The sequence below is a fragment of the Plectrocnemia conspersa genome, unplaced genomic scaffold, assembly GCF_051122295.1.
Source record: "Plectrocnemia conspersa isolate PC_06_02 unplaced genomic scaffold, ASM5112229v1 ptg000001l, whole genome shotgun sequence".
NCBI classification, from domain to species: Eukaryota; Metazoa; Arthropoda; class Insecta; order Trichoptera; family Polycentropodidae; genus Plectrocnemia; species Plectrocnemia conspersa.
Window position 1 is genome coordinate 9,258,903 of NW_028277165.1, and position 72,089 is coordinate 9,330,991.

General features: G+C 30.0%; 1 protein-coding gene across 6 annotated transcripts; it reads right to left on the reverse strand.

Moving 5' to 3' along the window:
• Window positions 1–5,912: 5,912 nt before the first annotated feature.
• Window positions 5,913–40,818, reverse strand: LOC148238737 (protein jim lovell-like). Of its 6 annotated transcripts, none has more exons than XM_088190438.1 (5): window positions 40,357–40,818; window positions 31,484–32,292; window positions 18,165–18,248; window positions 10,928–11,092; window positions 5,913–9,912 (listed from the first exon to the last, which is right to left on the reverse strand). In XM_088190438.1, exons 2-5 carry the CDS (start codon window positions 32,193–32,195, stop codon window positions 9,269–9,271), a joined length of 1,605 nt encoding a protein of 534 aa, XP_088046564.1. In that variant the 5' UTR covers window positions 32,196–32,292; window positions 40,357–40,818; the 3' UTR covers window positions 5,913–9,268. The 6 variants fall into 6 exon arrangements, with proteins under 6 accessions (XP_088046564.1, XP_088046573.1, XP_088046584.1 ...); XM_088190447.1 differs by having other exon boundaries at window positions 10,955–11,092; window positions 40,357–40,794; XM_088190458.1 differs by lacking the exon at window positions 18,165–18,248.
• Between the last annotated feature and the right edge of the window lie 31,271 nt (window positions 40,819–72,089).

A 72,089-nucleotide genomic window follows, 5' to 3' on the forward strand; every position in this document is an offset into this window, starting at 1 on the left:
GATGATTGCGTCTCGAAATCCATTCTTTCTTAAATATCGTTAGTTAAACCAGTATTTTCAAGAAGAGGGAAGCGGCTGCTTTCTTGATCTACAAAATCTGCGTTGCTGGTTGGTGTAGCTTAATGTGGTGTTTATGTTGAGGAAGTTTTCTTGATTTTTTACTCTTAATTTCAAAGAATTAGGGGTTATTTTTGATTTGTTTGTTTACGTCGTAATTTATATTAGAATGCTTGCGTATTTGCTAGATTGCAAACAGGTGTTTGTAAGAATGAATTTTTTTGTTCACAAAAGCACTAAACGGCTGTTAAGGAAGCTTTTAACTAAAGACTGATGTATTTATTGCGCTTTTAACACTTTAATGTAAACTTTTATTATTATCTCTGCAATATTTAGCTCCAATTCGTTATTTTTGATTTTTGTAAAATTTTCAAAAGGTAATTATTTATCAATTTGAAAAAATTAAAAAATAAAATACCGCGCAGTGATAAAGTGTGAGAAATAACATTTTGTCCAATACAAAAAGTTGGTAACTGAATTTAAACATGTGAGGAAAAGCATTAAACATGATCATAGAAATGGAAGGATTACAACCGCATATATGGAATAAAACTTCAATTTGATTGACGATATGCTCATGGCAGATCAGTGAATCAATGTTGGATCAATAGTAAAGACTATAGTCTTTGTTTTAATAGTAATAAACCATTATAAGTATTGACTTAATTCATTTTGTTATGGTATTTTGATGGAGTGATTTGTTACTACTGATGACTTATTGATTCACTTTATCAGCCTAAATTAAAGCAACGGACAAAACAGTTCAAGCATAGAGGTTATCAGCCTTTCAAAAAATCAGTGTTGGTTATATTATTGTTACTGGTTTTAAAAGTTAGATCAAGAATAGTATATTAATGATGGATTACCTTCTTAAAGGACAAATGATAATAGTATAATATAATACTACTCTCATTTGTTACATCAATTTAGTGAAGAAATGGAGAGTAAGTGATATGGAATGCTTGCAAAAATGCTGTTTCTTCAGAATATCGGTACAAAACAAAAATTTGAAGGAGTGGCTTTGAATTTTCCTCATTCTTCTTATATATCAAACCTAGTTTTGAACCTTAAAATACACTTAAGGAGTATTTTGTAGATAATTTTTTTTCTAGGACAAAGCATTTTATATTTTAAAGATGGCATTACAGTATCGATACAAAAAATATGAATAAAAAATGATACTTACGTTATATTATAATGATAAAAAAAACAATATTGGCAAATACTTTCTGTATGAAGACCTAGAAGTTTTTATTCAGCTTTAATGTATAAAGAGTTTTCTTAATATCGTCGCCCCAGCAGGTCTTTAAAAATGAAAATGTTAATTTGTTTTATTGAACCTTTATTTTTGTCGCTCTAACACATAGGAGCATACGCACGACCTTAAAAACACATCTTTCTCTTCGGACTCGCATTTTTCAATTCATTCATCTGTATATTTGGGTTTTTGAACAGTGTCATCTGCATATCCTAAATTGGAGACTCTTTGTCTTTGTTAAACAATATCATCCGGTGATTAAATTATGCTTTTTTTCTCCGGACAGTTGCAAGTAAATATATACACGTGTCGTTTCCTGTCCTCGTGAAGTTAATCGATATCCCAGCAACAAACTACAGGGACGTATTGTAAATTCAAATCAGTTTTTTCACCCTACAAACGTGCGATATTTCTCAAATTAATGTTTACCGAGCAGCGAGCGATGCATACATAAATGAATTTATTTTTTCTTCTGATATATCGTGTATTTTGATCGGATCGAATCCGCGCTAATGCAATATTGATGGGTTGCTGATGCAACTGCGAAGGTGTGAAGTGAAAAATAACCTGTTTGGACAACCGATTGGTGGTTTAACATATTAGTGTAAAACTGTCGACTTATTAGGTAAAACAAGAAAAAAACCTTGGATGATCATAAAAGCAATATTTTATTTTATTGTTAACTGCGAATAATACAATAATAGTTAAAAAATATAGTTTATATAATAATAATTTAAAATGTTTATATAGCTTTTAAAGAAAGCTTCTAAATAAGTTGCACCTATTTACTTCTAAACCAGAACAAAAAAAGGAATTGCTTTAATTTTTTTCTATATATAATATGTATATGTATATTTACGATCGTTCGTTATTTATAAAAATATATTTTACTTTGTTGCGAAATTGTTTTTATTAAGTTTTTTAGCAAAAAAAATTTGCACTCTTATCTTTAATCTAACAAAAAAAATTAAAATACATTATTATGAAAATAGCAAAGCTTTATTTTAAATCTAAAAATAAAATGATAAATTTTACTCTGTACAACGAACTATAAAATATTTTGTTGTTAAAAAAAAGAGTCAATCAAATTGCAAATTTGAGCCTCAAAAATTTACGAACATTCAACGGTCAAGTGGCAAATTTCCGCCGAGAGACAAATAGCTGTGAATAATATTTGGATCAGTTTGATGAATAGTCGATTGGATTTTGGGAAAAAAATCCTATTTTTATATTTAGCGCCCGTTTCTTTTTTCATTCAAGAATGATTTGTTACGATAGTCTCAGTTCGACTACTTTGTAACATACAATCCTATGGAAGGAATTAAATTTGAGCGAATATTTCGAGATCAACCCTTTCTTTATTATTTATAGGATGATAACTATTAAGCGGCGTAGAAATATTTTTTTACGAGAGACAGAAAATATTTTGTCGGTGTAATGTAGTACCAAATAAAAATGTATAGTTACGTTATATATTATGAATTATAGAATAAAGTTTAGTATACAATAATAAGAATAATTCATATTATTTTATTATCTTTCATTTTTTGAACAGAGCTACGAAATTAAAATTATTTTGTAATTATCATATTTTTACTTTTTTATCTAATTTTATTTTAACCAAGTAACGATTTTTTTTAACGTTTTAAATAACCACTATTTTAAAACTTCTATAATCGCTTGTCACCACTTAACAATGTACTGTATTCGTCTAAATGCGCGGTTAATATGCAATTACATTATCGGGGTGTATATATATATAGTTGTTTTATTTATTAACTTATTGTAAATCTTTCGTTGCATTATAACATATAGTAGAGCTATGCGTTAAGCCGGGGTAAAAACAATCAACAACTACTAAGATAGTTGTGAAACATCAAACTGAAATCAAAGTCAAAATCAGTGACACTTATTTTAATTAATATAATCTATTATTACAGCTACTAATAAATATATATCACTATGTACGAATTATTTTGAGATTAGGAAAATAAAATTAAAACTAATTTGTGATGATCGATTGGTACTAAACATATAAAATAATCGCTTATTCGGCACCTTTAGAAAGGTATATACAGTACTTCCTTAAATTGATCTCAATTATTCTCACAGGATCTGGGTCATTTGTATACGTCGCCAAAAGTGTTGAAAAATGCCCAAGACGCATGAAACTACATGTTGGACACGAATCCGCAATCGCTAAATTAATCGGTTACATGTTTCACAAATGCTTCGAACAGAATTAACGCTCTCACTGTAAACGAGAATAACGATCCGTTGCTAGGGTTGGCAATAATCGCTATGAATTGTGAAATATGGGGAGAGGGTGCAAAAGTTTCCAAAACAGTAGGGGCACTGATTATAATATATCTGACCCTTAAATTCTGTTGTCAATTTAAAATTATTGCTACAAGATTTCATAGAAAGTTAATAAATATATAACTCAATTTATTTGTGAGGTTTGGAAACAAGCTTTTTGACTGCTCTATTTTTCTGCACCCAACGCGCGCATAGTTTCATCAAAAACTATTTTGGAACTTTTGACATTCTAATGCATATATAAAATAATTTATTATTATTATTTCAAACAAATTTTTCAGTAATAATGGTTGACCTTTCACTATTTTGCCTGTGAATAATCTCATTGACATAAATATACTCAAAATCTCTCAACTTTATTGGTTAGATGATTTGCGTAAATTGTGATCTTCTACAGCAACTTTGAGCGGTGTTTTTTGCTACATACTGTGCGCACTGGCTCAAAGTAGCACAATGGTTGTTTTTTATTGTAAATAGTGTCCCTTTTTATTATCTGTAAGCCACATTTTTATTACAAAATGTTCATATTGGTGTTTATAAATGAAATTTATAAAGTGTGTTAGTTTATGGTTGGTCGTTTTTCCTATCGAATATGACGTTAACTTTTAGTGAATGCCTTTTGCGCTTATTATCTATAAAATGCTTCAATCTTGCGGCAGTGCTGTAAGTATGTTATTAATAATTTTCTATAAATTTAACATTCTTTGAACTACTTATATTAAATGAATTTATTTATTTTATTTTATTATTTTTATTAACATATCAAATACAGTGTTAAATTCGTTACTAGAGTAATTTCCGAAAAAATACAGCATTGGTTCATTATTTTTTTAACATTATTTTTTGGCAAGCTGTTAAAACGCCGTTTTTTGCGCTGTTTATTGGGAAAACATTTTATGACTTGTTAAAAGATTCAGTACAAGTATATCGCAACGCGATATACTTGTACAGAATCCTTCATTAATTCTTTGGTCATTCCAAACTATCAAAAAGTTTTGTGTATTTTAAATATAAAATAGAACGGCAACCCTATTTCAACCGAAACGGACCTCGTCCAGTTACGGGCAGCTCATTAAACACGATTATAATAATCGAAACCGGGCGACAAATTGGAAATTAGGAGTCATAAAAGTTAATGCGCAACACGGCGCGGCACTGCCGCCATTATTTAATGTGCAACCATTATTATACATAACGCGTGTATCGTATCACATATGCAGATAATCCTCCCGTACGCGCACCTAGGGTGTCGTACGTGTGCAGGCCGCTTAACGTTCCAAACCTTTAATTTGACGCTGATATATTGGGGGGCGATTTTATTTTAATCGCGGCCAAATTGTGTGTAATCATTTTGGACCAATTTCGAATTTGCTTCAAGGCGGCTAAAAAAGATAAATATCAGTCGCTTGTGTTGTATTATATGTATTTTATCAGCTTACAAAACCGTGCTTTAAGCTCATGACAAGTTATTTTATATAATTTAAAATAAATACATGTTTAATTAATGCAGTAACGGAAAAGGTAACTTAAATAGAACGTGTATATGAGTTGAATTCTTTCTAATAATCTGCATCTAGGTGATTACTGCCGTGACATCTGCAAATTAGCGAAAAATAAAAAGCACGTCATTAGTTCCAGCACTCGTTTTCAAAACTTTTCTACGACTTGTGTAAAATGTTACTAATTAGTGTTTTTTTTAATAATTGCTTTAATTATTAAATATGTAGTTTTTGTTTTAAGGATCATTGTAGTTCATATATTGATTTATAAAACTATTTTCTAATCAATGCCCAGGTTAAAAGCCATATAAGTGAAAAAACCGCTGCTTTACTAGGTAAAATAAAATAAGTTATGAAAATAATTCTTAATTATTAATAATAAAAATATATTCAGAACTTTAAAATTAAATTTTTCATGCAGGCCGCAGAGTTTTTTTCGTTAGCCGCTAGTTGGATAGCGCTGTTATATATATCATAAATGGAAAAACAAATTATAAAACGGTGGTATTAGATAAAATATTATAATTTATATAGACATCTCTTGATATATCATGCTATTCACATAAATGGTTTAATACTTGCTAATAATTATTTATATTAAAATGGTTTTAAACTTAGCTAAATTCAAATCATTTTTTTATTGAAAAGTTTTATGGTTCATCAATAGATGTAGCTTTTTTATGGGAATAAATTTTATGTAATGTAAAAAATATTTGTGAATGTCGTTCTTAAATATTATTTTGGAGTTTTTTAAGGATAGTGTTAAATGAAACAAAGGCTCAATTTTTTACACCAATTCATTTATTCATCAAATTGACAACTCAATATATCGGCAATTCCAAAAATGATGTGTCTACGTAATTTCCAAATTTATATAATATACTAAACATAAACTTTTTTCAATTTTTATACTATATCATTAATCATATTTTTATGTTTAAATTTACAAAGCCCTTAAACCTAAATTGCATACATATATATTTTCATTTATTAAAAATAAAATAAAAACAACAGCTGTTTGTTGCTTGGGTAATTGAAATACAACACAAAATTACAATATTAAATTAATGCGTATAAATAATTTAAAAAAATAACTAAGAGGAACATATTTGTTACCATGTCTCGACTCGGACATTTAAATTGTAAAAAATAAATAAACTCACAAAAAATGAAATTTATACTATTTGGATTAATTTCATAACGTGCCTCAAAGGCACACGCGCTTACAAATACACATTTTTAACAATAGTTAAAATCAACATTCAGTAAATAATTTAATTAATAAATAATACTGTTCAAATAATGCCTCCTTTCAACGCTTACTAAAAAAGGAATGATTTAACGAAGGAGTATTATTGTTTGATTGAGAAATAATTTGATTTTTAATATCATGTGTCCCATTCATAACGCTTATTTATAACATTTTAAAATCAGTACAAAAATAACGATAAAGTTAAATGAGAATAATTAAGTTATTGCTATATAAAAAATATTCATTATATTTATTACGATAAGATTGAATGTTGATGAAAGAAAGGTGTCGATAAAATATAATATTCAAGTTTATTAATTAATATAATACTGATTTCAAATCCAAATTACAAATAAAATGGTAACGTCAGTTCTACAAATTGTTATTATATTCATTATGCATAAAATGATAATACAAATATTCATACAAATTAAAATCTAGTAAACATATCACCGATAATTACAATAGTAATGATAATAAAACAAACATTGAATCTTATGAGTATAAATTGTATAATACGAACGGAAAGGGTTAAACATATTGATAGTCTTATATTATAGAGGAAAATATTTTTTTTTTATTTTGTTATCATTACCCTGATTGTATTACAAAACATTGTTATAAAGTAAGAAAATGAAACATGAAAATAAAAACATCGAATACGAGCGTTTGTCACAAATTAAAAATATATACGTATTTTGTACATCTTATATCAGATATTCCGTATACGACTATTTCACTTTAAATGTCTACATGTATATCTGAATTTTTACTAACATTTTTATATATAGAATACATATAACAAACATCCAGCGGTCATGTTGTGTATATATATATATATTTTAATATTTATTTATATGCGTATTTTATGTAAATGAAATCAAAACACTTTGATTCGCATTAAAATAAGCTTGAAACAAAATAAGCCGTCATCATCATCACAACCTTCATAATGAAAATTAACGAGAAAATTCAACGTTCAACCGACAAAATTGTGTAATAAATATATTTGTATTTATGTAGTATATAATAAGAAATATAAATCACACTGTAGCGGAGGTTGCATTATGGAAGATACAAAATCTTTAGGAGGAACTGTCATCGTTAGTTAAAGAGCGAAAAATTAGTCTTAGATATAAGCGACTTGTGGTTAATCGAAAAATATTTATATAATAATAATAGAAATAATATAAAATTGAACCGTTATACACTTTAAAAAATTGCTGCTGTATGTGATATAAAAATATATATAGATAAACAACGAATCAGTCTTCTTATTGTTTGAAATCTATGAAAAAGTGTTGTGTCGGCCGACGACCGTTTATATTTACCCTATGAGATATACATACATATATCATATTATTATGTATAATATATATAGTCAACTGTAAGAAAGTTAAAGTTATCGTTCTTGAGGTTACACGGTGATTTTTTAAATTTTATATCGTTATCATTAACATTTATAAACAATAAAAATCAGCTATATTTGCATTTTTAATTATAGTCACCATTTTGTTACAATTTACATATAATATTTCTTCTTTAAATATAGAATATATATTTTATTTAATTACATTTAGAAAAAAAGCTCATTAAAATTTGAACATTCTGTGCAAGATGGTTGTATTGAATCGAACCGTTTCTATACTATATTTTTTTTAATCGTAAATCTAAGATTTTCTTCTCAAAAAAAAGTCAATAGCCATCCAAAACAGATATTTTATCATCTAAGTAACAATTTAAAAAAATATCGTGTGGTTACAAAAAAAAATCATGAATCGAATAATTGATATGTTAAATTTACTCTATAATAAAAATCTCAAAATATCGACGCTTTCACAAAAACGCTTTTTTCAATTGAGATTATTTTTTTTAGACAATTCGACGAAAATAAAAATAATAAAAAACTCAACACAAGTAACAAAGGTAACAAATACAATAAGCTAATCAGACGCTTTATGCATAATATAATATAATTATTGTAAATTCGAACACTTATTGCGTGAGAGAAACTTCATGTGAATTTTTTTGCTGCTCTTTAAAAAGTTTCACAACAGATCGCAAAAAAACGTCACAAATAAATTGTTTGAAAAATTTAAACATGCAACGTCTTTTATTAGCAGATTTGCTAGCAAATTTTAAACAAATCAATGACAAAACAATATTTCTAACTAAGCATACAATAATAATAATAAAATATCAATAACGCAAGGAACCAAACAATAACATTGAAAATTTGCACTTAACAATCACATTTTACATATGCGCACTCACACGTGTACACACATTATTATGTATATATATTTACAAATATATACACATTATATAGACGCCTTTGTGTACATGTGGTGAACCATTTTTTTATTAATTTCAATTTTTTTAACTAAACTTCCACGCTTTCAATTAACAAGTCATGGTACGTGTCGTATTTATATATAATAATATTTTTTTGCATCTTACCAATTTCATACACGTTATATTTATACAGTAATAACTAATATCAATTAATAATTTTACTACACAATTTTCATACTTACAAAAGAAGCTAATTCAACTATCATCTGATCATCGAAAATTTACAAATATTTTTTTTATTTATATATATATGAATATACTTTTTCAATTATATTTTTTCTCAATTATATTATACATATGTATATAATATATACGCTATCATCATTCACAACTTGTATTCTTGACTTGAGATCATCATATACAACATATGCACGTATCATACGTTTCGCATGTCGTATAAAACCATTCGTTAAAGTCTTGCGCGTTTATATATGGTTTAAAATATTATTAATTAGCGACATCGATGAAAAAATTGTTAAACGTCTTTACACTTTGGTTCAGTTCTCGTTTATCACAGTAACCCGGACCCTAGTCCTGACCGTTCTGCTGAAGTATCTCCCTTCTATCGTCTCTGGTCAACGGCGGAGGCCTGAACATATGATCAGTGTCTTCGTTTTCAGAGTTTTCCTTAGATCTATCGCTCTTGCAATCCTCCTCTTTTCCGGTGAGCATATCTAACGCTAGAGGCATAGTCTGCCCGTATATATCTCTAGTCTTATCATTGTGGGGTAGTAAATGGAGCATGTTGAGAGGCATCGGGAATCCGGGCGCAAAGTCCGGATAGAATCCGGGATTGAACGGATTGAACATCGGATTTGACATCAGATCCGGCTCCGAGCTAGCCGGTCTTTGGTTCATGGGGTTCATGCCTTGTTCGTCTTTGACCATGTGCTTTGGGGTTTGATTGTTGTTGTTGTTGCCGGGACCCATTCCGAGAATGTCGAGAGGACCTCCTATACAATCTTTTCTGAGCTGCTCCAGCTTGAGGCTCTTGCCATACTTTCCGCGCACGTACATTAGTAAAGAGTTGTAAGGTATACCGAATATCCTAGACGCTTGACTAGTGGTCATTTTCTTGTTCCATACATGTTGAAGGGCTTCTGTTAATTCTGCGTTTGTCCATGATCTCGGAGGACCTCCTCTGGGCGCACTGTGTTGACCCTTTGGTCGCCCTAAAAATAAAAATTAAACAATGGAGATAATAAATGATAAAAAATGCTTAATACATATAATTAGGAAGAGTTATTCTGCACTATGTAAAATAATTTGCGGTTATATGCAGCGAAAAGTAGCGTAAGATCTCATTAAAAAGTCAAACCACCATTAGCATTATTATTATCTATGGTGTGAGTAAAATAATTCAATTTATTGTTCATTTATATTCAATATAAATTAACTTAGAATTAATACTAACTATTTATAACTAAACATCGTTTTATAAAATAATTTTAATAATAAATGGAGTGTGTTTTTTTAAACATATTTAAGTATCTCTACTGCGCATTTTAATATAATTATTCCAAAAATATATGTACGTACATATGTAGAATATGACGTCGAGCAAATATATGCACGTAATTTGCGCCAATAACGTGTGTGTTTGCACTGTGCATATCTATATTTTTCATGTCATTTTGATTGAAATACACTTGTGCAAATTATCTATCAAATTAACACAATTATTATGCATGGATAAATGCGTGTTTGCCGTAATTTTTCTCCATCTTACAGACTCCATAGTCCTCGTGAGCAAAAATAAAAACGTGTTCAACACACTCCATTTGATACGAAAATTTTCCAAATTTTAAAGCATGCCATTCAGAAAATCGACAATATGAATTCATTCGAAAACGCAGTCGGATTGTCATGAAGCCGCGGTGGCGGCGTGAAAGCCCCCGTCTCTCTCGCTCGGCCATTTTATTTTCATTGCAATCAATCCGGCACACCCGACCACAAGAACTTTCTAGTCACGTCTATTTCCTACAGTTTCATCCTTTTGCTTTGGGAATTTCGAATTATTTAAAACGAAACAAAATTGCATTGCGACACACCGGCGCCACGGCCGAGGCACGAGCGAACATTTTTTGCGTAATCGAATAAATTCATAGTCGGAAAAATAAAACAACAACAAAAAGCTACGTCTTATTTTCTATATTATAACGAATTAATAATGCGTGATTTATTTACCGTTTGTTAAAATAAATTTGTTCTTACATTTTTTCTTGACACTTGAAAACAAATGGGGGTCGTGAGGAGGGGCTCTAGGGTCGGGCATTTCCATCAGGGGATTGTATAGTTTTCCGGGGTCCATACCCGGTGGAAATAAACCCAGACCCGAATCTAAGCCGAATACTGAAAATAGAGAAACATCTTTAAGAACAGATAGGAAAACATACAAACTAACTACTATAAATCTTATAAGTCACAATGTAGCTTGTTTATCCGGAAGATGATACGAAAATTAAAGCAGGGAATTCAATGCACACGATAATTTCCAGATAAACAAACTACACTGCAACATTATTTAAACGTTTCATTTATATCCATTTTTACGATTTTTTGTTGTTATATAACTTCGATATTATTTCACTTATTTTAGTCGATGCTAGTTCACTTAAAAATAAAATTGAAAAGCAAACAGAAAATATTATTCAGTGACTTCCAAACAGCAGAAGTCCTTTAATAAATCCTACCATCGATTAATATCGAATCTTTTCTAAAGTTTATATGTGTGAGCTCAAATAGACGTAATGGTTCTTCGTTAACGGGGTACGGACCATACCTATCGCGAGTAAAAAATAATTCTAAATGCCTGATGAAAGATTTGTGTTCAAGTGTTCCGATACCGCTTCCAATCAATTATTAAGTTATGAAACATATCAAGAAAAGCAGTTTTTTATACTTCTGAAGCTTTCAATCGCGTCTGATATGCAGTAATATAAATCAACTACTTAAATTTGATTACTACTTAAATAAGAATTTGACTACTAATAATAATATTTTGACTACTTAAATAAGCTTGTTTTTGAACTATATACTAGTGTGCATCAAAGTATAATTTTAGGACCATTAGTATTTACAATATCTATACATACAGAAACGATATTGTTTTTTGTATAAAGAAAAAAAAAATCACTGTCACAAAGTAAAAGAAATTTCTAGTTTTGGTAAATATTATTTAAATATGTAGAATATTAAAAATATATATGTTGTATGTTTATATTGTGTATATTTAGATACATAATTTATACAACAGAAAAAAAATCACTTCACTCCTTGGTTTGGACACATGTTGCTGTTACACTGAGATTGGAAAATAGTTGTAAAGCGAAAATGAAACGTCGAGTTTGGCCGATTTTCAAAGTTCTCCTTATTGTTTACCTCAATTACAATAATGAATAAGTACCATCAAGTGGTACGGTACGGCATCATAAGATTCCCTATCGAGCTCGACGGTTTACCATTACATTCTAATTAGAATCCACTACTATTTGCCTCTCAGCCATACACCGTGGAGGTGCTACCCTGCGCTTCTAAAGAAATATTCACCATTTTATTTTTATTATATAATAATGCTCTTTTCTTATAATAAATACAAATATTTTATTGCTTTTTGAAACAGCAATAGTAGGAACACATTTAATAATGACTATTATAATTATATTTATTTAAAAAAAATTCTGCGCAAAATTAAAAAAATCAGATACATAAGTAGCAAAATTATGGAATGAAGTTAGTGGTATTGTAGATTAATCAAATTTATTCATTTAACAATCCAGAACTGACGCCGATCCCCTAGAAATAAAATAGGAGGGGTGTCGCACGCAACGAAGAAAGAGATAAAGCATGCTATTTTGTGTAACGGTACTTCGTCCAGACGACATGGGAATCTTATGAAGCGTACGGCATATAATGAGTACTACCTTGCAATTTTACGATATTTTAATAAAACGAGCAGAACTATGGGAAAATAACCATCGGACTACGGACTTAAATATTGATTTTTTCGGCCAAAAACGACACCATCGTATTAATTAGATTTGGCTTCTTGCCACAATGTCATGTTCCCATAGATCAGAGATCTTTAACCTTCCAAAGCCTATGGAGCTCTTATAGTTTATAATATTTCTTAATAAATCCTAACTTAAGACGTCTTATGTAAACTAATCATATTTTCATATAATAAGGTGAAAATTCTTGCATTCAATGGCATTTGATAACATTTATCATTAAGAACAGCTTTTAGTTATCGACAGTAATGTATATTTGTCTTATCGTTAAAATTGTTGATTGTCTCATAAATGCGGAACCATATAACAACATTCAAAGAACAACCGTTTGCGAGCATACAGCAGATAAAAATCGGTATAGCGTAATCCGAAATATCTAGACTGGTAATCATGAGGCCACGAGTTCAAGCCACGGCGGCAAATTCGAATTTATATTTATAAAAAATGCGCTATTTTAAAAACCAGCTGCAAAGTGAAATTTATTGATTTTAAGTTATAATAATTTATTATATAGATATCACTGAATCTCAGAAAGTCTGGGGGGTTAATATTTACTTGTATGTATTAATTATGTATCATTGACAGATTTACCCCGTTGTAACGCATTAGAAAAAAATAATAAATAAAGACAAAATTACACTGATGTTTTGTGGATTGAAAAAAACTCTGGCATAAGTGTAATAATCAAATTTTTAAAAATATATGTTAAAATTACTAACATTTTGAGATTGTCTTAAATTATTTGAAGCTCACTTTGATTTAAAAATATGATACTGACAGGCATACTCTGTACCAACTGATATGATAAATACTGACAAAAAATGACATCTTTATAATTAATTGTATATTATTTTGTGTAATATAATTTGTAATCAGTAGATATCACTTTGCAGCTGAAGTCAATTAAAAATAATAGAAAATTTAAGTCTGCTGCCGTTGCTTGAACCCGAGGCCTTTGGGTCTTGAGACCTTAAGGACAGCGCTTTTCCGACTTTATGGTATAGAAAAATTCAAACCAATCTAAGAATTATCTTTTATAGAAATATTCTTATTTTTACTAGAACTATTTTAATTCTCAAAGGAAGTAGTAAATATACAAGCTGAACGGACAGGGGAACGGCTGGGTCCCAAAGTTTTATTACGACGGGTGTAATCAGCCTGCTTTTAATAAATGCTGTTTACTGACTGTGATTTCATGAACAAAGTATAGACTTTTGAGTGCTTATTTAATTACATGAATTTAGTAATGTGTTGAGATTTGGCTTTGAATGTGTGAAAAACATGAAGAATTATGTTGTACGCGAATTTATTAATATTAAATATTATATTTTATAAATAAATTATTAGTTATTCTTAATGAAATATTGTCTTTTAAATTTGATATATTATATTTTTAAATGCCTGCATATTGTTTGTCAGTTAAATTATTAGGATAAAAAAATTATAATAAAATATATTAAATATAGCGTAAGCATACTTTTTTATACGGGACAATAATATTGTTGTGTTACGTAATACAAATATATTATTAAATTTAAATTCACCGTTAGACGTGTAGTACTTGAATTTTATATAATACACACTACATTGGTTTTTCTCATAAAAACAAACAAGGTAAGATTATAATCATGATATCTCATTATTTCCTCGTTTATAAATATGCACTTCAATAAAACATATCTCACAATATACCCAGCTTATATTTTTATTGTATAATAACATAGACAATATTTAAGCGCGTTTTTTCGCAATTAGAAGACTGATCATGCGGATAGTTGGCACAGAAAAAAAGTGTTCGGTTTCTCTATGCGTCGGTTCAGTGACTTTGCAAGTCATTTATGACACCTTATTTTGAAACCAATTATTTTGCGGAGATACGCGTATAAAGCAGCGCGCCACACAAAAAGGGTTCAAGAAGGCTTATACAACACTAAACGTGTTAAAAAATCAAACACACTAAACTGTTCACACGTAAAATCATCCGAATCTCTTTTTACCAATAAAACAGTAAAAACACTGGAAAAAATCCACAATACACGCTTCAATGCATTGCCTATTAATCTGTTTCTTTATTTTCACAGTACACATTTTCTATTAAAATTTCTATTCTATACACACAAAATCTCCCTTCTCTTGCCTGGATTTATGTACACACATTCCGCCGGAGTCGTTAGCAGTTTATATATATTATATAAGCACGACATACATGTGCGAAATGCCAGAATCTTAGAAGGGCTACGCACGATAATAGTGCAACTATTTGCGGTCAAACTCGAGAGATTAAAGTGCCCTTTGTCGGTCGTGGTAAATCGTTTCGAACCCTTTATCACTCGAGACGAGATGATGCTTCGTGCTTAGTAGTGATAATTACACAAAAAATATTCACATCTCTGTATTTTTACCATTTTTCAAAACTGAAATGATTATATAATAACCCAACATGTTTGCTTTTACATAGCAGGGACGTCATTTTAGTTTTTTCCAGTGTTTAGAATCGACGTCAAATATACAATAAAATCATGCCATCGCCGTCACAGTGAAAACGCTTGGTTATGTATCGGATATGCTTTATGCAATTCGTACTTATTCTAAGCCGAATTTTGCCCAAAAATCCCTAGAAGTAAAAAATCGCGCCGACGCCGTAGTAGCGGGAACGCGCGTTACCAAGCGTTCTCGCTGCAACGGTTCCGACACGATTTTATTGCTTTTGACGTAAATTGATAATTGTTTTTGCACCTTCCTATTGACTGAAACTCGGCTTGAATAAGCTTTGACAAATACTTTCATATCGGAAGTCAGTAGTAACATCGGCAAGAATAGCTATCATATATTTAAAACATGTAATATCCAAGTGCAGACTAACTATGTAGCAATATGCGAGATACGATGTATATCTGTACTTCTTCTTTCGTATTTTGGTCTTGACCTAATGAAATTTCTATAATTAGTTGAAGAACTTTCATAATGTTAGGTTTGGGTTTAAAGAGAAAATGGACTTATAAATTTTAGAGCAGCATATTAGCGCCTATCAGTTAAATTATTTTTCGCTAGTAAAAATAAATATCTACTAGTGAAAGTGTAACTACCCTGAAAAATACTGAGGTGCCGATTTAATTTATATTATTCATAATTATTGAAATACATAAAATCCGAAAATTTCCTTAAATTTGTATTTTTTAAATATTCCGAATCTGAAGTTGGATCACTCCTTATATATGATATCATTCAGCATGAAAAATGTATCGCCGTCGTAATGGGAACGCTTTTTATAACAAATTACGACTTACAATGAGTGAGAACCGAATGATGCATATCAAAACCGAATTTTGGTCAATAGGAGAGCACAAAAAACAATTATCCTTTCTCAGAAGTCAAAAATCTACGTCAAAAGCAATAAAATCAGTGGTAACGAGCAATCCCACTGCGACGGCGCCGACACGATTTTATTGCTTTTAACGTGAATTTTTGACTTCTGAGAAATAATAATTATTAATGCGCCCTCCTATTGATCAAAGTTCGTAGTAATGTCGGTCACTATAAAAGTGTAATATCCAAGAGTGTGAGAATGTGAGATGCCACGTTTGTCTGTACTTTTTCTTTTTGAGAGATTAATTTGCATAGTTTGTATTTTTTAATTGACCCAAATATAGAACAAAAATAGAATTTTCATTAGGTTAGGTTTTGGTTTGAACAGTAAATGGACGTTTTGCAACTATCAAATTCAACTGTGAAAATGTATTTTGATTTCACTAATGAAAATATAACTTCACTGAAAAATACACATTCACTGTAACACATATATATATATATATATATATATAGCATGTAAATATATTACTACACATTGTATAATTTTACTAGCATCTGGCCCGATCAATTATATTTTTACTGGTAAAAATATATATATCTACCGGTAAAAATATATTGCAATATGATTTCACTGAAATGACATATTTTCAAGATAGATTCGAGACTGTTTTCTTAGATTTTCTTCACTTTCTCCATTTCAGCTTTTTCTGGGGGTAATGGCGAAAGCTGGGTAGTTGGTGATAGTTTTTTTTAATATTTCATTAAGATTCATGATATTTAATTAAATGACATGCATTTTTCTGAGCAAATTCAAAGAAGGGAAAATGTCCCCACTTGCCCCTCTCTCCAAATGACGTCTGTGATAAATAGTATTTCAAGAACGGAGGATGAAAAATTCATTCGCAGTTTTGAATTTAATTTATTGATATAATAACGCCTAACACAAAATAATACCATCAGTTGCACGAAATCATATTTTTGCAAACATTCTAATGAAGATATATATAATATGTCATCCACAATTGATTTGCTCATAAATAAATAATTAAATACTAAAATAAAAACATAGGAGATTATATAAGAAGCTTATTAAAATACCGGTATTTAAAACCCTGCGTGTAATACGGTCTTCGAGCGAATTTCACACACGCGGAGTATTCCTGAATGAACCGTGTGTGTTTCGTGAATGAAAGTCACGTGGCGGATCACGTGAGAGCGTGTGTGTTGTGTACGTGTGCACGCGGGGAATTCTCGATTGCACTGCTGCCCAAACAGTTTTAGGGATTTATATTTTTTTATTATATAGTGCATCAAAAAAGCATAGGTTAGCAATTATTATATAGAACAGCTGAGCATAATTTGCTTCACCGTCTTTCAGAGATGAAAGAATATGAAGTTAAAACGTGATATTATTTATATAAAATTGAAAGAGCCTTCACAGTTTGAGGATTTTCATACACATATACATAAGAGGCTTTGTTATGACGCAAGCGGTGTATGTATATGGGGTGAGAGAGGGTTAGCGTATGTCTGAGGGGTTGCAAAATGCACGTGTGCTGAAAGGGGAACTCCCGGGCCTAACAAGTTGCTCAACTAACTTAACCTACGTACTATATCAAACTTTGACATAGTTTCCACACGTAAAGTTTTCAATCTTCTCTGCGCTGAAACGCGAACAAGAGGCTGTTTGACGAAAGCGAAAGTATCCACGATTTTCAAGGGCACTGTAAGGATGCAAATCAGGCAAAAATCTAAAGAATTTGTCAAGTTTAAAATTAAATACTACAATGTAATATAATATGAATTTCACATCGAATTAGGCAACGAGCGACGGCGGGTGTTGTTTCGTTGTGAAATTTTCATGTATTATAATATACGTATGTTTGTATGTGAACGCGACTCGATTTCAAAGATGGTAATCTCTTATGAGAAGATGAGTTGCATAATGCAGTTGCATATTTTAATTAACGTCGGATTGATGTAATTATATTATATTGAATTGAACGGCTTTGTGCAAAACGTAGCGATCGCTAACCGTTCAAAAATAATCAACGATTACATAAATGGGGTACATAAAGTCAGGGCCTAAATTCTACGAAATTTACCAGTTTTTTGGTCGATCCATGGCGAGCGACAGCGTCCGATAGTCTGCTCGTCGTAATTCCGAAACAAATTATCTCGGTGTGCACCTGAAAGATTTATTATATGCGATTAGGTTGGTATTGTGTTTGAGCGAATCTGGATCGAAAGAACTGTCATTGAAAGATACCCATAGATTGTTGGTAAAAAATTGGTAAATTTCTCAGATGGCTACTTTTAAATGAAACTTTAAAATATCATGCATTATCACGTAATTAGCTATTTATCCATCAGATCAATTTATTAAACTAGTTACATAATCAGTACATAAAGTATTAAAAAATCATATTCAAAACACCATTGATAGATATCAATGAGTGGTTAAGCTGTAAGCCAATTGCTTTAAAATTACATTTAACTTTAAAAAAATATTTTTGCTTTTGCATATAACATACGCCACATTAGCATTACGAGTAATTTAACAACATATTTGCATTTTTTTAAATTAAATTCAAACAATGGCGGTGTTGTTACAAGTGTTGCTGAATATTTAGCAAAGTAGTCACCCCTTGAGGAATGCGCGTGTGTAGTGTGTATGTGTGCTTATATTCTTTGACCACGTTTGACATTTTGATGACAATGGATTCGGACACAATGACAAAAGACGTAGGGGGCGTGACCGGTATTTGACATTTTGATAATGGGGCGGACTGAGGAGGAGCAGTATTATGTGTTGAATATGTCAGAAAATATTTGACACATTACCGAGTGGGGAAAGATAATATCAAATTGTTTACAAGTAGGAACGTGTGCCCTTTTTACAATTGCTGATATAATTTGCATATGTATTTCAACGCAATAATTTATTTTTTAGAAAGCCACCTGTTAGCACGAGAGGCTGTTTTTTATTACTAAAGAGAGCTTATATACAAGCTGTAAAAAGGTTTTTAATCAAGTTGAATGAATTATTATTTTAATGACATATTTTATAACATCGCATTAATTGGAAATACTACCAATTGCAGGTAGAGTGATTAAAAAAGAAGAGCTAATGATTTCGTAATAAAAGTTTTATTACAAAATAAACTATTTTGTCTCTAAGATGAATGTAAAATTACACATGTTAAGTATATATATATAAATATATATATGTGTGTGTGTGTGTACATATAAAAACACTAGATTTTATATTTTATAGTGACGATTTTTTACATTTGGAAAAGTAAAATTTTCTGTATAAATAAGCAATGTATATAAAAATTCTCAGTATTTTTATTGAGTGACATTTTTTTGTATTAATATCAAACGTGAAGTTTTTTCAGTATTTTTAATATTGAGTGATAATTTTTGCTATCAACTCTCATCTCCAAAAAAATAAATTTAAAAATAAAACTAATATGTTTGCATTTAATAAAAACTTTTTTATATATATGATATTTCACAATATTATTTTTATCAATTTACTAAATCAAGGCCGAAACTATATTAATTTATTATGTAATAAGATCTTGCATAAAAAAAACCCACTTGTATTATACTAATATATTAATTAAAGTTTATAAATATTTGTTATTTTAAACTATTCGATCAAATATATATTCGTAAAGTTATAAAGAAGCAAAAAAACCTGATAAATAATACATACAGATTTATAATTTTTATAAAAACAATAAAGAATCGAGACTATTAATTTCTAATATACTTAAAGTAATTAGTACGAAGTTAATTAATTATACCAAAATATAATATAATTAATTAATTATGCCAAAAATATCGCTTTAAAAAATACATAAGACAGACTTAAAATTTATTATTATTCAATACCAGCCACAGCTGCAAAAAATCAACATATAAAGGAGTATTTTCTGGAATTTCGGCAAGTACAAAATATTTTTTTCATTTTGTTTTATGGCTGTTATTAATAACATATAGATAAGAAGATAAATTTTGCAAAAGGCAAACTGGTTAAGACCGAAACCGATCAACTGGTTTTTCGGTCATTTTTGAAAAGACCGATTTTTTGATTCGGCTAACTGGTTTTTACGATTATTTTTAAGTTAAGTAAAGAACATAATTTTTTCTTTCAAAAATTATAAATAACGTATAAAATTTATAAATATTTTTACAAGCAAAGCGAAAGTTTTTTTCCCCCCTAAAAAATAAATAAATAAAAGTAAGAACAAATTAATAGATACCCAGGTAAATGGCTTTGGCCAGGAACTGGAAAAAATAAATATTAGACACTGTAAGATCGTTCCAAAAAAGGGTTAGGTCATCTTTTTTGTGAACGGCTCGGCTAATACCTGTAGTCAGCTTGTTAAGGTAAATAATAAATAACCACTATTCTACGGGCGTCAAGTACCCTTTTGGAGATAATAAATACTACGAAAAAGCGTAGTCCGTAACGTCTCAGACTAGTAACTCTGAGGTTGCGGGTTCGAGCCCCAGCAGCGGCACTCGAATTTTTATTTATAAAAAATGCGCTATTATTTAAAAATTAGTCCTAGCTTCAATGACATCTATTGATTGTAAACTTTATTACACATAATAATTTATATTTCTTTCTTAGATAATTCACTAACTCTTACTACTGAAAAAGAGCATCAATGAGCACTGGGGTTCTGGCAACAACGCAAGAATAAGGAATGCAATCGCGACTCTACAGCATTATCAACATTCACCAACTTTATAAAATGCTCAATTCAATTCACGTTACGTCAAAAATGCAAAGAGTACAGTCAATAATACGATATTTACTCGAGTAAATGAGATTTTTTTCAAGAAATACTTTATTGGGGATTTTAGACAATAGAGCTATCGAGGACGATTTGCGATACAAAACATGAATCGGCTGTAAATGATTAAAATGAAACGCGCTCAGCAAATATTTCTGTGTAAAAAATAAGTTAATTAAGTTAATGCTAAAAATAAGATACAAAAAAAACAAGAGCAAAATGTAAGCTATTGTGAAAATATCCAAAAAATTTTAATAGGTAAATTTCAAATTGAATCATAAGGTGTAGTAATATATAAAGTGATTATTTATGATGTTCACAACAAACTTTCCCTGTGTTTAATAACATATTATCACACATCTGTTATTGTTGTTTTGATTTTTTTCATAGTCAATAATACAAGGTGTATCTCGGAGACTAATTAATCCGCGTCTACCTTATCGCCCTAAGAACAAACGCCAGAGTTTCTCAACCGCATCAGGCCCGTTAATAAAATGTGACGTATGAAACGAACGTGGGATCGAATTTTAATTCGGTTATATGTGTCGCGATCAAAATATAGCGGTTTACATAAAAAAATATATATATACTGATATTACAATTAACACCTCGACCACACCGGAAATGCACTCTCTCTTCCTTATCAGATAATTTAAAAGTCAAAAATATAATTATAATAAGATGCATAATTATCTCTCAAAAACGGCAAACGTAAAAGGTATTATTGTATCTCTGAATGAAATCTTAATATATAAACATCAAACTGAAAAGTCGCAATGTAGGACAGATTGTGTTGCAGGATTTTATTTTGATTTTTGTATAAATATGATCTATAAATAATTTTATATACTTTACAAGCTATTCCATTGGAAATATAAGTTACTTAAGGTAAAGAAAATATTTGTATTGCTATTATGAGTACTACAGAGATACACTGTAAAAGTCACGTACGCGTAGGAAATTTAATATTTTTATTAATAATAAATATGTATATTAAAAAATGAAATTGGTATATATTAAGAGTTATATATACTTTATTTTTTAGAATTTTATTTTTATTTTTCAACGTAATCACCGCGAGTCAAACAATTCGCTAACTTTTTTATTAAGACTATTATAACTCGGTCATAAAATATATAATATTTTTCATAGAGTTCATCAGTAACGAAGGATAGCCTTTTACTCATATCTTCATCATAAACAATATAATTGTGTCAACTCATAACGGCGGGAATTTCAAGGGTTAAGATTTTGAATTGTGTTTGCTATTGATGTATTATAATAGTGTATGTATACAATATTATTGGTAAATATAGGAACAGATACACAAGTCCCACATTTAAAGTAAAATCCGAAGGATACATTATATATAAAACATGCTAGATAACACACGTGATATGCGCACACGCATACATTGTTCACATTACAATTAATTCAACACATGCACACGCACGCTAATTAAGTCATTAGTGACCTCACACACATAATTTATTTTTTACGATTTTTTCACATCTACAAGCCACACACATGACGTTTCCCAGTGGCCACAGACTGCAAGCAGCAGCCGCGCCACAAAGGTGAGAAAGAGAGAAGACAGAGATCTACGGATAAGCGATCGGATCACACATGAATAATAATCAATGCGTGTGAGAGACAAAAGTTGGAGAAGAACTGAGTTTTTGGGAGTCGAAAGTGTTCACGTCGGACACGCGTCATTGTGCGGCGGTTTTATTTTTTAATTAATAGCCAGTAATGCAAATGGGCCGTTGCTGCGTAATGAGAAAATAGTCGTATATTATTATTATTGTTAACAAAATTAATAATGGTAATAATATGGTAGGATGTCAAAATTACGTGCGAATTTTAAGAGATTGCGATTTATAAAAGCAGCGAGGTCGACACGATTAAATAATAATAAAAAAATATGTAATTTGATTAAGATACTACATGTATTTGTTATGTTTTATGTATTTAAAAAAAATAATATTCAATGTTTTATGTGGATCATTAAGCGAATAAAAAAATGTATGGCTAATAAATAAAATATGACAAATGTGTACAATGAAATTTATTTATGAAACAAAATTAATTCAGCTTTTAGAAAGTGCGAATTTGCGTATACAATTTGACCGTGGGATGTGAAAAAGTACATTTACAGACATTTCATAGAATCAATCACATCAAAAAAGAGAACTGTTATACTGACTTAATCTCTAAACAGTATTTTATGGAACAATCTATGTGAGGGGTGCGAATCTGAGTAGTAAACTTCACTTTTTTTACTCTTAAAGTTACGTTCGATAATAAAAAATAATATGTGAATATATAATTTGATTTGGCGCACTCTAAAATGATCCTTGCCGTTTTATTATGATTTAGGATGCATGCGTCGGAACGTAGCTCGCCGAAATCGATGCTAAAGCCCGTTTTAAGCGTATCGAAATTTTTTAATTATAAATAATATTTTTTCCCTTGAAACTTTTCGTCTCTTTCGCGAATTACATACGCTTTTCGGTCTCGGCAATTATCCAGTTTGATCGACAGCGTTCCCCGCGTATAATTGAATAAGATCCAGTATGGAAAAAAATGTCCACTGCCTCTCTTCTTGGGAAAAAATATTCATCTAATTACACACTTGTGTGTATGTGTATGCCAGCGGTGTAAATATAATTAAGTGCATAATTACACGCGTGAAATTGCGTCAACTTTTCGGAAAGTTACACGATGAGATAAAAAATATTAAGAACGGTTTCGTTGTTTATGATTATACATACGGATGCAAAGAGTGACCTTATTTTATTATTTTTAGTACACTACTTAAAAAAATATTTTGCGTACATTCAAAAGCAAGTTAGTAAGAAATACGCTTTAAATCAACTTTAATATGTGTTTAAAACTGACTGAAATATATTTGATACTCTGCGCGCGTTGGGTGCCAAATAGGCACAAGACTTCTATGACGTACTAAGGTTCACCGAATGCAACGAGAGTAATCAATAAAGTGGTTTTTCAAATCAATATTAAAATAAAATATATTAGTAGAAAGATTTGCTATCAAGAAAAATCGTACTGTACTATTCTATAGATAAGGCTAGAAAAAAATAAAATGTAAAATACAATTAATGGTTCAACATTAAAGTTCAATAGATACGCCTCCTTTTATAAAATCAATAAGCATGCTCGATCATCCGATTGCATTTTTTTCTCTATTCAAGGATCAAGCAGAAGGTTGAATCTTACCGTTTCTTATGTACTACGGTTTTTAAACATGGAAACAAAAAAGTGTCGTGCGAAAAACGAGCATGACTTATGACGAAAAAATCAAAATATGAAATAATAATGTTAATTGCGATGAAGCAGAGGAATTCGCGAACATGAGAACGTCGCGAACAATGCTATAAAGCGCGATTTTTGTGAATGAAAAAATATATGTACAGAAACAATCCGGTTTCCATAGTGCGTAACGTTTCTATTCTAACGTTTCGTTTCATATAATATAATACATACACACGATTTTGGGGTTTGATAAGTTATCGTAATTAACGAGCGCTTAACCTCGGCGAGCTTTATATGTGGGAATTAACCTTATGCACGTGTAAAAGTTGAGAAAAAAATGTATTTAACTGGTTAATTTGCTGTTGTATTGATGATAGCATCAAAGAACAGTGACATGATTAGTACAATGTTTCATAACAACGGATGCAATATTTACAGTATGTTTATTAACTATATTTTATGTAAATACATTAATTTTACATGAATTAGTTGCGGGCCGTTAATATTGCAATTGATAAATGCGCCAGATCACATTGCAACAATAGTTTGTTTAATGATGTATTTCTACTGATAAATGAAACGTCATATTATGTACCTCTTTTAAATCTAGATAAGGGATTTAATATATATATATTTATATGTATATATAAGTAATAAAAAACGTCAATTAGACCAACATAACGACATTTGAATGACACTTTCCCTCGTCAAGATTATTTTATTATAAACGAAAGCAACAATCAAAAACCACACACAGCCACTCAAAATATTTCGTTGGAACAATCGATCTCACAAATTCAACCATATTGCGCCACACCAGCGGTTTCCAAACGTCGTCTAGCCGTTTCGATGCTCACGATTCTTATCTACATCGTCAGATAAGCAATTAAATTTAATTGAAATCCCATTAATTATGCTAATTGGGTAAAAAAATCTGCGACAGATGCGAAATCGGGCCAATTTTATGGGAAGCTGAATAATTGTTGTTTCGGCAACAACGGGAGCATTATGTGCTTGTGGAAATATAATCATAAATAAATATATAATTATTCAGCCTATTAAAAGTTAACCGCTTTGCAGGCTTTAAGTCTTCGTCCGGCTCATAAAATTGAAGTAAGTTTAAGCAAACAATCACCACGTACGTATGTTCACAAAGACCGTACCTACGCAAACTAGACCACAGTTTACCATACCCAATAAACATTTGAGCGATAGTTTCAACTCGCGTATCCGACTCATGCGACATTGTTTATCGGATGTGATTCTCTCGGTTAAACCATTACAGAGACCGCACAAAAGTCGCATTGTGAGAACCGGACCGTTTAACTACATGCATTATATATACCTTATGTATATCGTTACTAAATCTCGAGCACTAATGTCTAATCTAAGAATAATTATTATTCACCGGTGAAAGCGGACAGTGCGTGCGCCGTATTAACGACGACAGTCATCGGACACGATTAATGGTCGGGTCACCAACGTCTTATCGGGAGCAATGGAAAAATGACCGAAAATGACATATAGATTTGTCACTCATAATGCACATTATAACATTCAAGTATGTGCATACGTTTGACCGTGATTCATAAAAAAAGTAAATGTACCTACTACGTGACGAATCCAGGATCAAACATTATTACTCGGAATTTCTTCTCGCAATATCAAGGCTATTTTTTTATAAGCAATATTATATTATAATATATAATGAATATTAACCTTCTATTTACTTCATGTATATATATGTATATATATATATTATAATGCAGTGCAATATAACGATATAAAATTTGCAAACATAAATAACATCAAATGCCATATTACTATATTCAGAAGTATATGATTCTCAAAATAGAAAACAATGGATTCAATCGATTCATTACGGTCGAGCTATTGTTATTTTGGGATCGTCAATAATTTTAATGAGTATAACGCAACATTTGCTGTGTTTCAAAATATAATTGCGTTCAGGATCTTCATCATGAAACATTTTTTTAATCCTTAAATAGATAGATTTTCATCCACTAAAAATATTCTAACATATCAACAGTAAATACCAAAACCTAAATTATTAAATTTAATACATTGGAACTCTAAATGCCATAGTTGGAACACGAAAATAAAAATATTCAAATCGAATCGTATCTGTAATAATAAATAATAGCTAATATTAATATTTTTTTAAATGTACGAAACACGATGCCCGATATTAATTCATATCTTACCATGATTCATTACTGATTTTTAAAACGCATTAAGTTCGAGGTATTTAAATTGATATCAAATCTTTGTTCTGATGTGTTGAATAAAAGCAGGCACTATTAGTTTTGCGCTAGATATTATCGTGGCAATCGAAGGGTTAAGTATTGACGCGCATGATCTATCTAGCAAAAAAAATCATATGCGAACACGTACTATCTATAAATCTGAGAGAATGTGTATCGAATCGAAAAGATCGTTTCTCGCGTCAAACAAGGCCTCGAGATTTTCATACAAAGGTTGCCGTTTTACACGGATATAAGTGAAAGGAATCGTACGATCGGCTCAGATATAACACATACACATACATACACATTTGCGTCGTTATATATATATGCAATAACAATAAAAAGCGACCCGAGAGTTCGGATTGATCGAAATAATAAAGTTTAGTTCTGAGCCTCGTCGCTAGATGGCTAAGCGGCACCGCGAGCTCAGGACGCGTGGGAAAATAAATTAGAATAAAATGTACGGCGAGTTGTACAAAAGTGTTAGCGCCGAAAAAGCGACGACCAGAGTCGGATTAGTGTGGTTAAAATTTTAATTGAACGCCTCATTAGCCGGTAACGAGGTCGCCCAGTGTAGGTATAGTCATAGAAATGCAGTTAGAATGCAGCAACAAGCTCCGATTATATTATAGGTGTGAGATTTTCGATTTTGAAGCTTATGAAATTGCTAATATAATTGAAGGCGGTCGTAATTAAATTTCTCAATGTGCTCAATCTCTCTCCGCGGATCAAAATATGCGTTTATAATTAATCGTATTAGTGTTGTTTTAAGCTTGCGATTTAATGGCGTTTTGTACATGATATGTAAGACAATGCCTAATTGGTAGGTATTTGTAATTAAAGAGTGAATTTGTGGCAACAAGTGGCAATAAATAGCAGTGTACTATTAAATATCATAATAAATGTCAATTAGCTGTATTTGAAATATTTAAATTATTAGCGTTAATGATAAATCAGAATAAAATGATCTAATGAATGATAGTATGCAATATTATAAAATTGTGTTATTATCTATTAAATTTGAAGACAAAGAAACAAGTAGTATTATTAATTAAAGTTTAGCAAAATAAATAAGTACGTTTAGTAGTGATAAATGTCATACATTGGAAACACTGAAAAGCTTCATCTAGTCTTTATTTTATAATTTTAGTTAGAGAAACATAACATTTATAAACATGGTTATCACTAAGGTGACCAGATATATAATAAAGTGACTTATTTTGATGTATGACCAGATAAAAAACACTAGCGTCGCATTAAAAAGACAATTAATCAGAAATTGTCATAACAGAAAATTATATTGAGTCATTTACATCTTTATTATGGGTAATTTTCGTAGACTATCTATCAAAACTATTGAAAATATTAATGGCATTGCTAAGAATGCATTAAAATTAGTTATAAATGATTGGTTGTTAGCCAAGGATACAAAAAATCATTGGAATAGTCTTCTTGAATTTCAAGAGAGCTTTCGAAACAATAGACAAAAAATAATCTTGAAGAAATTAGAGAATATCGGTATAAGTGAAATAGTTTTTTTAATATGGTTTAATAATTATTTAAAAGAAAGAAAAATGCGTATTACAAAGAGCAAATAATATTTCACGGTGGACCACAGGGTATAAATTGGGCCCATTGCTGTTTATATATTTAATAATATAAAAAATGTAAAATACGTCTATTTGCGGACGAAACATTATTATACTGCATAGGTAATAATATTAAAGAAGTTGCAGATAATTAAATATTAAATTAAGTATAATATAAATATGGTTAAAAATAATCTACCTAAATTAAATGAGAATAAAACTAAGTGTATGTTTATTAATTATAAAAAAATGTTTGATACTAATATAAAAATACTTATAGATATCTTTATTATATAAATAGTTGATAATATAAAATATTCAGGAGTAATTAAATATAAAATAATAAATTTTAAGGAATATTGAAATTACATAATAAAAAATATTTATATTATCCACAATGAAAAATATGTTAAATATATTATAAACCCAAAAAAAAGTTACAATAATATTATATGTAATTTGTTTAGTACCCTACTTTAACTATTGTGCAATAATATTAAATATGTTTAATAAATTAGATAAAATGATGTTGCAAAAATTACAAAATAGGGTAATGTTTTAAATAAAAATAGATTTACTAGTTGTAGAGGTAGAATAGATTAAATGGAATGATTGAATGTTCAAGAAATGTTGAAGATGAATGTTTTAGTATTTTTATATAAGTTAGAAAATAGTATGTTACCTTAAGTATTTAATAAGAAATAAAAATGTACATAGATTTAATACTAGAAATATAAACAATATAATGATAGTTAGGTATAAGAAAACGAGTACGGCCAGGGGAATTCTGTACAGAGGTGTAAATTTGTAACATAATATTTCTAGAACAATCCGCAAAAATAAAATGTTGAGGATTTCCTAAATGGATAAATAATTATAATATTATATTTTTATTTATTTTTTCTGTTGATGTTGAACGTGCTATTTGGGCATCTAAATAGCACGTCCAATTTACCGTGTTGTTGGGGGTCTACTGTATGTATTATATGTATGTTTAGTGTAAAAATTAGCTATATTAGCTTAATAAATTAATAAAACAAGAATTGTTATCAACGCTCGTCTAAAATTTATTATTAATATGATAAAATGTACTAAGCACGAAGCCCGACATTGATTCTCATTTATTTTTTATCCGATAAATATTAATGATTTCTTAAAACGCCAAAATATAGCAATTATTGCAAAAACAGTCAAGTTTCAAACGCGAAATTATGAGTGCGTAGCAGCTGCTGATAAAACTAGGCCGACATCTACTATCAATATTTATTTACAATACAGCTAGTAAAATAGCTCACTATTCGATCGGGAGAAAATAGCGTTTTTGTTCAAAGAGAAAATATTTCGCTGCGCGGTCTTCTAGCGATTGGAGTTAATAATATTAATATGAGCCATTCAAGTATTTAAAGAAACATATATAGAGTTTTAAAAAAATTAAATTGTCAAAACCAGCGAATATACTGATGGTGAGATAATGCGTAGCATGTTGTGTTTGTCTTATTATTTCTAAGTTTTAGTAAATTTTAAAATTATATAAAAACTTGAAATAAATTATCTATTCTGCGAGATTTAAAAAATATTATTATAACTTATAATTTTAAATATTTTGCTTAGAGTATCACTGAATTTAACCAAAACGATTTGGCTTACGAAAAATGCAGGTTAACTTTAATATGAAAAAGAACACCGGATTATTAATGCTTGACATAGAACAAGCCTTTGATACGGTGTAGATATACATTAGCCAAAATCAGACGTCCTCTTTAAATCATCTCTCGAATATCAGCTGAATTTCTGTATATATCATATATATATATATATATATATATATATATATATTAATCCACTACAATGCTTTCAGCTTTTTCCAGGGGAAGGGGCAAAGTTCTGGTCTTTTTTTTAATATTTCCATTTCATTGAGATTTTAGTATTTCTTTAAATGTCATGCATTTTTCTGAAAAATTCTGTTTAGAATCCTAAAGTAATATAATCGTTCCGTCGTCGTCGCAATAGAAACGCTCGGTTATCTACAGTTCCTATTAAGACTTTTTATAACAAATTACGACTTACAATGAGTGAGAACCGAATGATGCATATCAAAACCGAATTTTGGTCAATAGGAGAGCACAAAAAACAATTATCCTTTCTCAGAAGTCAAAAATCTACGTCAAAAGCAATAAAATCAGTGGTAACGAGCAATCCCACTACGACGGCGCCGACACGATTTTATTTCTTTTGACGTGAATTTTTGACTTCTGAGAAGTAATAATTATTTATGCGCCCTCCTATTGATCAAAATTCGATTTTAATACCCTTTGACCAATAGTCTTATATCAGCAGTCCGTAGTAATATCGGTGAAAGATGACACTTCTATCTGTACTTCTTTTTCAGCTTATATTCCTCTAAAAGATTAGTTGGTTTAGTTTGTATTTTGGATGCCTAATGAAAGTTTTAAAACTATGATTATTTTTAGAACTGTCGTTAGGTTAGGTTTCGGTATGGTCAACAAATGCAGCATATCAGTTAAACTATAATATAATACTTATAGCTAATAGAAATATAATATATGTACTGATGAAAATGTATTTTGACTTAAATTCATTGTAACATTTATATATCACGTGTAAACAAATAATGATGTGTATGTATATGTACATATATATGGAAAATTTGAAATTAAATAATTTTATCAACATCTGCAAGATAAATAATATTTTTACTGGTAAAAATATGTAAAAATGTATTTTAAAAATAATTTCGGGATAATTCTAAAATTTCTGGTTTGAATCAGGGATGTCATTTCAGTTTTTTAACGACCGGGGGGGGGGGGGAGACTTGCCAGTAAGTGGTCGTTTTTTTTTTAATATTTCGATTTAATTATGATTCATAGTATTTTATGAAATGACATGCATTTTTCTGGCCAAATACCCTCATGCCTCCCCCCTAAATGCAATCTCTGGTCAACTAATCTTCAAACATATTTTTATATATTTAGATTGTTGAGTATCGTAAATTGATGAACATTTAATAGTGAATGATTTTTTAAAAACTGCGTTTAGAACAATATTTTTTTACTTATATTTCAATATTTTGTATTTAAAACTAATTCTTAACAGGCAATTATACTAATATAAACAGACAATTGCTCGGTGTGGAGTAACATCAAAATATTTTTTTTCTCAAAATTCTAAAACTGAAATTAAAGAATACTACCATAATCATACTAAAAATTATCAGTGACTACGATAAGAACCAAAGGATTAAATGCCTTAACCTATACCTATTTACTAACTCTATGGCTATGAATCAGTTACAAATATGTATTTTTAATATTGTAATAAGCACGATTGATCAACGGTGGATGTCGATGACTAGCACATGAAACCTATTATAATTATAATTCCAATCCATCATCACAAATTGTTTTTTTTCTATATATTTTTTATCTTAGTAGTTAGGTTAAAAATAAATTTAACTTACTGTGCGGCGGGGTTAGCGCTAGGGCTGTCGGGGGCGGCGGATAGGGGATCGGGTCTGGTGGCGGTAGCCTCGGCGGAGGCTCCTCGTCCGACTTGAGCGGAGGCCTCCGCACGTCCTTGAGCGTCGGCGGCGGCAGGTCCCTCCTCAAGCCCAGCGACAGGTCCTGGGGGCCTTCTCCGGAGCGCCTCCGGGGCCTTGCCTGCTTTCGCCTCGGCACCGGCGAGCAACACGCCGGAGCCGGAGACGGCACGGGTCCTGGCATCTCTTCGGCTCCGTCCGAAGACAGGGCCGGCTCTGGTGAAGGAGTCTCATCCCCAGCTAAGCTCCCGGTTTCCCTATCGTTCGCGTTCGCGTCCTGCTCTACAAGACCGCGCACCTGCAGCGCCTCACCGGCTTTGATGATGGTTTTTAGCTGTTCCTGAGCAACGCTTATCTCGCCTCTGTACATGAAGTCTATGACCGCTTGCACCTCCCAGCCGTGGAAGTCTTTCAATACTATGACCGGGTGCTTGCAGGGGTTCTCTGAGAATATTCGGCGGAAGAAAGGCGAGCAGGCCGATAGGACTACTTTGTGCGCTCGCACTCTTCCTTCGGCGCACACTAGTGTCACGTCCACGAGGGCTTCGGCCCTCAGAAGGGCAGCGAACGCTCTGAGCAGATGGTGCTGGTGGTTGTTCCACCGCAGGCTGTAGTGCTCCTCGGGGCGCGCCATGTCACCGATCCTAACCGGGGGCTCCGGTGGAGGCGAAGGCTCCTCCGTCGACCATAGCACACCCGGGGGACGTTCCCACGCCACTTTGCCGTCGGTGCTGCGAAAAATAAAAAAGTTTTAGAACCTCATAGAAATATTTAAATAAATATAATTGTAAAAAGTTGTTGTTAAAATATACAATTATCGCTCATCTCGCACACACGTCGCAAATTAGTCCATTGTATCAATATTCACACTAAGAATAGCAGCTCTGTTCAAATAGATACATTTTGAAATTGTGTGAAACGCATAATTTAGTACATATACAACAAATGGACGCACATATTGTTGAGTTTTTCGAATATTACCATATTTTTTTATTGTTAATTAACCTCGAATTGAAAGAACGTTTGGCAACGGTTCAAATTAACGATTCACAATCTTGTCGCAACTCAAAAAGTTATGTAAATACTAATTCATTTTAATATTAAACACAATAAACTTTATCAATGCTTTTTAATAATCATATTAACACAAAAGGGAATTTTGACTTTTTCGCTTCACTCGAAAGTCTTAGAATTTACCTTATCGGGCAAATTTCGATACCTCTTCTTATCACAAGATTTGAAGTGCACTTACAGGTGATTTTTCAGGTATACGTTGTCATTTTGTAAATTAATATTTATGTGGCAGTTACCAGTATCTAGTTTAAACATGTAAGTTTAATATAATATATTTAGTTTAAGACCTTTATACTATGCATTTTTCATCACTGTAGCACAAGAATCTAACGCTTATAATCCGACATGTGTATTTACATATTCATAAATACATAGATACACATTCAGTGCGAATTCGATTTTTTTAATATTACATAATAATTTCACACACTTTGCGAATTTTACAAACACAGCTGAAATAAATAATATTTGCCTATCTGTCTGGCCGGCGAAAATTAACATACGTGCACGTTTGTTATACACGAACATATGTGGGTTGCTGTCATGAATTTGGTAAAATACGTAAAAATAAACTAATATCACTAAATTTATATTTAATAAATATAACTTATATGAATAAATTAAATTGAATTGCATGAGCATGACTCGAAAATAATATTGTTGTATTTTATATACAATAGACGCTGTTATTTATAAAATGTTTATAATACAAAAAAAACATTATTATTATTATTTATATGTATATGTAAATATAAATATAAATATAATACATATGTATATTATTATTAATATTTAGATTCACTATACCTCTCGTATTCTGGCATGCCGTTCCTTATTCAATTGTCACAATCAACATTAGTGGTTTAGAAAAAAAAGCAGTTCGCTAAGAATCGCGCGCGGCACAGACGAAAGACACTTGCTCACTGTACCGCTGGCAGAGCACAGAGAGTACGGAGAGGACGCGTGCGTACCGCGCGAGGTACGCGGTGCATCTGACGAATTTCGCTCCCGGCGGCGAAGGACGCATTATTCCCGGATCCGATGGTAATGAATCCGATTTGGCCAGGGGAGCGAAACCGGCGGATCGAGAGCTCAGTGACATTTTTTACCTTTTTTTATGGACAAAAATAACTTTTATATATATTTTTGGAATATCTAATAAAAATATAATTTTTTATTTATGTACTGATGGGACGATTAATCTGAATCGGGAGTCAGAAATATCGGATTTTTTTCAATGTCGGAATCGGGGAATTTTGTACTTTATTTCCGATTCCGAAAACGACTCTTTGGATTTATTTGTACCTACTTTTGCATTTGCTTGCTAATGCAAAAGTTAGTTTTGTTGTGCTTCAATATGAAGCAATATCTACGGGAAGACATTTTTAAAACATGAAATGAAAAATATCTTGCCCTAAAAATCTCCTTTGCTGGTGGAGTTCCAGCAAAAATGAGTTTCCCATCCTAGCATATTTAGAAAGGAAATATCTATCGGTACCACGCTCTTCGGTTGAAAGTGAACTATTATTCAGTGCTAGAGGTAATATTTATTTGTCTAAAAGAAATCGGTTGAAAGGTGAAACTCGATAATCTATAATGTGTTCACATCATAATTTAATTTTTTTAGAACTGAAATATAAAGCATTCAAATGAGGTGGTGGCATAAACAGGTTGAGAAGCTCAGGTTTAAGCATTTATACTAGTTTTTTTAATAAACATAATGTTCTACTATATTTTATAAGCTTTTGTGTAAATTATTGTACTGAATGTTTTATTAATAAATATAATTTCTTCAATCTCTTAACGCACATTGAATGTACATTTATTAGTTTTATGGATTTTGAATTCATTATTATTACACTGTAGGAATCGGAATCGGCAAAAATTTTAGAATCGTTCCATCAGTAGTTTATCGCTTAATGAAATGTTTGTTATCTAATAATAAATAAATAATTCAAAACAATCATGGCCAGCCATTGCATAGTTTTCCTTCAATATCTCAGAAAAACCATGTGTAATAAATAATTCTTGCAGCGAACCGATAAGTTGTAAGTTTAATACATTATATATGTTAACACTAATTAATATGCGCGTAAGAGCAGCGATTTAAAAAAATGTTTTTTTTTTACTTTTTTGTAAAGTTGGCACAATATTTTTTTGTGTTGTACGTAAAACAAAAAATTAATAAACACAAAGTATTAATATTAAAAACCGTGCCACTGTTGGCGCATGCATGCCACTGGACTATAAAGGTTGTCCAGTCCATGACACACATGTTGGACCAGCGGACTTTATAGTCAATACAGATTTGGATTAGCTTAGTGAATCACTACGAGTCGAATTACAATATATATGTATTTGTTATCATTAGAGACACGTATTTTAAGGCAGATGCAAAAATAATGGATACATATAAAAAGCATGATTTTTTTTAATAAACTAAAATGTGGGATAGATAAAAAACATTGGCTACAAATAGTGCAAAAATTCCTTAAAATAATATTTATTTTTGTGTGCTATAAGAGGTAAATAAATATTTTTCCCCAATAATGTGCAAAATTTATATTTTTTATTCACCCTATAGTCGCTAAAATCTAATATATCGACTTTTGCTATTTTAGCGAAAATTACCAGATCCGACGTCACTATTGAATAAAATATCTTATACATCTTTAATATTAGTGTAAATTTTACTTTTATAATTTACATCCATCAATAATAAGATAACGATCGAAAATCAGGTTTTACGATGTTTTATTGAAATACTTCCATTTTAAGAATTGATCACGGAATCATTACCAATATTAAAAATTATAACACATGTACGTATAATGCGGTCATGTTATTATGAATCATGAATTCGTGCCTGCTATTTATATACATATGTATTTAGGAACGATAGTATTTTTCGCATATTAGATATTGCTGATTAATCACACGTAACGGAAAATAAATATTGCCAAATAGGTTGACAATTGTCAAATGCACACGCATGTGCGTCACACTTCGAGAATCGCTCGACTGACAAATTTTCCATCAGATAAGAGCGCTGTTTATCTTGAATCGAAATAAAATAAAGGGTTGACGATCGTCACATTTTTCAAGAGTTGTTGACCGCTAAACAAGAAAAAGAGGAATCTTTCCTTCTGCCTCCCTGCGAGGAGCTGCTCTTTCTCCCTCTGACTCGGTCCATGGGCGTCGCGTGGGCAAGGGACGTCGCGACGCCTACGCCCCCCCCTGCTAAAACGACCCTTATGCAAATGACTCGTTAAGCGCCTCGCCTTGCGGGGGTGGGAGTGGGTGGCGGCGGCGGTCGGCAATTACTACAAAGAAGAACAAAAAAAGTGGGAGCGAAGAAGAAGAATTGTCTGCCGAAAATTAATCGGTCATTGTTCGGCGCCCCTGGAAGTGCAAGGCTTTGCAAGGTCGGGTTTAGTGCGACGAGATGATTTATGGATAACGGGTGAAGATGGCGAGATAATTAAAAACTATAAAACTATTATTGGAAGAAATCGTTAACTCATTCGCGTATTTTTTAAAAATTGTAGAACAAAGTTAAAAATATATATATTTTTTTTATGTGTTATTCACAAAAGCTCTTAAAACATTCACTTGTTCAACCTAAACCTTTTTATCTACATTACAGGTATGTGCATCACTGTATTTTATGAAGGTGCGATAATTGATTGTTCGTATAACGTTTTTTTAAAAGCTTACGGATCGAACCCTCGAAAGCTTAAAATAACGGCGTTTTTTTGTAATACTAGCGCCATAAAGTCAGGTATAGATTGCAATTTTCTTTCAACTGAAATCTTATCTCGCGCGCATAAACAAAAAGATCATATACCCTGTAATAAAATTGACTTGTGAATTTTGTCACGATCCGCCTGGATTATACCTATGTATTATATAGGACAGAAAGAAGAAATAGCCGGCGAGCCTTTGACTGAAAGCTTCCAGGTAGAACGCGTCGGTGTTTATTTCAATACCAGTTTTTTTACTTGGAAAATTAGTCAAATCCTGCCAAAACAAGACGTCATAAAATCTACCTGCTCCCTTTCAAGCGCTTTCACCGTAGGCTCGGCGAAAAAGGACCAAAGGGGCCGACGTCCATTATGTCCTGACGTTTATACGATTGTAATATTTAAGGATTAGCAAACGAGACGAATTGCCTTTCGACGCCTCTTTCAACGCATAATAAAAAAACCTCGAAGGACATGTGTTGTATTTTGGATGCATCTATTGAGTGTCATAAATAATGTGACATACAATTGATTTATGAACGTGCTATGGTCAGATTTATTTAAAAATAAGAGCAAAATTAGATGCGTTGGGAAAATATCGAGACGGACAAAAAAATCACATATTACATTTCTGGTCTTATTATATGCGATAGCATCAATCGTTTGTGAGCAATTAAAAATACATAATGATATCTGAGTGTAGCGGGATTCGCCATTTGTATGATATTCCTAGCTAAAAGAGAGATCTGAGAAAAAAAGTTAATAATGTATGCGCAAACGCCGTTTATATTTTTAACCGAAAAGTGCGAATAGATTTTTTTAATATTTACAAAGCAACGCGGAACCGTAGGTTTGTTAAATTAAAATTTTATACTGAATAAATCGTTAGTGACTAATATGGGACAATTACCAAAAAATGTGTCATATGTGTTCATAAACGATTTGTTGTTTCACATTAAATGCAATGTTTACGCTATGTATGTCACGTACGCATGTGCACATTGCACCTAAATGTGTCAATTTGTCTTTAGGCTATATATTATATACTAATCACTATTTCTAATAAGTATATGTCAATCGATCGATTTATATTTTAGGAAATACATACAACACCTGTTGCGTACAAGTATTTTTGCAACAATATCTAATACGCTAATTATAATATTATATTTTGACAATTGATACATGGGAAATAATAAAAAAGTAACAGCCACATTTTCATGTATCGAGAAAAAGTGGGGAAAACTCCAAAGAAAATAAAGCGGGGCGATCTTGAGCGAAGAGCCGCGGGGGGTTTTCCTTTCGACGCGGAATTTTTTTTCGCAATGTCCTGCGAAAAATCTGATATGTACTCCGTACGTGATTAACAATTTTCTCTTTGCGAGATGAAAAAAGGGGGAGCGATTTGTAAGCGGGTGAAAAAAACACGACGCACGCAAAACGGAGTGTTACGGCCAAATCGATGCCAAATAAATACATTGTGTATTGATAATATTTCATTAGCGTTTATTTACATCTTACTTTAAATAATATGTTTACAGATCATTTAATGAATTGTAATTTGATACAAAAAAATATATTCAAAAATTTTCGGCAAATAAAAAAATGGATTGAGTGAGCTTATGCGCACTTAACTTTTCGCGCGTCGCAATCCTTTTGACAGGGAAAGTAGACGCAAAACTTGTTCGCTGCGTAATCGAACCGCTTTTCCTGCTTATCGTAACATCGCAACTGTACATATCCCGAATATACGTAAATTAGTGCACGTGCATACGAAACGAGCGTATAATTGCCGACGTACAACGAAAAAAATCTCATTGTTCTCTGGAAAAATAATTTCGGCCGCCACAGTGACATTAGCCGTAATTATATAAATCGGCGTATCCCAATCTTTTATAAACAATTATTAAACATTTCTTTTTCAGTTATGAAAGCTGCATTTTTAAATTTAATTCCCCTCCCTTTTTATTCAATAATTGTTATTTTCTCATATAAACTACGGACATTAGCTAAGCGTTGTCATAAATTATTATTAAATTGATCTATTACACGCGGTAGATATTATGCAGCAATAAATTATAATAAGCATGTATTTGCCGAAACTAGATCTTAAATTGTGTATTGAACAAATCAATTAGAAAATGTTGTAGCTAAAATTTAAAAAAATATATACAAAAGTATGGCATGTGTCGTATTTTAAAAGAAATTAATTTAATATGCTTGTACAAAAAATGTGTTTCGGCCAAAAGAAAAAAAATGCTGCACACAATTTCAATACGTTAATTAAATAGAAATAATTCACTTATTGTAACAATAATTAATAATAGTAACATAGAAACACTTTCGATTAATATAGCTCGTTTTTTAACCTAAAACATTATTAATTTGTAGGTAGTATATGCAAAAATTTTCGTGTTTTGACCACGATTAAAACTGTTTTAAAGCTCTTCTCAGAATATTTTCCTGCCGTAACTATAAGTAGTATATGGAACAATATAATAAATAGTATGTATCGATAAAACATAATACGCATTATAAGAACAGTTCGGCTGTCACTTATTATATGATAGTAAAATAAATTATTAAACGCGAGTCATACATGATCGTATTTTATAACATATTAATTATATATGTACAAAAGAATACGCGTTTTAGCCAAATTATTAAAAATATTTTTAGAAGTTTTTTTTGTGTATTACTAAAATAAAAGCTTGGCAGACAATACAATAAATAATTAAACGCGGGTATTTTAGACCAAATAAATATTAATATACAAAAAACATATGTATTTTAGGCAAATTAATGTTATGTAATAGACTTTCTTTTGATAAGGAAAAGTACACAACGTTGATTGTGTAATAGAACAGTTTTTCTGCGTATTTAAATAAAAATAAGTTTGGCCGCCGTAATTTTAGCATATGGCGAGTTATAAAAATGACAATAAAATAAATAAAGAGAAGCGAATTACACAAAATTTAGTTTAATATTGAAAAATACACATCGTCCGTTTTGTAATAAAATACTTTTTTCAGTCTATTGCCAAACATAATTCGGCTGCAACCTATTGACAGGAAAATATATAATTAAATGCGATCGTATTTTGAACTAAATAAATTTGAGAAAAAATTTGTGAAAAACTTTTCTTTCATATGGAAAATACATATATTATAAGAAAAATAAGTTTGGCCGCCGTAAGTGTAGCATATGGTAATATAATAAATTATTAAATGCGATCATACACGATCAGTTGATATAACTCTTATTTTATACAAAAACATTAATTGATATGAATGTATAAAAATTACGTGTTTCGGCCAAAAAAAAAAGTTGATATCTTTTCCTTTAAGAGAAAACAAACACACGTCGTATGTTCTGTAATCAAAAAGTTTTTTTTCTATATATCGCTAAAAATAAGAAAAGTAAGTTCCACTGCCACTTATTATGACATTAAAATGAAATAAATTAATAAATAAGAGTCATACACGATCGGTTAATATAGCTTGTATTTAAGACAAAAATTTACATTTTTTGACCAAATTATACAAAATATGTAGAGCTTTTTTTTTATATGTAAAAATACAGTTTTTCTGCGTATCTCCAAATAAATAGTATATACTATTAAAAAAAAAGTGAGTTTGGCAGCTGTAGTTATAAATATTAGTATATGACGCATTAAATAAAAAATAATTAAATAAAATAAATGAATAAATGCGAGTCGCAGACGATCGGTATTTGGGATTAAATCAATTTAAGTTATGTATTATACATATATATATATATATATAAAAATCACGCGTTTTGGTCAAATTAAAAGTGAAAAAAGTTGCGAGCTTTTCTTCGACGTGGAAATGGATATCCAATAACAGTTTTTCATGACTATTTTCACATACTAATTCGTATTTATAAGAAAAAGTAAGTTCAGCCGCCGCTGTGACAGTAAGCCGTGATTTAAAATTAATAACCAAAAAGCTGATTTACCTATTCACGCGGTCGTTCTGTGTGCGATAGACGCACGTTGATACTTTCAGTGTTTCTCACGCAAGCATCGGTGCAACAACACAACTTAACACAAACGAGCACTGATTATTATGACAATAAGACAAATGAATAAATGTGTTTCGTGCGCGATTGTCAATTTTTATAGGTTGGCTACACTCGATCTTGTTGTTAAATTACGAATCGCACAAAATCACAACGCGTACTTTTGACAAGTGGCAACACTGTTTTTTTTTTTTGGGCGGACGTTCGCGAGCGCGCAATGTTCGCGAACGAGAGCGGATAGCGAGCGACCGGTCCGACGTGACCAGCGTCCGCCGGAGGATTGCGGGCGTTGGGGCGCCGGTGCCCGCTCGGCCCCCGCCCCGTCGCTCCCCGCCGCGGTCCCCCGCCCCACAGCCGCGGCCAATGGCGTGCGGGTCCGCCCGGCCCGGCCGCCGGACCGTAGCTCCAGCCAGCCAGTGCACGTGGGAGCCGCCGCTGCGACAACTGTCAAACGTCGAGCCGCACATGCAACTTCCAAACTTTTATCGCGGCGCTATGCAAAGACCGCAAATTGAAAATGGCCGAATAAAATTTACATTATGCGTTTTATTTTTTTGCATGAAAAATGTCAACTCGATTCAAATCCGATGCAGTGTTGCAATATAATAATATATAATCGAATCAAATTCAAAATTATATATCAGATCACCTTCTGAAGGATTCCTCTTAGGTACTTTTGCATCATTAGAAGAGTAATGTAAGGTTCTAAGCAAATGATCTGTAAACATCTGAATGTGCAAGGTTCGAAATGTATGGCGGGTGCACTAGAAAATGAAGTTGCAATACTCTGGTCGGTTCTCTATAGAAACATATAGTGTAAGCATATCGTTATTGTAAGAGCCTTTATATTTGTCAGCTATAGTCTCTTCCTGTTTGTTTTTTTCAGTTTGGTCAACTGTGAGCAGCACTTAGTGTAATCGATAGTTTGGTTTAAATAGCAGCAACTCGTACTACACGATAGTCATTCAGTCACTATGACCGTGATCTTTTTTTTAATGTTGCACTAAATCCATTTTTGTTTGAGAAAAGAATTTTCATAAAAATCACAAGCAGAAATTCGGATCACTAGCTTGATGCAGCACTAATCAACTTCACCTGTCATAAAATGGAGGTCACTATCAATTATGGTATGTCATTTCTTTCATATACAGAACATTTTGTTTGTTTAGTTTTGGGATACGTTTCTATATTTTCAGCAGTAAAAATCATAATACGACGATAATAATATTTTATTGGCTGTAGCTGCTAAAGGTACGAAAAAGCATTGTTCCGTCACCAAGTGGAGAAAATGGGAAATTGTTCTCGGGCATTCGCGAAGTTCTTGATGTTCCGATACTTTTTTTACTCTTTAATCTACAAATTTATTATTATTGGGCATTGAAAAAGTCCGTGTATTCAGAAATACAAGCTTACAATCTATTAACAATACACATCCCGTCAATTCTACTTGATTTCGATAGTCAGTGTCAAATAATGGCGGAGTAGGCAAAACAATGGTATGGCGCATTTTTTTGTATTACGCCAAAAATATTAAGAAAGATGGTTGTGTACTTCATTATATTAAATTTGTCTCATATTCTCATGAAAATATTCAATAAATAACACAGTAACAAATATTTTTGTAAATTACATCCAATTCATTTAATATTTTTAAAACAAATTATTATAAAAATGTGACACTATTAGAGTACGAAATAAAAGTATAAGAATATTTATTATTCCTAATTCAAATTACACTAAGAAATTAGAGAACATTCTTTTTTGAGAGTTTTATATTTTTGTCTATTTATAGTCAGGTGTTTTTGTAGCTCTGTAGATTAAATTACAAAACAAATAATTTAGCGAAAATGTGTGCGTCATAAGATTTACATATAGTTATCCATTAAGAGATTCATTATGTTGTAAAATATATAGAAAAGTTTTTCTTATCTAGCGCGTAGGGTTGCCATAAAAATTATAAATTAAACTGGCAAATTTTTTTTTTGCATTAAAATAGCTTTAGGTAACTTGTCATATGTACTGGTCAATGTCGTTTAAGTAGAATATCAAATCAGATAAGCAAAAAAACTTGGCAAACATTAAAAATCGTTTGCTGACTTCTGCTATAATTTTTGCTAAATTTACCAAATCATTTAAACTTTCCAATTATTAAAACTTAAAAAAATAAGTTTATTAATAAGTATGATTGATAGATTAGAATGGTTGAATGTTCAAGAAATATTGAGTATGAATGTTTTTGTATTTATATATAAGTTAGAAAATAATATGTTACCAAAATATTTTAATAAGTATTTAATAAGAAATAAAGATGTACATAAATATAATACTAGAAATAGAGAAAATTTAAAGATAATTAAGTATAAGAAAACGAGTACGGCTAGGGGAATTATGTACGGAGGTTTTGATTTATATAATAGTCTTCCAAGAGAAATCCGAAACAGCAAAAATATAACGGGTTTCATAAATGGAATAAAAAAACACCTTCGTACATATAGAAATAAATTATAATATTAAGACTTTATTATTGTATATTTTTATTTTTTCTTTCTGTTATGTATTTTTTATATATTTTTATATATGTTTACTAAATTTGTTAGATGTAAAGATTAGCTATTAAGCTAAATAAATTAATAAAATAAATAAATAATAAATAATTTAAAAACATAGATTATTAGTTTTAAACATATCGTGCATTTTATTGCAAAAATAGCCGTGAACATATTTTTTTAAAAAAATTTGCATCTCACGGCTCAATTAAACTCTGCAATTTCTTAAGAATATATTATTTTAAAAATATTTTTGAAATTAGTTAACCCCAGACATTTTTCTATGTAGTATTTTTAGCTAATCATCTTGAATTCAAATTAAGCCTGGGTTTAAGTAATTAAAAAAATAGCAGTTTATTCGTATAATTTTATGTGACAAAAACATATTTACCTCATTATTCTGTTTTTAAAAAATAGTGCAATTTTCTATTTTAGAAAAAAAATAAGGTTTATTAGTAAAACATCTTCAATTCGAAAGGAAAATAGTTGTTAAATTTAAACATAATACAAATTATCACGCTTTTTAATTTTGATTAAATTACATTTTTTTCTACAAAATATGGTATTTGGAATAAAAATATCCTAAAAAATTGCAATTTTTGCTAAATAAACCTACAGAGATTTTCATTAAAAAAATAAATTTATTTCACGGTAATTTAATTTCACAATATTTACGTACCCTTAACGCCCGATCCGGCTCCTTAAAAAAATATATTTGTATAAAATATATAATCCTGATTTTTAAAGGATTTTTACTTTTAAAATATGTATCTAGAAAAATATGCTACACACATTAGAGACAGGTATTTTAAGCAATAAGCGATAGATTATATTAGATATATTATTATATGCTAAAATTGCTAAAAAAAATCATTGTATTTTATTTTTAACAAAAAAAAGTTTATTACTAAGACAAAGCAATAATTTAATCATAATCTCGTGTTTTTAAAGAAGAAATAAACCTTAGCAAAATATTTCAAACTTTTATGCTTAATTTTTATATTTAACCGCATCATTTCTTTACAAAAATGACTTATATTATTAATAATTAATTGAAGTATCTTAGTAAGATGCAAAATCTTTGCAATCAATTAATTCTTGACAATAAAAAAATATAGATAAACCATCTTGAATATAAAAATAATATATGCTTAAGTTTTAGGGAAAATAGTTAGTTAGTTCTAACAACAAAAAATATATTAATTATAATATTATTTCAACATATTTTCACAAAAACTGACAGTTCAAATTAAAATAGCTAAAAAATTTGCACAAAATCACAGTTTTTTCCCAGAATCGTTGTGGGTTTTGAATCAAAAATATCTGGCGATTATCACAAAGAAATGGACAGGAAATCAATGATTATAAAAACTAGTTTTCGCAGTTATTGTTATGGTTAAATATGGTTTATTTATTAGAACCATTGACGTGTTTTTTGTTTGATTTTATTTGTTTCTAAACTTTTATTTATATAATGTTTTATAAGGTTTAGTTTGAGACGCATTTTACTTACTTTTTAAGATTAGTTTACATTGATATTACTGCCACACATTTAAATTTATTTAAATTTCTAGAATGTTTTAAGGATTCTATGTACATGAGTAATAATTAAAAGACAATCGCTGGACGTCTCATAGACCGCCTGTCTGCTGCTAAGGAGCTCGGATGGTTCCGCAAGTCCTAGGATTGTTGATGGTCCTCGATATTGTGTGGAGAGTCACGTCTGCGCCTGATCTGCTTAGAGTTTATAATTAGCTTCATCTCTGTTCTCAGTGATCACATGAATAATCCACTGATTCTTGAGAATATAAATACAGAGTACTATAGATAAAGTATTCATTGATCGCACTGATTCATAAAATGGTAAATTTAAGTTGCTGATGAAATGTGGTAGGTCTAAACACAGCAGTATGACCATTTCAAACATCACTTTTACGACTTTTTTGAAATACCTACTATGTATAATAAGTGAGGGTGTAAGTTACATGTTATTGACATTCTCCAGTCCTTTTTCGCACAGAGCTCTGCGGTTTCATACCTCCACGTCGGCGCCGTTCCGGTCATCATTGTCGACCGAGTGAAATGTCAAGCGGTTTCACCAACGGCGTGTGAAATACGCACGAATCGCTTATCCCCCTTGGGCTGGATGGAATATATATCGCTTCTTTTTGATTACTCACGAACCCTCTTAATTTCCTCCGCCCCGTGTCTCCGCGCGCCCTCCGCCTCTGCACACACATGCTGTTGAAAACTTTAGAAGGGAATAGCAGATCGATAAATGAAAACTTAAATGCTAGCCAAGGATTGCATGTGCGCCTTTTTAATGACGGCATCAGACAAAACAACGCATGTTTCATGCGGCACACCAGTGTGCCACCGAAGCACGGAGGGTGCCACGACACGTGTGGGTGGATGGAGTGTGTACGCGTGTGAGTGAATGTATCGTATGGTAATGCGGTGGATTAAAATAGGGTTTCGACTATCGGGTTGTAATTGCTGCGCGGAGCGTTCGAATCAATGAAGAGGTTTTCATTTATGGGGAAAGGGTGTCGATCACAATTTTGTTAAAATACATAATATTCACAAATATAGATTTACTAATTTTTATTGCTTAGCTTAAAATTATACAACTACTCATTATATAATATATTCATTAATAAAAGTTTGTAGCAATGAAAGATCCGGTTCAAACATATGTTATTTTTGACAATATTTCTGTAGAGATTGGGTTAAATTTAATTGAATTGGAATATATGTATGTTTCAACTACCTTTATAATTTGTTATAATTAAAATAAAACTTCTAACGATCGCTTCGAATAAACAAAAAGAGAGAGCATAAGTCTTAAATGTTAGGTCACACAGTTGCGTTATTAATAGTAAATATTTAACGGACTACTTAAAAGCACATCCACGAGAGAGTACGAAAATAGCTACGCTTTGTTTGGAAAGGATGCGCGATAGATAATACATTTTATCTTGCGTATAATTATATTGTTTTTTTTAACCTTTGGTTACCGATAGCCAGAGGGGATGTCTCAAAACCTGAATGATTATAATAATTAGTTATTTATTTATTTAGATATTTTATTGATTCATTCAGCTAATATAGCTAATTCTTTATACAATAAACAAATATAAAATGTAAATATATGCAAATTAAAAAATAAATTATTATTATAATTTATTTTCTATTACACGAAGTACTCTAGTAACATATTATTTTCTAACTTATATTTCTTGAATATCCGACAATTCCAATCTTTCAATCATACTTCTGCAACTAGTAAATCTATTTTTATTAAAAACTACTCTCATTGCCCTATTTTGTAATTTTTCAATTTCATCTTATCTAAATTATTAAACTTATATAATATTGTTGCACATATAATACTATTGCAGATTCTTTTTTTGTATTTATACTTATCATATTTCTCATACTTGATATTGTACTTATTTTTTTACTCATTTTTATAATTATGTAATTACAATGTTCCCCTGATAATAAATTTTATCTATAACTATTTTTATATTATTATTTACAATTATTTATAATCAATAATCGTAAATTTAGTTTCATTCTCGTTTCATTATTTTTTAATAACCTTTATATTATACCTAATTCATTATTTAAGTTATCTACAACTTCTGTAACATTATCATATATGTAATAAATTAAAGTGTCGTAAAGATATATCTTAATAATTATTTAATTAATATATATTATAAACAACAATGGCCCTAGTTTGGACCCATGCGCTACACCGTGAGATATTAATTTCTCTTTGGAATAAGTATAATTTATTTCAATATTTTGCTTTCTTTTTTAAATAATTATCAAATCATTTTAAAACTATTTACTTACACCTAAAATTTCTCATTGCTTTAATATTATACATCTGTCGGTTGTTTCGAAAGCTCTCTTGAAATTCAAGAAAATTGTTCTAATAACTTTGTTCGTATCCTTAGTCATCAACCAATCATTAATCGCTATTTGTAATGCAGTCTCTGTGAAATGTTTTTTTTTTATGAATCCCGATTATTGTTCACACATAATCTTTTGTAAAATAATAAAATCCTTTAATTGTTTGATTACTACTTCTTACAACACTTTTCCCATACAAGGAAACATGTTAATTGGTTTTGTTTCCTCAACTTTTTTACTATACTTTGTTTTAGATATATGTATAATTGTAGCGATCTTAAATATGGCTTCTAGTATTTCTCATGTTTCTTTAATTATATTTACAATCCAATTATAATCCAATTCATCAGTATTGGTTCCTTTTTTTAATTTACATATTAGGTTGTGAATTTCTTCTAAAGATACAGATATATTATAAATTGTCAAAATTTTATATTATATGTTTTATTATTGTTTTATTATTATTGAACAGAGGTATTGAATTCACAATCTCTTCTAAACGACGATCTTTGTATATATTTATTATGTCGTTTCTCGGAGTGATGTTAAATATTTTTTTATGGTTTTTTACATCTTATTCAGGTATTTTTTTATTTAATTTATTGACTTTTCACACAATTCTTTTAGTTATTCTTATGCTTTGATTTTATGTTTATTAAAAATAAAATTCTATATAATAAATATATTTATAATTTGGTAGCTATTTACATTTACTTTTATAGCCACATATGTAGTTATAGCAATAATTTTAATACTATATTCCGTAAAAATAAAATTTACTACTGTTGTTTTATACTTTCAACATATTTATTTATATTGTAACCCGTTTCTGAATATAATTACGTCCGTAATTTAGTACCTACATTCGGCAGGAACAGATTTATAACATACGATAACGCGCATTACGTGTGATATAACTTTTATTTTACGAGGAGTCATAAACGGCAGCGGTGGTGACTCTGAATTCGTCGGGGTTTCGGTCTTAACGGCCGCTTTGCACCCTGACACACTTTTTGAAGACAGTTCCGACACCTCTTAAGGTCAACAATCGCCAGCTACCCCCGGCGCTTAGGGGTGAACTCGGCGGGGGATGGGCGAATTTTATGAAATTTAATGCACGCGCTCGTCTCGAGATTATTTTCGATCTTGATAAACCGCGTCTAGACGCATACGTACACATATTTATGATACGTCGCGTCAGCGACTGAAGAATGCACTAGTATATTAATCACTGAAAAACCATTGAAAATCTTACCTAATGTACGTAAAAATAGTATAACCGATATTATACGTATTTAGTAATATTTAAAGTTCACATAATTTGAGATATTAGCGAACGCGCCGGCTTTGACGCGATATGTTTCAATTGACTCGGAATCACTGCGCTGAGCTGGCTTGTTTAAAAACATACGTGCTTTATTATCAATAGCTTTGAATATGTAGAAAAAAATTGCGAATTTACTTCATAATTTGTGCTAAGTATCAAGAGTCGTAGTCGATGGAAATATGTGGACTCCGACTAGTCGTAATTTGTTGAACAAAAAATTATTTTTTGTTTCTTTACTTAAGAATTAGGAGAAATCAAATGACTTAAAATTTTGAGAAAAGCGGTAATTTAGGACAAAACACATTCTTTTTTATTGTCTACTAATTGTAGATGGTACAAAACTCGTTAAAATAAACAACGATGTAATTGTAATAAATGAAAATTAAAAATAATACTTGTTACCTGTCAGTAAAATTATACAACGCATTTCTACATATTTGGTACCGACCATCACAATGCTAAGGCAGTTCCTTGCCTTTTTGCAAGTGCTTTGACTGTTAATATATATTGGCTCAAATACCCAAAACAATGTGTAGCGCTGATTATATTTTAGGAAGGTTTAAGTTTATAAAATTTTAGCAAGTCTAGTAATTTTGTCGCAACGATCACGGGTGGTCTCGACAATAGATTCCATGAATTAATAATTAATATTTAAATAAACATCTATGTATTCTTGAACAAAATAGTAAAAAATATTTTAACACGGCTTAATATTATATTATTCAACAAACCCGATAGACCAGTGGTAAAGGTAAATAAAATAATATCTGAAAGAACTGAGTGCAAATTCAATATAAGTCATAGTGTTTTTAAATTTAAATCGTGTTTGGGAAAGCAAAATTAATTTTTATTATATAATTATAAAAACAAAGTTGAAAATAAATTAAAAGTAAGCATTGTGACATTTATTAATAATGAGTTTTTTTAAGATTTAGGAAGGAATTTTAAGATTAAGTCGCGATCGCGTCCCTTATTCTTCTAAAATTATCTTGAAGTGGTTTGAATGAATTGTATACTTTTTAGTTAGTTAGGAATTAATATATTTTAAGGATATTTTATATAGATAATTTAACGAAATTCTGACTTAATCAGTTATTGAGATGCGCTGTTGTAGAATGGTCCTTAATAACATTAAAAAATATTATAAATAAAATTAATTTTTGTATTTCTTTGTGCATTTTTTCATTGCGAGTTAAAGTGATTAGCGTGCATTTAAAAGATTCTACTCGAATATGAATTGCAGACGTTTGTTTCTCTTACCAAATTCGTCCCCCCATTTACCACCCTACAGCCGCGCCGAGTGCCAAGGGGATATAGCTAGGGGGTAGTTCACCCTTGGCGTAAGATAGCCCCCAGCCACCCCTCGGTGCGCGATATTACTGTCTGTAATCATATACAACGCCGACATTATGAAGATTTCCACGTATGCACAGTAGATTAGTAGCCACGCAATCAAATTGTTGGCACGTAATGGGAATGCTGTAACTCGATACACGTACTTATATATTTCTTTGCATACATAAATACGAATTAAAATGTATTAAAAACTGAAATGCCGGCCATTACTGTTTATATGTACAACAAGTGCTTCTTCTCTAGAATTATTTCAAGGAAAATGCTAAATCGAGATGCTATTATCATAGAGCCTTTTTTGTAAAAATTAAATGCGTACGAATATTTAAAAATGTTTTACAACCGTTGCATTTTTTATACCGCTGCATAAGAAAGGGTGGGTCCGTGCCAGATTTTTAAAAATATGCATGATTTTTTGGAAGCTTTTATTAAAGGTCGGTATTTAAATAGAAAAAATCGGTTATAAATACGAGAGTCCGAAATCTAGTTCTGTTCATGAATAATATAAAAATACCTACAATAATATACTGTGGTATTATAATCACACAATATACATATATATTTTTATTTATAAAAATATTTCAAAAATTTTCAAGAAAATCGGTAAGTGAAAATGAGAATTATCATTTTTCGAAAAATGCAAGACAAATATTTTTAATTTAATCTATAGCTCACATTGCTCTTTGAACATCCAAAGAAGTGAAGTTCAGTACCTATGTGCGATACGATCGTAATAACGCACTATCCTTATCCATTAAATGTTTTTTTAATACCCTTTCTTTAACGATGTTATGTAATAATCCAAATAAATCACCACCCTCGCGATCTTATCGCAATACACCAACGACGTGCCTGATGAATTAATTCACATAACACACAACACACGACAACCCAACGAGCGCGGACCACAGTTTGGTAGCCTAGAACAGGTGGTCAGCTCGTTAACACGCTTCGAATCAATAAGATAATACGAAAGTTTGGCGATAAACTAAAGCGATAGATTGATCACGAGTATTGAAAGTTGTCCCTATATAGTTTTGCTTCTTTGACGTTTTCGTCATGACTACAACCGCCGCTTAACTGGAATTCTTCACGATTTTATACAAACTTCTCGTAGGCCTATGACGTTTTTTATTCAAACCATCTATAAAAGATGATATCTGTTTCTTTATCCATCTACTATGATGTTTAATGTCAACGCGAGCCGTTAAAATTTTTTATAAAATCTCCTATCTGTACTATTTATAAAGTAGCAAAAACTGTGAGCTATGGCGTCTTGAAATTTGCAGTTTGATGAAAAATAATACATATGAAGAAAAAACATCTACAGAAGTAATTGATATTTGTTGATATAATAATTTATTTAATAATTTTTTTACTTACCTTTGGATTTAGAAAAAGTTCTTAAAATAATAATTTGAAATAATTATTTTTTTAAATTCAAATTAAATTAAGTAATGGTGACATAACAAGTTATCCAAATGCATTACAATAATCAAAAGACAATACAGATAAGATAGAAAATAATACATAAAAAAATATAATAAAAAATAAAAAGTCATTAAATTAAATTATAAGAATCGGACCAGCTCCTCGTAGCTGCCATATCAGTGTGCAATGCCAGCGTATTAAGGTGCCAGATGGCAAGAGTCATCAGCGAGTTGGGTCTTGTGAATGTCCTGACATTGAAATACTAAGACATATTAATAATAATAAAATATTAAATGAAATATTAATTGAAATACTAAGTATTGTGCGACTTACCTACATTTTACATGAAAAAAATTTAAAATTCGTCAATCACTAAGATAAAATTTAAAAATTTAAATAATTATCATTGTAGTTGTTTAATAGAATTTACAATTTTATCGAGAAACTGTTATTTTAAACAAAAACAAATCTTCTTATTGGCACTTTGCCAATAAGTGAGTTTACAATAAAAAACTTTTAAATTAAAAAATATTAAAAGTAAAAAAATAAATAAATTACAAATATCTGCTTTATAATTATAGTGAAGTTCAAGAAAAACCTCTGCAAATTCTTAAACTTTTAGTTATATTTTTTGAAAAAAAGATTTTTTGCCCAAAAATATTTATATTAGTTAAATTTAATAACCTACTTTTGTTTTATTTGATTTATATAATATTGGTTAATTTACTCCGGTACTAAAGATCAATTGAACACAAAATATTTTTTTAATCATTATAGGCGTTATAATGTTTTGATTTTAATTCGCAGCTTGCAATCACCTGAAAAATATAAACATATTATAGTTTTAGAAACAAAAAATTCTTAAGCACAAACTCTCTGAAAGATTTCTTAAAGTCTATACGTAATAATTGCGACTTCATCTAAACATAATAACTTAATTTAAAAGAAAAAAAATATATTACGCTTTCCTAAGATTCGAACGCTGTTATCGCAATACATGTGTGCACGTGTATAACTTAATAAATATATTATGTGAGTAAATTTCACAATTCATACGCATATATTACGTTTATCTGAAATCTGACGCGATAAGAAAGCACTCAAGCACATGTGAATCGTTTTTTTCTGGCAACACTTTATTACGCGCTCACATAATGTGAATAATTATCAAAACGAGGTCAGAATACAAAGCTTTAGAGGAATAGTTTTCACCCCCATGTGTCGCCGAGCCATACATGTAGCATGTTTTTATTTTATTTTATTTTATTTAATGATAAATCACTCTCGGGTCATTTCCTCGGACTTGGGCCTTTAAAATCAGATTGGATGTGAAAATATATCATACAAGCTTAGCCTTCGAATCGTTGTCTGTTAATCACCCCCTGCCTCATAATGCGAAGTGAAGGCTAAGCAGATCCCCCTTTGGATAAAGAAGTGGGCATAGGAGTGGGCAATGATATTCGGGTTTTAAAAGTCCGAGCCAATTCCAGGTCTCGCGTGCCACCTGAACGCGTTATCTTGATCACCTACATGCTGTAAAATATGTTACAATTTACTCGAAAAGGTTGCCACACTCTCTTTCTAATCTATGTAAAATAGACCACTGGAATTAAACTGTAAAACTGACCAAATGGCACCGAGCATTATATGATCAATACACAATAAGTTGTTTTGTGTTCAAATTAAATAATATTTGTAAATATTCTAAATGCTTAGAATCACACATAACTTACTTTATGGATGTTTCAATATAATGTTTAGATCTTTAAAAACCAGAAAGCAGTTATTCTATAATTAAGACAACCAATGTCTTAATTATAGAATAACTGCATTTATAAACATGCGGTGTGTTGTGATGAAAAAATATATGCAACATATATTAAAGAGTCTCAAACTTAACAATGATAAGATACCTTGATTATAATTATAAAACAGGGTATCTCAACCTTTTTGATTTATAGATTTCATTGTCAGTTAGATTAAAGCAACGAATCTATTTTACACAAAAATTATTTACTTAAACTGCAATTGTAGTATTTTGACCTGAGATAAATACTTTCATTTTTAGTAATATTCAAAACAGTATTAATGATCAATGGTGATGATATTCCGAAAAAAATGTTCAATAATTATAATAAAAATCACATAAATATGTTTTTATAAAAATTATGTTGCATTTTAAACAAATAGATTCATATTTTTATAAGCACTCTTATCTCATAAGATTATTTCGATAATCGTAACTGACAAAAATAATGAGTAATATATGTATATATTTTATTATAATAAATTGTATAAATATTTAGGAGGCATCCAGAAGCAGTTAATCAAAAACCCTTTTATTGAATCAAGTATTTTTAAAAATCTTGTTTCCAAAAATGTAACAATTTCTTATAAAGTAATAAAAATCAATAAGTCATCTTATTGATTTTTATTAGTACTCGTACATAATAAAGAATCAGCGAATAAAGTATTTTTTTAAGTACCTGAATGTTTGGTCATACATGTCGGCAACATATATCAAAATTTTACCTGCTTGTTAATTATATTTCCTCAAAAAAAGACTAATAGTTACAATACAGTTTTATTCGATGTATTTAAAGAAAATGTTCCGACTTATTGATGGATTAAAACCAAAATATTATGTGCCAAAAATGTAATAGACGCAATAATACTATGACGATGAATTATAAAATTCTTTTTAGGCTTTTTTGAAACATAATAAAAAATAATAAAGGTCAATCGCAAAATAAAATGCTTAAGAAATATTTTTTGTTCATCCCTCGTACATGTAGATAATGAATCATCTTTTAAAAAGAACGACGTCTAAACCATTTCCCCTCATATTGTACATTGTGTGAGTACGAAAAATTAATAAGAATGCGTTAGACGAAAATGCTCATTTCACATACTATATGACGGCACCAAAAAAAGTAAAAGTTTTCCCTTCAGCTTTAGTAATGCTACCCTCCCTGTGAATATCCGCTGTGAATAGAAAATCCCCTCCTTAAAGGTTATATGCAAATACGGCTCCTTAATTCTTTACAGTGTGCACACACATGCACCCATATGTAATATATCCATACAAACACACACATCATTAAAACCTTTGTGCTTAACTCCCCCACACGTGAGCTTGGACACACACGCATCCAGTATAAGGCCGAGGGTAATTTTAACCCCACGGTTAATTCGTAGTGCGGCGATACGATCGTTTACGTATAAAACGAACTATTAATTAACGCTTAACATGTGCGTCGTCTTGGACTTGGACACAATCGATTATCAAGACAACGCCAATGGGCAAAGGCAAAGGCTAAGGCTGCTAAGCTTTAAAATAGCCGTATCGTGACCGCTTATCGTTAACACTTTTCGCGCAAATCATGGTCATTTCGGCAGATTACTATATTGTACCGCATACATAGTTTGGAACCACCTGTTTGTTGGTATCGCTTGTCCGATACGTGGATTTGACACGCTAATTGAAATGTGAAATGTCATGACTGTTGTCGAGATTAACGGTCGCCAGTAGCCGGCAGCTGTCAATGTTGATAAAATCACTTCACCATGAAAGTGACCATTCGGCTCAATGCTGCGGAAAATTTCCGGTTCACTTTGTTGTCACGATATAAGAATGTGCATGTCCTTTTCTACATATTATTAACCTAATAAGATGTTTACATCATCGAACTCAATCCAACAACAGTGTTTCCTGAATGATTACACATTGGGAAATAATCGGTTATTCATAAAAAAACAGACAATCATAATATTTGGATAGTCCGTCCACTATCGTTGCTTATGTAAAATGTTCATTACAATAGTAATTACAATTAGATACATATAAACAAGATTTTAAATTTTAGTAACTGAATATATTTTTGTATAGTTTAAAATAGATCATTAAAAAAAAATAATCAGGACCAATAGCTATTTAATTTTACTTTTTTATGTTTAAAATAAAATTTAGTTTCGATTTTTTTGATGTATTTTTATTATTATTAATAAAAATATTTTAGTTTTAGAAGGATATTATTAAAATATAAAATATATTATATATAATTTTATCGCTTTATTTTAGGCTGAAAAAACTAAGCGGCTAAGCGGCTCTAGAAACATTGTAACGGTGGCGAGCAACGATGATCGGCCGGGCCACGTCTGCCGATCATTTATATTGCATTAAATACCAATGTAACTATTATAACAACTTCGCTGAAATATTCTATTTCCTTTAGAACTATTGTCATATATCGATCTTAATATGTTGTGAAAATGCTAGTATTTAATATTATATAAATTTATTATTAATTAAAATATATTAGAAATTGTTATTTCAAGTTTAAAATATGACAACTTATGTTATAAATATTTAATTCATTTTTTTAATTTTAAAAATTATAATAATTTATTATTAAGCTAAACAGTAAAATTGTTCCAAAATAAGTTTAAAAGATAATCAGATATATATATATATATATATATATATATATATATATATATATATATATATATATATATATATATATATATATATATATATATATATATATATATATATATATATATATATATATATATATATATATATATATATATATATATATATATATATATATATATATATATATATATATATATATATATATATATATATATATATATATATAAATTAGATGGTTTCGAAATACAGTAGCAATGGCCTATTCAATATCGAGCATCAATATTCCTGTACATTTATTCATATTTGATCAAGCGAAAATTATATGCACCTATTTTTTTTTTATTATAAAATATTACTTTTTGTGTCCTTTAATAATAATATGTTTGGTAAAAATATTTTATTCAAAATATTTATTAAGAAATAATATGATCATAAATGTATTAAACTTTATATTAATGTGAAGTAGACATAACATATTGGTAGAAATGGCAAAAAATAATAGTAAAAAAAATTAATACATAGAAACATGTCTATAAAGTATTGGTTTTATTGGATTAAAATTATTAGCAAAATAATATGCTATATTACATAATATGAAACGTAATATGACGTGTATGTTGACAGTTGGATCGACATTTCATGATAATAGTTGCACCTAAAAAATGAAGATGTAGTAATCAATCTTATTTTGTGTCGTCAAAGAATTTTACTAAAAAATAAATTAATGTTTGTGTGTTTTTGCTGCTTTAACAAATAGGTTTAGACAAAATCTATTTGTAAAAGCATTAAAATATATTACTATAATTAAATCTTAATATTACTTTATTGTAAATTTGATAATATCGGTCTCTATTTATTGATAATTTTTCAAAAATTAGTTTGAAAAAGATAATCAAAATATTTTATTAATTTAAAAGTTAAACTGTCCTGAAATATTCCATCCAAGGCTTTTTCAATATCAAGCAGCAATACTGTTGTTTTTTAAATAAAAAGATGCGGAAATAATATACCAATGATGGCTGAACTTAAATATTATTTTTTATTAGTAATTATAAAAAAATAACAGTAATGCAAAATTTGACATCTTGTTTATTAAAAAATAAAAAAACATTTATGAATTAATAATATTTTTTTTTATGAATTACTAACATTTATGAATTAATAATAATAATAATTTTTTTATGATATTAAGGTCGTCAGAGTCTTTATCAAAATATTTATAAATTAAACGGTAGTAAAATCTATCAATAATCCTGTGCTTTTAATAATATTTGATTTGGCAAAAATAATATAAAATTATTGTTTTAATTTAAATATCCTTTTATTTATTTTTTTATTGATTCATTTAAGAAATTGTAGTTTTAAATAAAAAATCAAACACTATTATATTAAAATTTATTATTTAATTTTTGCTAAGAATCAAAGTAAAAATTTATTAAAGAATAAATCAATTATGTTTATTACTTTTATGACATTCAAGTTATATTTAAAAAATAAAGCTAATGCGCTGATTAATTATTATTTAGTTAATTTTAAGCCATTTATCACTGACAAACAGAGGATATTTATGGTATCAAATTATTTTTATCCATTTTTTGTAATGTCTTGCTTGTATCAATTTACTTGATATTCCAGTACTTCTTGAAATACATTTTCTTGATGTACTGCAAATTGCATGACATCAGAGATAATAATTATAACTATTGTTTTGTCATTTTTTATTAATTAAAAATTATTTTTGTAATTTTTAATGCTTTTTAAAAAAATCTGATTTTGCCTAAATTTACTTTAATCCTATGCTATTATCGAAAAATAATACAGATACATGCTTAATTGTTTTATAATAACTCGCTTAATTTATTTTAATTAAAAAATAATAGCAAAATATATACTTTTATCACGATGCCGATTTATGATTGATATAAAGTATGTTACATTGGTGAAATAAATATAAGTGAATAATTAAATATTAAAAAAAAATATATTGCTAGTAATAGAGTAAGATTTTCACTATTTTTTAGTAATAGATAAAATATATCTCTATTTTATAAATATTTACAGCAGTTTTAGACCATGGTCATTTTCATGTTTAGCTATGATAGCTTAAATGGATGTTTGTATTTAAGTTTTATTTTTTTCAATAATCGTGTTATTTTCATCACTATGTTTTATTTAATTAAATTATACACTAATACCAAGTTTAAATAACTTCTTTATAAAATCAGATAGTATTATATTATATAAATTCGTTGTCCATATAATATTTAATTATTTTATTATGCAGGTAATGTAAGGTATTTTTTGTGTTTTTTCTTAATCAAAATTGTTTTCTGCAATTCTGATTTAGAAAAGGATTAGAGACTTTAACGAGAAAAATCTTCCGCATGCAGATGCGACATACTTCAGAGATGGCATGAAATTTGTAAAATTATTACATGTAATAAATAGATATTGAGGAAGCATTCGATCAAGCTAAACGATAGAGGTGTGAGATTTCTCAATAACCTGTACTGGAATCAATCAGCTGATATTTGCATCCAAGTAGAACAAAGTGAATACATTTCAATTGAAGGATGTGATATTTTGCCCACTCTTTTTAATATACACCTATAATCTAAAGCTATATTTAAAAGCACTCCAGCGACAAAAAGTTTGAAGATAGAGTACCTTGGACACATGATCTGAGGTCCAAGATTTAAGCTTCTCCATATTGAGAAAAATTAATGGAAGAGATTGGATTGGAAGAAAAAACAGTAGTAGAAGATTGTATTTTTGAGGCTTAATAAGAATAAACATTTATAGATCAAGAAGTGTTTCTGAAATGCATACGATGATTTTAGAAATAAAACTTATTTAAAAAAATACGTTTTACATGGTATTTTTATAAATATCCAATTATCCGCGTTACTCGTGCGCACGTCCATTTTCTTTCGCAACATAACTAGATACTGTACTATAGCATTTCAATTCCGGTAAAAGCGTTTTCAAAAAACGACACGAACGGGTACAATACCGGTAGCGGCTCGTGATACGGCCGATACGTGTCCGGGGCGGGCTATGAAAATTTTTAATAACGGTCTCCGATTTCCATACACGATCGATTGTAATCGAGTCGTGCGCCGGACCATTTCGCCATTATTTGATTTACAAAGGCCAATGGGGTTTATAATAAAAGGTGTTGCGTTTTGATAAAGGACATCATGTGGTATGTACAAATGTGAGGCACGACCGGACCATTGTCCGTCGCGGGACCGGTCGTGACCCGGCCTAGGCACTGACAATCCCCTGTGTGTGCCGGATGCTGGGAAAGAATTTAAATACATTTTTGCATCGGATGCGAGGCAAAATCATATCAATGCTGCGAAATTAACGACAAAAAAATATATCCGCTGGGACACGATTTGCAGAAAAGGTTGCTCTTGTAGAGACGACTCTACAGGAGCGACCGTCAATCGAATGTTTGGGTCATCTGTATTTTTTTATTTTGTAAATATGCAGGATTTAATAGATTATTATTTATTATTCGAATATTTGTGTAGTTATACAGTAACGCTTTTTATTTTTAAATCTCTTTTTCATAAACTTTAATAACCAAAAACTTAGGAAAATATGTCCTTGCTAAAATATAGTATATTTTTTTTTAATACATATAAGATTTTCTTTATTAGCTTAAATATACCATTATTAGAAAATACTTGAATTAAAATAAAATTTCATCTCGATTTTAATTAATTATTATAATTATAAGATATACTTTTTGAAACTCTTGTCTACAACACTGCAAAAACGCCATTTAAAACATGCACAGGAAATACCCAAAAATTGACGTTATATTTCATTAATTGAAATGGTGCGCCTGACGCACCCTACGAGTAATAGAGAGCCAATCGCTGGTGCGTCTCACGCATCTTACGAGCGGAAAGGGTTAACCCATAAGAAAATCTTGGTAAACCTAATCTGTGATGACAATACCAGCAATTGAGAAAATCTATAGCCGCATAATATTCACTCAGAAATATGGCAATATGACAGAAATTTCGGCAATTACAAAGTGTTATATTATTATTATTATTATAACTGACACTAAAGTGATACATAAAAATTATAATTTGACTACCTCGGCTATTTAATAATTTTAGTTCAATAATATTTGAAAGTTCTAAAAGCAAATCCAATTACGAGGCCGAGAATTTATCCACTGTACCACGTCTTTTTTGCTTCCTAATCTAAACAATCATATCTGCCGAAGACGTGAAGCATCACACGCGGAGATTTGTGGCCGTCGATGGTCTTCAGGTGTTAAATGGAAGAAATGTCGGGAATGTTATCTGAGATCATCTCCGAGAAGGCATCCGTCAAGCCGGTCCATTGTGCGCCATTGTGGCCGGAGGTCACGGGTTCGATGTCGGGATCCATTTCCAGTGTGCCCCGGACCCGCGACTTATTATAATGTCAATTATAGAAAATTTAATCCTCGCCCCGGGAGATGGCGAGCCGAGATCGCGCAGTTTTATCTACAATAAAAATAGTTATCGCACAATGGAGCCGCGTCTCGTTGTTTGCACGATCCGATGACAACGAAATTGTTAGAGTCGGATTTTTTATGTACTCGGTAATACTTTCTTTTGTCAGTATATGCTTCTATAAGTGGCGAGATAAAACTGTCTAAATTTTGATGCTTGAAAAGCTAGATCAAACGTAATTATTGACATGTTTAACACATTTATCTCTTAATAAATGGATCATATCTTTTAATTCCAAATTTACGTTCAACATCTAAAAACATCATGAACTGATTTATTATGGATTTAAAAAAATATTTTATTTGGCATACTCTCATAAATAAGTATTTTATGAGAGTATGCCAAAGTATGTTTTTGGGATTCAGGTATTGGTTGGGTGATAGAAGACAGATGGAAACCCAGGAACGTTCCACAGAATCAACAATAAATAATAGCTCTGAACAAATTACGAAAAGAAGCTCGGTTTTGAATTTTCTCCATGCATTGCCAAAACTACCTTCACACTATTGTAGAAAATCTAGTCAAAAACTGTACTTTGTACCTGTTATTTAATCTAAAACTCAGTTATACCGATTGTATGTAGAGCAAGCGAATTTTGTCTCTGCTCCTGTTGCTTGTAGAAAACTTTTTGAAGATTTACTTTTACATGACAACATTACACTTTTACAGCCAATAAGATTAACGAAAATTAAATTTTTAGGCATTTGGTAATAACTTAATGATCCATAAGCATTATATTTATTTTATTAGACATATACAGCCTTTAAAATGTTTTTTCACCTCCTGTAAAGTTCAGTCATAGTTACGCGGTATTGCAACAGTAGTTCAGCGGTTATGTGGTATCACCGACGATATGCTTGATACAATAATATAATAGTAATTATTAAGTAATCGAATGGTTATCGAATGATAATTTCGATTCTCTATCAAATGCATTCCTAGGTTAGTTCGCGTTAATCCAACAAAGCGGGGTATTAATGAACATAAATAATACACAACTGCAATTAAACCGACAGTTAAGTTACCATAATAAATAAATAGCACATAGCCCAGCCCGTTGTTCAGGTGTATAGTGCGCTACAATACACCTGGCAAAGCTCTTTCTCTTCGTGATGTGGTAATGGATTTTTTCAAGACACTATGTTTGTGTAAAGTTACCAATCACATAAAATAATTATGTGTAATTTTTGCAAAATAATATTATATTATAAAAAAATGTAAATGTATTACTTGTCACCCTTTGACACGTACTATAGTGTATAATGATTGTAGTAAAAGCTATTGTTTTTTGTAGTAAAAGCAAAACACCTGTCGTACTTAATCCATTGAGTTTGTCTGAATTTTTTTAAAGATTTCCAAATAAAATTAAACAGTTAACTTGCTATATCTTTGCAGAGTCTGATTAACTTAAGATCGGGAGACGAGGACGAAACTTTTTTTGTACTATAATGTTAATATTTATTTTATCTACGTACATATTTTGTCATAAATTTATAGCAGAAATCTACTCTATTATTAAAACACAATAATTATTTTGATTGATTTTTACTAAATCAAAGTCAAATCACTTAGTCATAATTTTGGTTATAAGATTGTTTTGAATTTATACATATTTTTTGCTTAATAATTGAATTTATTTTACAGCAGAAAAAAATAAACAAACTAAAAATATATTTATTAGATAATTTTTTTTAAAATGATTATAATTTCGGTTGACGAAATTATGGGTCATTAAGAATCAGACTATTAATTAGATAATGAAGAAATTTAATTTATGAACAATTTGTTTTTGTTGCAAAATTTCTGAGTTATTAGTTATTTTTATATGATGTTTTAATTAGCTGCATACTGCGCGCTTAATAATGACTATAGGTCAGTGGTGTGCAAACTCTTTTAGTGACACCCATTTTATTTATAATTTTATCGCGAGCCATAAATAGACTTTTTTTAATCATCAACGTAGTTAAAGTACAATCCCTTGCATGACTTGCGCTTATGCTTTTAGATTTCAGGAGGTCTAAATATAATACATATTTTTTAAAAATGGCTTTATTCATGCTTTTGTGTATATATATATTTTTAATGTAATATACATTTTTTATTATAAAATGCTTCAAAGATATCATGATTTTAAATCTGTATTGAAAATCGCAAGCCGGTAGTAATTCTCTATATCACATATAAGTAGCTACAAGAGTCATTAACAGTAATTGTATTTTGCATAGACAAGTACTATTGAGAAAAAATGTTATGGATGAAGCATAAACAATTATTAACCATGTAACGCACTTTTATTACATACTTAATGGCTACAAAAGAAAAAGTACTGATGGGGCTTTATGAATTACGATGTGAGTGCTTTTCTTAAAGGCACAAAATTTTATTGAATTTTTAACAAATCCTTCATGGTAGATAAATCTTGTGTATCTGGCAGATATTTTTTACAAATTGCAATGAAATTAACTAATCATTTTTAACATACATACAATTTTTAATTCAAGAGAGAAAATTATAATTTAGTTTCTTACAGTTAAACACATTACCTCCTTATATGAATGTTTGAGTTTTTATAGAACACTTACGTGACTTAAAATTAGATTTTCGATAAACTAGTAATGATTATATTTTACTACTTTACTTAATTAGTGACTCTAATTTAAAACAAAAATACAAAGTTCAGTCATTAAAGGACTGCGAATTTTCTAGAAAAACACCCAAGTATGTTAAGAAAAGCTGTTATTGCTTAACTTTCATTTACTATGACATATTTATGTGAAGCAGTATTTTCTTATCATACTGCAATGAAGTCAAAATCTAGGAACAGCTATAATAATTAAACTTTTTAATGTTGTGTCTCATTTCAAGAAGATTTTCAATCACCAAAGTCATTAGGATCTTTTAATACTTTTATTTTATGTGTTTTAAATAATTAATTCATAAATATCTGTATATTTTAATTTATCTACACTACAAAATAAGCTAGGTGTTCCATTAAAATATTAGAATTTAAGTGTTCCATCGTAGAAAAAGTTTAAGAAATCTTAAACTAAAATTTTAAATTAAAATACATGTACAATACATAAATCATAATAGACAAGTAACATCATTTGGTGAGTGGTGAATTTATAAAGTAGTCATATATGCTAAGATTTTTTTGTGAAGTGTATTTGACAACTTATTTAATAAAATAAAAATATAAGATGTATTATGCTAGAAGGGCATCATAACGTAGCCTTATAATAAAATTATTTGGTTTGCTAGAATAAGCATTATATTGATTTTAAGATTATTATTAAGAAAATCTAATTAAAATATTATTGCCAAGACGTTTATCTTTAGAGGCAAGTAGCATAATAGACATAATAAATAGTATCGGCGTCTGAGAAACTACGTCGCAAATTTGTCCGTTGGATTGCAGAAAAAAATTGGTGAATAGTTTGCCGATAGTATTATCTCAAGCCATTTATTCTAAATACCATTTTATATGAGCCACCTTTCTTCTGAGACGCGACAGGTAACTTCATTCTCACTCAGGTATAATCCTTCATATGCATTATGCAGTCACGTACTTCCGAAAATAAAACACAAAACGCACATTTTAATTAAGCATAGTGCGATTTACAAAAGTTATGGTTATATTATGTATAGAAAGCGTGATATTTTGTAAATGAAGAGCGAAAAAGATAAAAAATCACATACAAACGTGTGGGCCGAAATGTCAATTTAACACGCTGCCTTTTCACGGAGAAACGCTTCGATTATTCGAATACCGTGCGAGAATCGGCAGAACGACAATAAAATATAAATCGGAGGAGAATGAGAAGCAAAAAATAAGTGAATGAATGAATAAAAAAAAATGGAAGAATAAAAACATTGAGTCGTGTTTTTTCGCTTATCCGGTGGTGAAAGTTTCGCGCGCCGTGATTTGAATTTCTATGGATGGGGTTATAAGTCGTGTGTTTGCAAGGTTTAATTTCGCAAAAAAGAAAATAATTTTATAGATTGTCAACTTGTGTAGTTTTGAAATAGTGCGATTGTGAGCAAGTATAATGGAATGTATTGTGCGTTGTAGGCGAGAGCTTAAGTGGTCGGTGTACCTGTTCGCTAAAACGTTTCAATGAGAGATAAGATTATAAAAAAAACAGTAAAAATAATTTGCCTAAAATTATACAGATGTATATATTAAATATTAATTTTTTTTAAATTTATGTTTAAGCCCTTTAAAACTTGGATTCCAGTACTGATTTTGGTATCTCATGACAAGGAGAATTTGGTATCTCCTGATAATAGAAAGACTTTTGGTGTAATTTATTTTTATAATGATACAAAAAGTATACAAATAACAGAACTATCTAATATTTATGTAACTACAAATACATTAAAAAAACAACTAAATCGTAATTAAAATAACTAAAATAATTACAGAACGTATGGAGATAAAATGGCCGCTTAAAAATATTAATTAATCTTATCATTATTCTATATATAAAAATATTTAAATTAAAAATATTATCCTACTGGCTTCTGAACTTCATTTTATTATTTTCATTTACTAAAATATATTTTTTCTGAACTTTTATTGGTTGCTTGAAATATTGAAAATTTAGTCAAACGATTTGATATTATTTTTTAAGGTTTCTTAAAGAAACATAATATTCATAGCTTCTTTAAGCGCATCTCCCATATATTCATAGTAGAATCAGTTTTTTGTACAAAAATATTTTTAATAAAATTCTTTATTCTAAAAATATAGCAAAAGGGTTGACGTACTTTTCCAAACACAAATTATAAATATTTATCTTAAAAATTAAGTTCCAGAAGTTTAGTCTTAGTATAATTTACGTTCATATCAAAAACGATTGCAAGTCAAAGTGTTAATTTTTTAATTAGCATAATAGCTTTTAAATGTACAATTCATTAAAAAAATGTTTTTTTACAAACCTTTAAACCGTAATGGTATTATATTAGATGAAACAACGTTTTTTATAATGCAAAAAATATTTATTCTGCAAATTTATTTCTACTGTTTTTATGATCATTTTTTTGCAGATTAAGCAATTTTCGATTTATTTTCTGTAAGATTTGTTTTTTTATTAAAACTGTTTTTAATAAAAAATTGAATTAAGAGATGTTTAATTAATTTAAAATAATTTTTCCAAAGCCAATGCTCTAATGATTTAAGATGATTATCCAAAGTGAATATGGTGGATGCATTATTTTTTATGGTTTTAAAATTTAAAAACTGTTTTGCTTTATTTTAAATTAATATTATTTTTCTTACCTGGATGGTCTGATTGATTTTTTGATAAACATATAATATTTGAGGGATGATTTGTTCCAGTTCACTATATATTTTCGTGACCATGTAATGAAAATTTTTTTTCTGTTAGTTCTCAAGAACATCCAAGCATAATTTGTCACCGCTCAAACACAACCCACAATCGGAACGACAAAATGCGTAAAAAATCCGTATACCGTTGCATAAAACAAATCGTTTGCGTTCCATAAGTCGGATTAAAGTGTACCGAACTATGAGAATCGATTTTTTTCTACCATAAAAATCTAAACAGCATGTGACTGTCATCGTTTCCGCACCGACAGACACTAGAAAGTCGTCGAATTAATTACGGGACCATGCAAATCCAAAATCTGACCTTTCGGCCACGGCTCCGATTAATCTTTTGGGAAGAGCTGCTGCAGTCGAACCGTTAAATGGGAAACGACCAGACACCTGGTTAATTAAAACGCCACTAAACCATTGTCTTCTTTTCCTTCTTTTTTTAAGTACCACGTAATGGCGTTTTGGAAATTTTCTTAATGCGTGTAATTCGACTGTTCCGCCGAGACATTTCTTTCGATCAAATCGAGAAGTTCCTCGGCCGAGACGCTAACGCGCCAAATCTGATTTGTTTTCCAACTATACTAGGTTTTTTCTCGGAATTATACTAAGTTAAAAAATATATTAAAATCATGACGTATTATGTACTTGGTTTGCCCATCGACCGTTTCGTTGTGTATTTTATAAATTGGTTAATTATCCAATCAATTTGTTCAATACTCTGGCGAGTATTAATTTCTATTCAAGTTGTGTAACGAGATCGACGAAATGAATATTTGCTAAATGAGATTGAGTGTATATGTGTGTATATATATGGTGGAGTAATTAGCAGTATGGGTTGCATTGGCGTAGATATTTATTATTAATTTATTTTTATTTTTACTAAGAGTTTTATCATAAAGATTAGGATTGGAGATCTTCTGTTTAAAATTTTTTGAACGATTACTATTAAATGTAATGTCTTAACAGATATTTTTATAGAAAAATTATTATTCAAGCACATTGGGAAGTTTGTAAGAATGTTAAATTCTACATTCTTTTCCCAGATTAGTAACATAGCCAGAAACCTTATAAATGATTTATTTATTTAAATTAAAATAAGTTCATCGTGACATAACAGGTTAACCCAATGCGTAATAATGGTCTTAAAACAATACATATTATTATTACCACAATAAAAAATATATAATACAAGTAAAATAAAAAATTACACAGTGAGAAAATAAAAAGCAAGAAATACTAAAATTAAATGACACGAACCGGACCAACTATATGTAGATGACATTAAGCAAATCAATGTAGACTACAATGCAAGCATTTAAGGATCCAGATGGCGCCAGCCATAGGCGAGTCGGTTAGGGCAGACGTCCTGGCTCTAACGGCTTGGCTATAACGGCCATGCGATCGTGATTCTCGATAGCGTTCCGAAACAGCATCCTTCAGTAGTTACAAGTTTCGGCTAAATCGTATTTCAACGCTCTTAAATGAAAAGCGTTAGGATACAAGAACTGATAATAACCAAATGTCTTCGTATAGGTATCTTAATCACCTTTTCTAAGCTTTATCGATTCAGAGGGAGTATTCGGTTATTCGGGGACAAATTACAGATTCCAGAATGCTGCAAACTGCAATGTAAAAGTATCTATAGCCGGCGAATATACTATGTGGTACTTATTTTTTCACTAATAAGTCATTTAAGACTAATTTGTTATTTGAAATGTAATTAAGTTATAAAAAAATATATCAATATATTTACCATTATAAACCATAACAATTTTTAAAACCATCCACCGGACCCTGACCATAGTTAACTGTATCGATATCAAACGGTGGTCTTGTCATTTTCAGCTGTAATGCTAATGACAAGGTCCGCTGGTTAAGTTGCTCTGTCACTGGAAAATGACAGACTGCAATTTTATTTTTGCGTCGGCTTCCGAAACGATACAATAAAAAACATAGCGGATTCAACCGATTCGCTCTGCAAACTCAACACTTATTGGAGAATCATTGAAAAGATGCTAGATAACGTGCTATGTCGCTTTATTTATTCGATAGGTTTTATAAATTAAAATGCCTTATCATCACATCAAATAACGGGGTGTACGAACACTTATTTTTCTAGAAATAAATACTTATTTTTCACAAACTGTAAAGGTTATTTTATATTTAATAAAGCAAAGTAAAATGTGAAGTCAATTCATAAGATATCTGAAGTCTTTGATTTATTGACCCCAAGGGAAGGACATCGCATTCAAGAAATATATGGAAATATTTGGGTTACACTTTGAAAGTATTTTTATACAAAAATATTATAATATTTAAAACTATTGGTATAATTTATATTTTATTATATTATTAATTATGATTTATAATAAAGTTTAAAATTACTGACAAAAAATGTTTGTTACACAGTATAGTTTAAAATAAAAAAAATATGTTTTATTTCAAAAAAGCATACGAAAATAAAAAACGTGGTCAAATGATCACGTTTTTAATTTTAGTTGGCAAATCTAACTATCTATAAAATATGCATCAATCAAAATACAACTGGAAAAAGATCATTGATCGGCCAAAAGAATTGATATTTCTGTGATTGTTTTATAGGCAATAATTAGAAAATATATTGGTTAAAATACATACATTGCTTAAAATGCCAGGATGCAAAAAAAGGTATAAACACAGTTAAATTCTAGCTTAATCAAATAAATAATAGACTGCATTTAAATGCAGCTCAAAAATAAACATTAAAAACACAATAAAGATATAATCTCACAAAAGTAAGAAGTCTACTATTGAATACAAAACTACAAAGCAAGGACTTAAGGCAGTTTGAAAAATAAATCACAATAATTTTAGTGGAAAAAGAACACTGAGCTATATTGATTTTTTAGCACTGTATATATTATAAATATAATACGTTTTTATTTTTGCTTTAAAATAAAGCAAAAAAATATAGATCAGAAAAAAGTGGTCGAAAATGCAATAAAATACTGACAATAAAATTATGAAAAAGATATATTTAATTATTGTACAAAATAAATTTAAAATATAAATGTAAAATGTAAATTAAAATAGTATTAGATTGAAATTACAGAATGAAATAAAATTTAATTTAAATATGAAATGCTTTATTAATCTTTATTTTAAAGTATTTAAAATATAAAGACTGGTAATTTGATAATAAAATTTACAAAACATCAAATGATAGCTGTAGATTGTATTTTGATGTTTTTAACATCATGCAACAAGTCGTAACAAAAAAATATTGATAATAAAAATAATCTGGAATATTTCAGAAATGTCTTCAATACTTAGTAATGATGAAGCTTGTTTGTCTAATGTACTTTTATATATTTTTTAAATATTATTCTCTTAATATATATGTATGTATCAGTGTTGTGATAAATATATTCTATGCTAAATAGTAAAAAATAAAAAAAGCTAAAATTTGGTAACATTTAAATTAAAAGTATTTTTCTCTATAATTATTGAAGACTCATGGCTTCATTTTATAAATAGTACAAAAATTAATAAGACTTGTGATCATAATTTGTATATATTTAAAAGTTAAATATTGGTAGTATAATGTTTTAACTTGGATTAATTATAAAATAATAAAATTAAAGCTAATTTCTTATTCAAATTCCTGTTAATAAAAACTAAAAAAATACATTTTTATACTTATAGCATTTCATACTAATATTAACTAATAAGAAGTAAGTTGTTAAAACCAATTTGTAAGTATGACGGATAAGTCCAAGAAAAGAGGTTAACAGCTAACAAGCGCGTAGTCAGAATCGGCATTCTTTTTCCGATTGCTTTTGAATTTTACTACTATTTATATATACAATTGATTTTTTTACTATACATAAAACGTTTGTGAATAAAATTTAATATCACTATGTTAACTATTTTTTTCGGAAAAAAATTAAAAAGCATAAAAAAAATAATGATCAATATAAATATATTTCAAAGGAGCAAGACTAAATATCATTTTTTTAAGTAATTGTCAGCAGATCCTGATTCAAAAATTTAATAATCAGATGGAATATACAATTTTTTTGAATTACCTACGGAAGGAACTACAATCCATTTTTTTATAAGATTCATATATTATTCTCCAAATTTTTGATTGCAGCTTTCTCTCGCGTAATTATCGCCCCTTTCACGAGCCGCCCGTGCGTAAACCCTTCGCCTGTCTTCTCATCCTCGCGATGCAAACCGCCGCCATAGAAAAGTTAAGGGAGTCCACGCGAACGATGGAGGAAAGAAACCCAGAAAAGGAGGCAGGGTAGTCTCCTCCATCCTTGCCACTCTTTTCCTTCACAACTTTCTTCACTTGTCCTCGCCGGCAATACTTTGAACTGTTCGAATGAAGCGGTCGCAAACCGATGGCCCGCGAACGCATCTAACCGATTCTACGCGCTACTGGAGAACAAATTAAAATGCGATGATTTGCACAATTGAATTTTATGTGTATATCTGCGACGAAACAAAACACATTTACTAAGTCAACTATAAAAAATAGTCAATCATGTCAAGGTAAATAAAATTCAATTAATAAAGACGCAATAGAACATATTTTATAGTTAAGAGCTAAGTTTCAGCTAAGTTTTCTTGTTTTAATATGATTATGTAATACTAGATTTTCATAAAATTTAAATTACATGTCAATAAAAAATACTCATGGCTCTGCATTAAATAAGCTTTGTTAAATAAGCTTTGACATTATCAGACGGTCGCTCAAAAGTGGCCATTTTGAAAATTATGTTTTCGCTTAGGGATGTATCGGAGGCGGAGCTAAATAATAATACATTTTATGATTTTAATATTAGTAAGTAAACCTTTTTTATAATACTTCTTGACAAGCATTTTTGCCACTAAATTATTATTCACAGCAATGCATAAAGTGAAATTTTAAAGCATGTTTTTACATGTGTTGTAATAGGAAAAGGTAAAAATAATGGTAAAATTATAATGGAATTCTATAAACATCATGATTTATATACGGCGACAAAAAAGGCTGCAGACTTCTGGCCACCCTCACACTACATTCACAAAAGCTCGCGCCCAGAAATCATAATTGCCCAGCGCGCAAATTAACCCCGCGTATCTCAATCCTTTTCGCACTCGCCGTAGTAAATTGCGAGTGCGAGTGGAATGGAAACACGTCTGAAAGTCTCATTAAAAAAGGGGTATTTTTTTAGAGATGCAGAGGGAATGGGCGTCGGAGAAAGGGGGTGAGAGTGACGTGGAACCCTTTCGTCGACGTAACGACGTTACGTCGATTTCTTGAATAAATTAATACATTATTCCGTTAATGTTTACGACTTTTTTAATACATAATAAAAATTCTCACTCTCAAACTCTCAATCACGGGATAAGCTCGATTAATGTTATATGCGAGTTTTTTTTAATTGACTTAATAATTAATTAGAATGGAAGGGAGAGAAAAGGACTTGAGCTTTCTGAAACGAATGGTTTCTTTTTACTTCTGGCCCACGCTTGAAATAAGCGAGAGAAACAATTGAACATGATTTTGATGAGAGCACTCATGAAACTCATATTAAGAAAGTAAAGTTATATTTGACACACTATATATTATACTTAAAGACGATTAAGTAACCATCTCATAAGCTAGATATAAAATAATATTAGAATATACAATGTGTTGATACGGAAACATTATTTATTTTTTCAATATATAATGGACTTTAACAACTTTATCTTTCTGGAAATAGATAACATGCAATGGCAATTCTAAACTCTCAATGAACAGGTTTCGTTAAGAATTTAAAATAAATCTAAGATATCTCAACAATAGGGATAACGAGTTGTATCCGTATTTATATCCAAGTGCTTTTTTGATAGGAGCGTTGGGATACAACTCATTGCATTTTTGCCATAGCTTCTACGCGATGAATGACTTTTTGAAGTTCCTAATAGGCGGTATCGACATTCCGCCAATGTTTGGTGAATTTCGACTGCGAGCTTTAATGTTCTAGCGAGTCGTGATTGCATCCCTTATTCTTGCCCATCATGGTCAGGACGTCAGTGTTTGAAAACGCTTCTTTTGAACGAGTCATACATTTTCTCAACGAGCTTCCTAAGCGCGAGGACGCTTTTGGCAAAAGTTATGAGGAGCTGGTAAAAAATATGCAGGATGGTGGTTGAGTTACTGTTTATTTAATAGCCATCATGACGCATTGAAGAAACTTTTCAAATTTTGATGATCAGATTAAACATAAAAAAATACTTCTTAATAGCTTTGAGATAACTCAAATATAGATGTTTATTATGCATCTTATATATATGTTAAAAAATATAAACTAGTTATAAATAAATTATAAAAGTCGGAACTTCATAAAATGGTATTCTGGTTTAATATATAAAGTAAAGCTAAATTTCGCTTTAAAATAATGCGTTTTATAATCTCATATGAAACTTACTTTTAGGTCTGAAATGCTGCAAGCGTTGAGAATGGAACAGACTAATTCTGCTCAAATTTTACAATTGCTAAATATTTATAAATATAACGATTAATCGGTTGTCCAGTGGTATAGTCGGTGACTAATACCTATAATACTTTGGTTCGAATTGTGTGATTATTATACAAATACGCGTATACTTCTTATTAATCATTACAGATTTTTCTCAGATTTTCCTAATTTTACGGATGAATATTGTTATGATAAATTTAAATCGAGAAATACAAAAATCTCTAATGATGACCTTCTATAACTAATACAGAAATTCATATTCATGTACATATAAAAAAAAGGTAATT

What these genes read in the sequence shown, in the direction of transcription:
- LOC148238737 (XM_088190438.1), bottom strand. Translation starts at nt 32,195, where the DNA reads ATGGCGCGCCCCGAGGAGCACTACAGCCTGCGGTGGAACAACCACCAG. An exon ending in ATGGATCGACCAAAAAACTG is followed by an intron (nt 11,093 to 18,164) that starts GTAAATTTCGTA and finishes CTCTATTTTCAG; the next exon opens with TATTCGGCTTAGATTCGGGT. An exon ending in CAAATTTATTTTAACAAACG is followed by an intron (nt 9,913 to 10,927) that starts GTAAATAAATCA and finishes TTTTATTTTTAG; the next exon opens with GGCGACCAAAGGGTCAACAC.